This window comes from Onychomys torridus, chromosome 10 (assembly GCF_903995425.1).
Source record: "Onychomys torridus chromosome 10, mOncTor1.1, whole genome shotgun sequence".
NCBI lineage: Eukaryota > Metazoa > Chordata > Mammalia > Rodentia > Cricetidae > Onychomys > Onychomys torridus.
Window position 1 is genome coordinate 30,996,275 of NC_050452.1, and position 54,318 is coordinate 31,050,592.

General features: G+C 51.1%; 2 protein-coding genes and 1 long non-coding RNA gene across 6 annotated transcripts; 1 reads left to right on the forward strand and 2 right to left on the reverse strand.

The window, feature by feature from the left end:
- Positions 1 to 7,403: 7,403 nt before the first annotated feature.
- Mrfap1 (Morf4 family associated protein 1) lies at positions 7,404 to 8,299 on the reverse strand. The gene is made up of 2 exons (XM_036200873.1): positions 7,732 to 8,299; positions 7,404 to 7,531 (listed from the first exon to the last, which is right to left on the reverse strand). The coding sequence occupies exon 1, from the start codon at positions 8,119 to 8,121 to the stop codon at positions 7,744 to 7,746; it is 378 nt and encodes a 125-aa protein (XP_036056766.1). The 5' UTR covers positions 8,122 to 8,299; the 3' UTR covers positions 7,404 to 7,531; positions 7,732 to 7,743.
- Positions 8,300 to 8,705: 406 nt separating this feature from the next.
- Positions 8,706 to 44,538, forward strand: LOC118592154. 2 transcript variants are annotated; one of them, XR_004946052.1, is made up of 4 exons: positions 8,706 to 8,741; positions 19,782 to 19,939; positions 20,742 to 20,846; positions 43,148 to 44,538. It is a non-coding gene; the product is annotated as an uncharacterized LOC118592154 (long non-coding RNA). The 2 variants fall into 2 exon arrangements; XR_004946051.1 differs by lacking the exon at positions 43,148 to 44,538 and having other exon boundaries at positions 20,742 to 20,960.
- Man2b2 (mannosidase alpha class 2B member 2) lies at positions 15,374 to 44,308 on the reverse strand. Of its 3 annotated transcripts, XM_036200903.1 has the most exons (19): positions 44,067 to 44,307; positions 43,269 to 43,415; positions 41,008 to 41,113; positions 37,302 to 37,474; positions 34,455 to 34,570; positions 32,503 to 32,680; positions 31,469 to 31,667; positions 29,032 to 29,222; positions 28,022 to 28,163; positions 26,587 to 26,720; positions 25,912 to 26,186; positions 24,772 to 24,963; positions 24,121 to 24,373; positions 23,640 to 23,750; positions 23,332 to 23,545; positions 19,886 to 20,002; positions 18,626 to 18,738; positions 17,588 to 17,705; positions 15,374 to 16,832 (listed from the first exon to the last, which is right to left on the reverse strand). In XM_036200903.1, the coding sequence occupies exons 1-19, from the start codon at positions 44,205 to 44,207 to the stop codon at positions 16,738 to 16,740; spliced, it is 3,015 nt and encodes a 1,004-aa protein (XP_036056796.1). In that variant the 5' UTR covers positions 44,208 to 44,307; the 3' UTR covers positions 15,374 to 16,737. The 3 variants fall into 3 exon arrangements, with proteins under 3 accessions (XP_036056796.1, XP_036056798.1, XP_036056797.1); XM_036200905.1 differs by lacking the exons at positions 34,455 to 34,570; positions 43,269 to 43,415; positions 44,067 to 44,307 and having other exon boundaries at positions 41,008 to 41,089; XM_036200904.1 differs by lacking the exons at positions 15,374 to 16,832; positions 17,588 to 17,705; positions 18,626 to 18,738; positions 19,886 to 20,002 and adding an exon at positions 22,264 to 23,109 and having other exon boundaries at positions 44,067 to 44,308.
- Positions 44,539 to 54,318: the final 9,780 nt, after the last annotated feature.

The window sequence follows — 54,318 nt, forward strand, 5'->3', positions numbered from 1 at the left end:
TGACCTGCCAGATGGTCCCTCTGCCCTGTGGTTGAGGTAATGGTGGCCTCAGTCACTCCTGTTTCTGCTCTTCACTTGGCCACAGGCATTGAGATGGTCTGCATCTCTGTTGGCATGCGGGATCTGTACCCTTTGCTGTCTTAGCCTCTGCATCAGACCCTAGGCAGCTCTGCTCCTAGACACACTGACCACGGAGAAATATTTAGTCCAAACTGTCATACAGGGTTAACTTGACCTAGACTTGACCAGTCTTTCTCTTTCCCGTTCCAGACTAAAGACACCTACCAGCCAGTATGACTGGAAACACCAGACCCAAACGGGAGTGAAAAGAGGTATACTAAGGTCCGGGGAAGATCATCTCCCTCTCTTTTTGCTTTCTTTGTGTGTGCCTTCCTAGATGTGTCCAAAGCTGACGTCAGAGTCTTCACCCATCACTCTCCGTTCTCTCCGTTTTACTCACTGAAGCAAGATCTGTCAGTTGAACCCAGAGTTCTCCAGGAAGGCCGGTCTAGCTAGCCAGCTTGCTCTAGAGATTCCCATCTCTGCTGTCCACGCACTGGGATTACAGGCAGGCCACCATGCCCATCTGACATTTACAAGGGTTCTGGGGAGCCAAACTCCAGTCTTCACACTTGCATCACCCAGATCTTTCTTTTCTTCCTTCCTTTCCTTTCTTTCTTTCATGTGTCCAGGGCTGGTCTAGTACTTGACAATGTAGCCAATAATGACCTTGAATTTCTGATCCTCCTGCTTTCACCTCTTGAGTAGCTTTTAAGGTGCTGGGGGTGGAACCCAGAGTTTCATGCATGCTAGACAAGCACTCTGCCAGCTGAGCCACCCCTCCAGCCAATGTCCTGGAATTCCTGAAGAGATTTCTATTGGTTCTACTGACTCACGGGGCCATCTTGGACGCTTACAATACCAATTCTGTAATTCTTGTTTTTAAATGCATTTTGATATGGCTTTATGCAAACTTTTCACGTATTAAAATTGTTGCTGGGCATGGTGGCATACACCTTTAATCCCAGCACTCAGAGGCAGAGGCAGACAGATAGATCTCTGGGTTTGAAGCCAGTCTGGTCTACACAGGGAGGTCTAGGCCAGCCATGGCTACATAGCTGGGCTCTATGTAGCTATGTAACAATTTTTAGGCTGGAGCCATGGGTCAGCAGTTAAGAGCAATTCTCTTGCAAATGACCTGAGCTTGGTTCCCAGAATCCACACTGGGCAGTTCACAACCTCCTGTAACTCCAGCTCCAGGGGATCCAATACCTATTCTGAACTCTGTGAGTACACAAGTGTGCACAGCCATACACTTAAATAAACCTACATACATGTACATAAAAGCAAAGAAATCTTCAAAAAAAATCTCTAGTTACCATTTGTACTGGAGTGCCCCTCCAAAATTCATGTTTACTCAAAGCTCAAGATGTGACCTTTTTGAAAATAGGGTCTTTGCAACTCAATCAGTTGAGGTACTGGGTTAAGGTGGGCTCTACATCCAATGACTGGTGTCCTTTGAGGCCATGTGAAGACAGAGACTGATGAGGAAGGCAGACAGGACTGGTGAGTCACAAAAGGGAAGCCAAGGCCTGCCTGTGCTGGGATGGGGAAGGGCCCGGGGACTTCTCTGCATTCCTCAGAGGGAGGTAGCCTTACCCACACCTGATCTCAGGCCTGCCTCCAGAACTGAGAACGTGTGTTGTTTTAAGAAAGTAAGTGTGCAGACGTTTATTATCGTATTTTGAGGAAACAAATCCATTAATTTGGTGGTTCCTGTTAAACTTTGTAGATCTCTCGCCCCTTTGCTTCTGGTTCAAAGTGCTTCTTCACATTTTAATGTGCTAATTTGGCCTCTTGAAACCCAGAAACTATTGTTATTGGTAACTCAGATTATTTAGATCTACGATATTTTAGATATCCTGTTGAGGGCATGTCATGGTGCTGACTGTAGTGGTTTTAATGGTTTATTTTTATTTTTTTAGATTAACTTATTTTATGTATATGGAGACTTTACTTGCATGTATGTCTGCACACCATGTGTGCCTCATGCTGGAGAAGATCAGCAGAGGGCCTTGGATCCCCTGGAGCTGGAGTTACAGGTGGTTGTGACCCTGGGTCCTCTGCAAGAGCAGCAAGTGCTCCTAACCACTGAGCACCTCTGCAGCCCTGGCTGTGGTAGTTTTAAAGCTGTGTCCATGGGTCTTCGCCATTCCTTTCCCCGATTCTGCTGGAGTCTCGTCTCTAACCGATACAGCACAGAGAAGGGACGTGTCACCTGGAGTTCCAGCTTCTCTGGGCCTCATGAATCACTCCCCCGGGGGAAACTGTTGCCTAGTGAGCTCTCTAAGCAGAGTGCTGTGTGCTGTGATAAAGCGTTGCAGTAGGTCAATCACACTCTTCCATTCCGACAGCTCAAAAGAGGAAGCCCATGGTACCCTTAGTCCACAGACATCAGTCCAAAGGCTCAACAGAAAGCACTGTCCTCCGGGTGGGCTCACCTCTGGTCCTGCTCTGCCTCTGTCGAGTTCTCATATAAACCTCTCTGGAAAGTGCTCCCATGAAGCTTTGCTGCTTCTGAAGTCTGCTTCCTGCTGGAGCATGGGCCAGGCCTCACCTCAGAGCTGCCTCCAGGGATAAGACAACCACGGGCTGTAGTGGCCTGGCTTGCAGGTGCCTCCTGTTAGCTTCCGTGTGACCCCAGCTGACCACCTGCTCCATCCTTCACTACCCCCTCAAGTCACTGGTGTCCACATGGAAGAGGCTACACTTTGGAAGGAAGGTGACAATGTACCTTGGACTTTGCCTGGGGAGGAAGTCTGGGCCTAGGGCCATCTGCCCGTCAGCTTCCACTTTCCCATCACTTACCTGCAAGGGTATGGGAGGAAGAGCTCAGGCCACTGTCAGTGTGAGCCCTGAAGTGACAGTGCACTCTCTTCTCGGATCCCTTTGCAGGAGCGAAAGCTTGGTGGAGCGACATTTTTGGCTCTTCCATAGTGGTCGCTACCTGATGAGCTAAATTCAGAACTAAGTTTACCACAGCCATCACTACTGTTGAGTTGAGCTCACTCTATGATGCTATTATGTCAAGCTGCTGATGACATGCCTCACTCTTTCTAAACCCCTCAGGCTGAGTGAGCCATGGTTAGTTAGCACAGGCTGACTTGGAGAAGCCCTGCCTTCTACCTCACCTCACTGCTGGCTGGTTCCAAGAGCATAGTGCCATTTGTTCCCAAGGTCCCAGGCTGATGAAAGGACAGCCACTCTATCACCATATCCTTCGAACAAACATCAACCAGAAGTTTGGTTGAAGTCCACCTCCTCCTCGCCCTCCCTCCCATCCACATGGAGCACATGCTGGCCATTCTCTGCCTTTCACCCCAGCTACTTGCCACAAAATCCCCATTGCCTGCTGCAGTTTGGCACCTGATTTCTGACCACCCCTCACTCTCAGTCCCGAAGTCACTCTGGGTGAATCACATGCTTGCATGGCCAGCTGTTGGACACCTGGCCTCTGTATAGACAGGAACTTCTGCATCCCCTAGGCTATTCATCCCCAGTGACCTGATTGCTGCAATCCTGCCTATCTTCCTGGCCCTCAATTCATGTCAACAGCTACTTTTCTCCGCCCATTTTCCTGTGCATCTGTTTGTTTTCTGTTGTCCTGTGTTGCGGTAATGTCCCCTCCCTGCTCCTAGCTTCTGCTTTGTTATCCTTCTTAACTCCTTCCAGCTAAAGGTAGCCCCGATGAATCCAGCAGTGCCACATCTGTCTGCACAGGCCGTGGCCGAGTGCTGCTAGAGCCCATCACCAGCACGGCGATTGCCTGGGCAGTTTGGCCTTAGCTGGTAAGAGCCATTTAGAGAAAACTGCTTTAGAGAGTCAAAGAATATGGAAAAGTTTGTGAATCAAAGGAACGAGCTGACTACCATCATCCCCTCAAATGTTGCTGTCTCCACGCCAGACTGGAGCGCACCTTGGAGGGTGTCACATTGGAGACTGCCTAGACTGACAGGTGTCACCTTCCCTCAGAGTACATAGGTAGAACCATTCACATGGCCCCACCTGAACACAGGGGCCAGGAAGTGCAACCCTACCGTGTGCCCAGAAGGTAGAGAAGCGGAGTTCATGTGTGAGCAGCACTAAGGACTACAGAACTCCAGCCTAGGGAAGTGTAGCTCTGGCAGAACCCGAACAGACCAGTGCCTGTCCAAGACCCCAGAAGCAGGGAGCAGGACAAGTGGGTGGGGGCCTTCTGTTCCCCTGCTCTGCTCCTGAACCCCCTATCTTCAGCAGGGTTCAGCATTCTTCGGGGAGGCCTCTCCTGAAGCAGACATCTGTTAATGTTTCCCTTACCCCAGTGCTGTAACATGGGCTACAACGTCCACCAAAATTAAACCTGCTTTCTTCCAGGACGTCCTCTCTACTTGATGAAAAATGCTCAGAAGCTGAAGCGCTGCTCACCAGAAGCTCTTGTTCCATCAGTCTGTGCCACACGCTCCATCACTCTGAGTGTCTTGTCTGACCTCAGAGTAGGTGACACCTCATTCTATAAAGCAGTTTGTTGGAACACTTGGCACATCCGTAACACCCTATTATGGAACAGACTGGTCTCAGCTTGAGATGGCACAGCACCCTGCCCAAGAACCCCAGTAAGCCTTTCTGCACAGCCCTCCATGATGTGACCGCTGGAGCCAGGGGCTCACCAGAGACTTAGGGACCTGTAATACATCATGGCAAATGGAGCCAGATCAGTCAGTGCTGCACTGCTACCAAGAGTGCCGCTTGGAGCCACTCACTCCTGGCTGTGTTCAGGGTCAACATCTGATTGACTCTCCAGCTGCTAGCAAACCAGGATGGAAGGCACGAACAGAGCAAACGAGACTTAGGAGTGAGCTTCGATGAACTAGAACCATATGGAAAAGAAACTAAGGAGTCACTGGAAAGAATCTGGAAACTCTTCTCAAACTTAGGTGTAAAAACCACCAGGACAATGACTACGGTTCAGCCTTTATTGAGGAAGGGAGAAAGCTGGGGATGCTGCTCAGAAGAGTTTATGCAGGTGAGAGGCCCTGGGGTCCATCTCTGGCATCATAAGAAAGGAAAACACAGATGTTCACAGAGAGGCTTCCAAGTCAGTTTTAGATGGATATTGGGGAGAGGTGTTAAGATTCATGGTGAACCACCATTTTCTCCCCCAAAACTGGTGCATGCTGAGGCAGGAGAATCCAGAGTGAGGCTAGCATATCTAAAAACAAACTGGATGGAGCCATTATGTTAAAATATATGTACTGTTGGCAGGGTTGGATGATGAAATGGCTGTTAAATATTTAGGCGAGAAAGGAATTGTGTCACTTACAAGTAAAACATTTTGATTGTTCTTATGTGTATATTTGCATGTATGCATTTATGTGCACCATGGATGTGCCAATGTCTTGGAAGCTCAGAAGGGTGTCAAATCCCCTAAAACCAGGGTTACAGACAGTTTCGAGCTGCCAGGTGGGTGCTGGGGACTGAACTTGGGTCCACTACAAGAGCAGCAAGTGCCTTTAGATGCTGAGCCATCTCTCTTGCCATTTAAAACTTTTAAAAATATCTACAGAGGTGGCATACGTGTCAGTGAACATATGGAGATCAGAGGACCACTTGCAGGAGTCAGTTTGTGCCTCCTATCATGTGAGTCCCTGAGACCAAACTCATTGGCTGCAGACTTGCCTTTACCCTTTCAGCTGTCTCCAGCTCTAATTATCAGCAACCCAATGCAATATGCTATCCTGGAACAGTAAAGGGGTCTGGGAAAACAAAATCTGAGTAGTATCTGTCTGTAGCAATGTGCCAAACACGGCTTTTTTTGGTGGTTGCCTCCAGAGTCATACACCTACTGGACCGTTCACCTCACTACTAGAACTTACCTTCAGTGCCTGGCCCACCCCCATTCTTCCTGACCTTGCAAGTTGAGCTCATCCTCCAAGGCCAAGCTTATCAACCCACTGCTCAGGAAGCCTTCCTACACCTCCCTGCCACGTTCTAAGGCACCTGTATCTGTTAAGAGCTTATAAGCTGGTACCTCAGGAAGCAGTTCTAAGAAGGAACTGTGCAGATGGAGTTCTTCAGAAATCAACACCCCATGGAAAGGAACACATGGGGCAGTCAAAAGTTGGGCTGGGATGCAGTTCACACAGCAGACATAAGGAATTCTAAGGTATTGGGGTTGTCCTTACAAGGCAGGGCCCTATAGACAGTACGCCAACACTAGTCTCCACTACAGTGGAGCACGGAAGGCAGAGGCTGTGGACTTAAGAACCAACCATCTCCTGTCTCACCCAGGTCCCACGGAAGCCAGAGCTGAAACTCCCTTCTGCCCGCTTACCCATAGCTCCCAGATCTCTCGGACCAATGTTCATCCCAACTAAGCAGAGAACACTGAAGAAAGACTTCACCAATGTTTCTTAATAATTTTCTGGATTTATATCTTTTCAAGCAAACGAATACTTTTATTAACATGTAAGATTTTGTTTTTCAAACATGGTAGGGGTTTTGACCTCAAATGCTTCTCAATACACTTATAGCTTGACTACATATGAACCTTGAAGACGCCTCTTCTCCAAGTTTAGGGTCCACTGCAGACAGTTCCAAGTTTTCCTTCCCAGCCCACAAAGGGCTTTGCAGAGATCTTCATTTTATTCCCAGGATCTCCTCAAATATATGGGGATAAAATACCAACTTGTACAGACTAACAAGACCTCATCTCCCATTCTGGGTTCCATTTCATTTAGAAATGAGTTAGGCTGTCCAAACTCACCAGACAGGTTACAATAGATAGTGGAGCACATAAAATTTAAATTTTGCACAAAATACATCTCTCCTCCTTTGGTCTCACACAGAAATTAAAGCCCCCCAATAGAAACAATACTATCCTCCGACCCTTCTCCCAGGTCATCAGTCCTAGCCATGGAGGCCCATCGCAGTCCCAGATGAAGTCTGGTCCCTTCTTCTGCCATGGCTGCACCGAGTGGTCTTCTGGAATTACTGCAGCTCCTTCAGAACCTCCAGAGCCGGTGAGCTCCAACCCCAGTCTCAAAGTGTCACAGGGACCCAAAGTTCCAGGGAGCTATCAGGCCACCCGAGAAAGAGCAAACCACCTCAAAATGCATGAACAACAACCAAAGCCCAGGAACGACTGCCACAAGGGCTTACAATCTAGGCCCTAATTCCCGTATGTGAGCGCATTTTCCAAATCAAAGTTATTTCCCCCAAACAAACATTAAAAAAAAAAAAAAAAAAAGAACCACTGAATAATCAAAAACTCATATCGAGGTCGTCAACCGCAGACCGTAGCAGAAACGTAGTGTCAGTGAGAACAGAGTGAAGACCGGGGGGTGGGGGGGGGGAAGGGGGGGGTGAGGGGAAAGAAAAAAAAAAAAAAAAAGAAAAGAAAGAAGGGAAAACAAAAGGCTCTCTGGTTTCAGCTTCTCCGGGGTGTCATGTCAGCCAATCGCCATCACTCGACCAGAATCCATTGGCTGGAAACCTAAAAAGCACGGGCGGGAGAGAGTCGTCACCAGGATGTTAATCCCGCTGGACGGACGGCACGGCCAACAGCAGCAGCAGGCCTCTCGGGGAGGCCGCCCCACGGCCGCCCCGCCGACAATGCGTTCCAGCCCTTCCCCGGAGGGGCCTCCTCCTCCTCTCCCCACCGTCGCCCACGCCCCGCCGGGCTCCCGCCCTTACCGCGGCCCCCGCTCACGACGACTCGCTCTTCTCTATCCGCCGCACCAGCTGCACCAGCATCTCGGCCATCTTCGCCATCTCCTGCGCCTTCTCCTCGGCCTTCTCCGCCCGGGGCCCGCGGGGCTCGGCGCCTCCCGCGCCCTGCAGGTGGTTGAGCGCGCTCTCCTCGGAGGCCTCCACCTGCGTCTTGATCTGGATCAGCATATTGTCCATCTCCCACAGCTTGCCCCGGTTGCGCGCGGGCGCGCGCCCGCGCTCGCGCGTCAGCGACGCGATGTCCTCGCGCATCTCGTGGATGACCGGCAGCAGAAACTGCTCGAAGTCCTCCTCGGGCTCCAGCACCTCCACCTCCTCGGGCTCCGCCAGCTCCACCGCGTCCAGGGGCCGCATCTCCGCCGCTCTGCTCGTCCGCGGGGCACTCAGGAACCGAGCTCCGGCCGAGTCCTCAAAACTTCCGCCGCCGCACAACTTTCCGCCTAGGAGACGCCACGGAGGCTAGCGACTGCCGAGCGGGCGAGCGGCGAACAAAATGGAGTCCCAACCGTCAACCAGAGCCCTGGCGCCTTGCGACCCCTTTCACGACACCGCCGCCGCGTCCCCTCTTTACGGTCGCGCGGCGAGGCGCGGGCGCGCGCACGTCTGTGAAGGGGCGGGGCGGGCGCCTTCGCGGCCGCGCGCAAAGCATCAGCCCTCTCCATCCTTCCCAGGTCGGTGGAGCGGTTCTGGATGTTGTGTCAAGATCACACTTCACTGTGTTTTATTCTCATTTTATTTGTTTTTCTGAGGCAGGATCTCACGCTGTAGCCAAAGCTGTCGTGGGACTCAATTATGTGGCTAAAACTTTGTGAACTTTTCGCAATCCGCTTGCCTCAACTTCCCGGGTGAAAGAAAGTAAGAAGGAAAAGAAAAAGAAAGAGCCAGCCAGACGTGGTGGCTCTCGTCTTTAATCCCAGCACCTAGAAGGCAGAGGCAGGTGGAGCTCTGAGTTCGAGGCCAGCCTGGTCTACATGGTGAGTTTCAATATAGTTACATAGTTATATTACTTACACAGTGAGATCCTGTCTCAAAACAAAACAAGAAACAAATGAACCTGTCCCTCTAACCTGTACTGAGGGCTGTCATCCTGCTCATTGCCCCTTCTCTTTTGCCACTGGCGCTGGGTGTGTTTTTACCAAATAGAGCTCCTGTCTCCCAAGGTGAAATTTCTGTTTGCTGGGTCCTGAGGCCCCAGCCAACCAAAGTTCAGTTGATGGTCAGTTGGTGTGGAAAGGACAGAACTTGGCTCACATAACTTAAGTTCACTTTAACAATCACTCAAGACCAAACTTTAAGATGCAGAATTCTTAGTCTACTGATCAGACAGCACCCTTTCAAAAATCTGAACTGGTTTTCCAGTCAGGAGTCATGAAACCACTTTGTAAATACTAACCATAGGCATATATAAAGTGCATTTTTTTTTGTGTGTGTGGGTTTGGTTCTGGTATTTCAAGACCGGGGTTTCTCTGTGTAGCTCTGGCTGTCCTGGAATTTGCTCTGTAGACCAGACTGGCTTTGAACTCACAGAGATCTGCCTGCCTCTGCCTCCTGAGTGCTGGGATTAAAGGCATGTGACACTGCCTGGCTTAAAGTGCATTAGTTGCTTAGATCCTTTACACTCAGTGACCTTTATTAAAAATAAATCCAGCCTTTAGATTTTCTTGACATCAGCGGAAGCTATGCCATTAAAAAAAAATGAGTAAGAATAAATGGCTCACAGGACACTGAGTACTGCTGCACATGATGCTAGGATAGTTAGATTGCAGAACCCTGACATGGGGAAAGGCTGGTAAGCATAGACCTGGGAAGTCGTGTGTGTGTGTGTGTGTGTGTGTGTGTGTGTGTGTGTGTATGTGTGTGTGTGATCTCCATTGCCAAGACAGCTTCTACTGTACAACCCAGCAAAGGAGTTGAACCCATATATTCACACAAATCCCGGTGCATGGATTGATTATACGCTTTAGTGATTAACTCTGAGTTACCAATAATGCATCAGTGTCAGTCACATTAAGGAAAGAACTAGAAGCCCTTCCCTTTGGAGTTGTTAACCAAGAGTGAATCCAGACTTGAGTTGTCTACTTCATGCTTCCTGTGTTTTCTGTCGTCTGTCTCTCTGTTGCAGGAGTCTCAATTTGTGCCTGCCTGAAGGCTATCTTGTGACTCCGTTTGTCCCTGTGTCTGGGGCTGTCTGTTTCTGTCTGTGTGTGCCTGTGTCTGTTGTGTGAGTTGTCTCCCCTCTGAGTAGTGTGTTTGTCCCTAACAAAGGGCTTCCTTCTATCTTTACTGAATGATATTGAAAGCATTATGTGGGTAAGGAATGGGACACTTTACAGAAATCTTTTTAGAGTTGAACAAGGGATTAATTCACTGGCTCCAACTGACCCAGCAAACCAACATTTATCAACCAATAATCATAAATGGTTGTTTTCAACCTCAATGGTAGATTTTAGGAAGTTACTTTCAATTTTTGTATTTGCTGCTTTTTCTGGGTCAAGGGCATGGAAGATTCAGAGTATATAATTTAAGATTATAGACATGCATTAGTTTAGGCTGTGAAAGGTGATCACACAGGAAATTCAAGTGAGGTCAGTTGTTACATTGTTCCCTTAAAGTCAAGTTAAACCAACAGTTTGAGTTCACAGTAGCCCTGCAGTCTTAAGTGACCTCAGGAGTATCAACTTTGGCTGTTCAGCAGAAGTTCCAGTCTCTTAGACTATAAGAGGTGTTTTCAGAACATTGCATTACTATAATCCTGCACATAATGTTTACAGCCCCTGTATTTGTTACTGTGCAAAATCAGAGGCAAACAGCCTTCAGCGGATGAGTGGAATAACATTCAGCACTAAAAGGAAAAAGCAAACAAACAATGAAAAGATACACTGAGTCTCAAGTGTTACTAAACGGAGGAAGTCCACTTGCATGCCTACCACACGGTTCTAACTACTTGAGCTCCCAGAAAGGGCAGACCAGGGACACAGAAAGATGGGTGGTTGGTTCAGGAGGGTAGGGCAAGCAGACAGAACATGGAGGCTTTTTAGGGCAGTGAAGGCACTCTGAGAGACACAATAATGGTGCACGCATGCCATCACATGTTAGTTTGAATCCACACGGTTTCCAAGTGTGAACCCTAACAGAAACAGAAGCTTTGCTGCCAGCGCTGTGCACTGTAGGGCCGTTGCTGGAAACAATTCTCTGCTGGTGTATGGTTGTTAGTGGGAGAAGTCAGGGCCCATGTGGGAACTCTGCACTTTCTGCTCACCTTTCCTGGGAACCTGAAAGCCTTATGGGGAAAAAAAAATGATGTGAAAGAAGATGGGACAGGCTAGGGAGCTTATGTGCTCACTGTACAAATTCAGAGATCTGAGTGTAGACCCTTATTACCCGCGTGCTGAAGAGGGTACAGTGGCTTATGTCTGTAACCCCAGCCAGCACGTGTGTGTGTGTGTGTGTGTGTGTGTGTGTGTGTGTGTGTGTAGAGGTGGATCCCAAGCTTGATGGCCTGCGTGTGTGTGTGTGTGTGTGTGTGTGTGTGTGTGTAGAGGTGGATCCCAAGCTTAATGGCCTGCCAGTTGAGCTGAATTGGGGAGCTCCAGGATCAGCAGAAGACCCTGTCTCAGAATAAGGTGGAGAGTGATGGAAGAAGACACCTATATAGACTTCTGCTCTTCACACTTTCACAAGTGGTCACACACACACACACACACACACACACACCCTAAAAAAGGGGTCAGGACCAAATGGCTCTCACTGCTCCAGAGGCAGGGCACAAAGCGTACCTGTCTGGTCTTTGTTCAACCCATGGAGCTTTGGCAAAGCTTTGTTTTCTGTTTGTAGTCTCTGTTCTTTCTTCTTTGGTTATTTGGTTTTGTTTTGTTTTGTTTTTTGTTTTTTTCAGAGCTGAGGATCAAACCCAGGGCCTTGCGCTTGCTAGGCGAGCGCTCTACCACTGAGCTAAATCCTCAACCCCAGGTTATTTGGTTTTTACATTTAGAGTAGGGTGGGGAGGAGGTGCTGTGGCTCTTGTGGGCTTGTGGAAGGGGGAGGGCAGCTTGCAGGAGTCAGTTCATTCTTTTTTTTTTTTTTTTTTTTCCACAGGTGGGTCTGAGAGAGCAAACTCAGGATTTAAGCTTGGCAGCAAGTACCCTTACCTGCTGAGCCATCCTTCTGTCCCTCTGCCCCACCCCTACCTGTGTGTGTGTATGTGTGTGTGTGTGTGTGTGTGTGTGTGTGTGTGTGTGTGTGTGTGTGTGTATGTGTGTGTGTGTGTGTGTGTGTGTGTGTGTGTGCGCGCGCGCGCGCGCATGCGTGCATGTGTGTGTGTACACAGCCTGTCTTTTGTTGCTGTTACGACTTGCATGGGCTAGCTGGTCTATAAGCTTCCAGTGATTCCTGTTTCCACCTTCCCTCTGGCCAGGGAACACAGGATTGCCCAAATGCTACTGTGCTTGGCTTTACCAGGTTTGGGGATTCAAACACAGATCTTCGGGCTTGCAGGGCGAGTGCTTTTTCTACTGAGTCATTTCCCCAGCCCTGTTCTCTACCCCTTCTCTTTATTCTGTTTAGTTCCTTAAGTGAAATTGAATTTAACACTTTCCTTTATTTCTGATATAGCATTTAAGAACCCAAATTTCAATGATGTGTGACTTGAGATGTCTCACACAACTTTGGCTATTTTGTTTTGTTTTGTTTTTTGGTTTTTTCAAGACAGGGTTTCTCTGTGCAGCTTTGCGCCTTTCTTGGAACTCATTTGGTAGCCCAGGCTGGCCTCGAACTCACAGAGATCCTCTCAAGTGCTGGCATTAAAGGCGTGCGCCACCACCACCTGGCGGCTATTTTTTTTTTTTTTTTTTAAATTATTGTAAGAATATGCTTATGCCTGGTTATGAATTGTTTTTGATTTTTTTTTTTTTTCTTTTTTGAGATGAGGCCTGGTCTACACAGTGAGTTCCAGGACAGTCATGGTGAAATAGTGAGATCCTGTCTCAAAATAAAATAAAGGAATTGAGGGTGCAGGTTTGCAATCAGCTTGATGGTGGCTGCCTCAGGGCATGGCAGCAGCTGCTGGAAAGTAATGGAGAGTGCAGGATTCTCAGCCTACTGACAGTGGTAAGCACCCTGCTGATGCTGAGCCTCATCCCCCAAGCTGGAGACTGGAGAACAGTTGGTCCTACAAGTGGCAATGAAGGCCATGTGGGGAAGAACTGCAGCTCAAGTCCTGTGGCTCCGGTCCAGACCTTCAGGGCAAGAGATGGCAATTTCTGGTCCCTCTTGATGCTCTCAAGAGTGATCCAGGGCTGGGCGGTAGTGGCACTTGCCTTTAATGCCAGCACTCAGGAGGCAGAGCCAAGTGGATCTCTGTGAGCTTGAGACCCACCTGGTCTCCAAAGCAAGTTCCAGGAAAGGCACAAAGCTACACAGAGAAACCCTGTCTCGAAAAACGGAAAAAAAAAAAAAAAAAAAAAAAGTGAGCCCGAATGCACTGTGCTTAGAAACTTGGAGCCTAGAGCTGTCTTAAATGACTTCCAGAGACAGAATGGCCCTGGACATGTGGGAGGGGGCTCCTTGCATGACTGTGGTCCTCCTGCTGCTGCTCCTGGCCCCCGAGAGCGGGTGCTCCAAGGCTGATATGTTTCATTGTCAAGGCTGGAAGGAATTTTGTGCCTTGTAGCAAATATGACCTGTCTTACTGAAGGTTTCTATTGCTGTGAAGAGACACCATGACCCATGGTAACTCTTACACAGGAAAACATTTAATTGGGGGTGGCTTACAGTTTCAGAGGTTCAGTCCATTATCATGGTGGGTGGCATGCAGGCAGACATGGTGCTGGAGCAGGAGCTGAGAGTTCTGTATCTTGATCCGCAGGCAACAGGAAGTAAACTGTATCACTCAGCACAGCTTGAGCATAGGAGACCTCAAAGCCCACCCCCACAGTGACCTACTTCCTTCAACAAGGCCACACCCACTCAAACAAGGCCACACCTCCTAATAGCGCCATTCCCTTTGGGGGTGATTTTCTTTCAAACCATGACACGACCCTGTTCACATTCATCTATTGACAGTCTCCTAACCATTAGTCGGAAATGGGTCCCTTCAGAGGCACGAAGGGCTAGATTTGGTCTTGAGTGTGGAACCCCCACAATAAGATTAATGTCCTTAGCTGGGTGGTAGTGGCACATGCCTTTAGTCCCAGCACTCAGGAGACGGAGACAGGCAGTCTCTGAGTTCGAGGCTAGCCTGGTTTACAGAGCAAGTTCCAGGACAGCCAGAGCTACAAGAGCTTGGTGCTGCCGTCTGCTGTCTGCCACGTGAGGACATATTGCAAAGGCAGCCAGCCACCTGTAAAGCAGGGGACAGTACAAAACGGGTATCTTGCTCTTGAACTCAGAACCTCTAGAAGTGCAAGAAATAAATGCCTAGGCTGTGGTAGTTTGTTATAGCTGCTCCTGTTGGCTGAGATAGCTGGTGTCTGCTCCTAAGCATGATGGAAGCTTACAGGCTCCACCCCTTTTATGTCTGTGGTCTCCATACCAAAATATTAGGACTAGAACCAAACAAGTGAACGCAAGCAGCAATTCAAGCACTCAGAAAATGATTACTAGAAAAATTAAGGAGAACAGTAGATCTTTCAAACTCATGAGGGAGAAGCCAGGTAGGGTGGTGCACATGTGTAATCTCAACATTGAGGTAGATGCAAGACTGTGCACCTCAGAAATGCAGGTGTGTGGGGTCAACCTGCACTTGAGATGTGAAGGCCTTACTGGAAGCGAGCTTATACAAACTGAAATTGGCTCTGTGCCTCCAGAGCATCTGGGCCAGAACAGGGGCAAAGATGTGACAAAGTGTCCTGGAAATGTGTTATTATCCACAAGGGTCACTTTGCAAGGACTTGTAGACTTCCTCCATTAGAAGAAGTATTTTATGAAAATGACCTCTTTCCTTTTTTCTACCTTCTTTATTCTTTCTGGTGTTGGGGAGGGAAGCTAAGCGCTGGCACATGCCAGTCAAGTCTACCACCTCAGGGTTACATCCCAGATCCGGGAGGTGAAATGGAATGACACCTGATGTCTTAGGGTTTCTGTTGCTGTGAAGAGACACCATGACCTCAGCAACTCTTATAAAGAAAAAATACTTAATTAGGGTTAGCTATAGTTTCAGAGTTTTAGTCCATTATCATCATGGTGGGACATGGTGGCATATTGGCAGACATGGTGCTAGAGAAGGAGCTGAGTTCTACATCTTGATCCGCAGGCATAAGGAAGTGACCTGTATCACTCAGCATAGCTTGAGCATGTGAAACCAAAGCCTGCCCCCATAGTGACACACTTCCTCCAACAAGGCCATACCCACTGCAACAAGGCTGCACTTCCTAATAGTGCCATTCCCTATGGGCCAAGAATTCAAACACATGTGCCTATGGGGGGGCCATACCTATTTAAACCACCCTATCTGGAGTCTCATACAGTGGCAGAAGACCCAAGAAGAAGGGATATGGGCATACTACTGTGTATGGAAGGTATTTTTATATTATGTGTACTCTTCTGGCTACTGTACTCAATGATAATGGTGGTGTCAGGTCTTTTTAAGCAGACGCAGGTACAGAACACATTTTGTAGATGTCACTTTATTGAAGTTCTAGTGAAATGTTATTTGGTGGGAGGGTGGCTAAACCCCTTTTATGAAGCACACACACTGTTGATTCACACACAGGTTTTGGAGGAGGTATGTAGAGTGCTATGTGGGGGTTTTCAATGAGGCAAGAACAGGAGTGGTGTCCCTGTGTCACCGAGTGGTACCTGTACATACTAGATATAAGGGACAGTCAGGTCTTAGTTCACAGCATCTCATTTCCTAGATGCTAGAGACTGCCATGGTGACCAGTGCAGCAAGGGAGCACTTTGTTAATAACCACAAGGGGCACTTTGCAAAAATCACCAGTGGACCTAAGTTAAGATGCCATAAATATCACAGGTGCGTGCATGTCCCCGGGTCGGCAGAAGAGGGACAGACTCTACCCACCAGCCCATGTCTGGAAGTCCTTTTCCATCTGCAGCCTTTGCTGTCTGTTGCAGTTTGCTGAGCCCTACTGTGCACACAACAGGAAATCCGTCTTTATTGGCATCTCAGGTGCACAACAGGGGAGCAGAAGCTTCAGAAAGCTTGGTGGTTTTGTGATCCCAAGACAGTTGCTCTTTGGGACCGGGGTTGTTCATGCTGCCCCCCTTGGGATATTGATTGCCCCCACAGCAGCATTGTTAACAGTATGAACATGATACTGGACACTCTGAATAACACCACACCGTTTACTCTGTGCCTAAGAAGAGCATGAGGGCATCCCAACTCCGCCAGTACAGTATCTAGATCTTTTGGTGTATGCAAGGTCTGAAGCCAGATGTTTTTCTTTAAAATAGTTGGAGTTAGTGAAGTGTATTCTTGATCATCAAAATATTCACAAAATGGGGTTTAGGTTCAATAAAGGTATGGGAAATGTGACAGGCACACACCGTACATCTCAGGCACATATTGTGGCACGCTGCCGTGTTCGGACACAGGTCCTGAAGATCTGCTGTGAGCTGTGTGGTCGGCTGACCTTCCTCTTGGTGTCTTTCAGTTTTCTACAATTCATTCATGTTAACTTTGGAAAAATAAAGGGTCCTTTCAAAAACTGAGGGGGGGGGGGGGGGGAGGGAAGGAAAAGAAAGGAAGGGAGGGGTCACGCATGTGAGAAAGAGAGGGAAGAGCTGGCTTAGACATGGGAAGAGCCCAGACCTTAATTTTTTATTAAAAAAAAAAAAAAAATGAGAGACCCCTCTCTCCACATGGCCACTCTCTGCCACACAGCTGTCGTGTGAGCAGCCTGCTTCTCCTTCTCAGTCTCTCTTCAGTGTTTTTGTTTTGTTTTGGTTTGGTTTTTTGGAGGGAGGGAGGAAGGGAATTCCAGTTCCTTGGCCCTGGGACCAACAGCCTGGGTGTCACTGCTGGAAGTGAAGGAAGAAAGTCCGGATTTCCTTGGGATACACAGTGATGATGGAGTCTCCTGGTGACGCTGGTAGGGAGGCGGGGCGGCCTGGGGAGGACAAGGAGTCTGTTTGCTCTGCCTCCTGGACTCCCCCCACCCTACCCCCCCCAGCAGCTTTCTACAGTCTACCATGGCTCCCTCATGGCTCTTGATGGCTCATGCCCTTGGCTGCCCCCTCCTCCTAGGACTCCTGCTAAAATGGGTCTTACCATTTTGCTTCTCCTGGGGTTCCACTGAGGGGCAGTGTACTGCCCACCAGTCTGCTTTCCCTGAGGGGCTGCACTGAACACCTAAGGACTGAGTGGGACCATCTGAAAAACCTACTCTGGCCTTGCTAGCCTTGGCAGGGAGTCTCTCTCTCTCTCTCTCTCTCTCTCTCTCTCTCTCTCTCTCTTTTTCAGAGCTGAGGGCCGAACCCAGGGCCTTGCACTTGCTAGGCAAGCACTCTACCACTGAGCTAAATCCCCAACCCCTGCAGCAAGTCTCTTTATGGGCCTTTTCCCTCCCTGCATAGCTGAAATGCCCCCCACTCTACCACACAGACACACAGACAGACACACACAGACAGACACACACACACACACACACACACACACACACACACACACACCTGCTTGGAGCCCTGGCAGGAAGGACTGACACCAAGCTATTGTTAACCAAATCTGGTGATTAACAAAGGTTGTGGATTCAGAGAGGGAAAGCAGCCACACAAGGCCACCCAGCACATGGCAGGTCTGTGTAGCTCTCCCCAGCCTGACTGGGGTAGGGTGGTGGGGGTGGGGGTGGGTGGGGGTGTTCCAAACCTCTGGGGTGGCCAGTCTTTGTCCTCCAGTGCCAGCGCTTCAGCATCTGCATGTTCCAGGTCCCCGTGAGTGAACGTTCCTCCACAGCTACTATGGACCCTAATCCTCCAAGTACAACCTACAGGGGCAGGAGCAAAGGGAAAGGTGGACCCTACTGATGCCCAGATCCATGATGCTCATTTCACCAATACAGAAGGGTGGCCACCAACTGTGCCTTGGGTCCTGGGGCCCTGCCTCAGTGCCTAGTACACCTGCCTCGTTTTATCTGAAAGGGCAGATGGCCAGCATGGTCACAGGATAAAGACTGGTGGTGTGTGCCTCCCTGGATGGTCCGCCAGGTGAGCAAGCCCACACGGGACAGGCTCCTAGATGGGGAAGTGCCTGGAAGCCTGCAGAGACACCTCCCTAGCTTGGCAGGTAGGGAAACTGAGCCTCAGGAGAGTGGGGGAGCCCAATCGACTTGTACACCTGGACACAGACCTTGGATTCTCTGACACTAGGTCACCTTTCCCAGAAAGTCCAGGGAGAACCGGCTGGTTTTCTGATGGTACAAATGATTGTCCACATTGATTGAAAGGTTGTGCAGTGGACTGAGGAGCGAGCTCAACTGGTCAGGTGGCTGCTTTGTCTGTAACCCCAGTGCTGGGGATGAGGGCAGAGACAGGAGGTACCCTGGAAGTCATGCTCAGTCTAGCCACCCAGTCTCAAAAAGTAAGGTAGAGAAATGAGAGAAGGGTACCCTGATGTTGAGCTCTGATCCTATGTGCGCAGAGCCATACAAACACGTATGTATACTACATGGTCCACCCCCCAAAAGGTACACAATTAAACATGAAAGAACCAGATGTGGCCTGTGGTACTAACTGGGAAATCTCATCCACCCTGAAGGGAGATGAGTTGCCTCATCTGTGAATTAGTGGTCCTCTAACAAAGGTGTTGCTCAGGACAGGACTTCAGACAGAGTTGCTTCCCCAGGGGTAGAGCATTCTTGGAGGCCTGGGTGGTCTGGGGTGGGGTAAGCATGGGGGGCAGGGTTACCCTGAGATCCATCGTCACAGGCCGAGAGAGCACTGGGTCCTCCCCTGCTTCATACAGGTGGTGCAGGCGCAGCAGCACACGCCGCAGGTTGGCCCGGGGCTTCTCTGGGTGGCCTGTGGGGGTGGACGTGGCAGTGAGGACCCCCCATCAAGCAAGCTCAAAGCTGCAGTCTTGACCTGGCACTTTACAGTCTGGACTCCATTCCATATCTCAGGCTCCCTTGCCTGTGGTCACACGGTTCATATGCTACAGTGGCAGGATCCAAATGCGGCTGTGCCAACCCTGTACCTCTAGCATGTTAAAAGGGGCTGAAGCCAGTGTCTTCATCCCTATAGTGGCCATCCTTGGGCCTGTCCTCAAATCCTCCAGTTCCTCTTTGCCCCCTCTGGAGTTGGGTGTGACCACATGACTATGTGGTCATGTGGCTCAACACAAAGTGAGCACAGAGGTGTGATGCTTCCTATTGGGTGTTAACCCTATGCCTGCTTCCCTTCTCATTGCCATCACTGTCTAATGAACTCAGAAACTGGGACACTGGCACCCAGGCGGGGCACCTTCTGAGCAAATCAATGAAACTCCTGATAGCCAGGCTGCCTCAGCTCTGAGGGTAAGTGGAAACTGAGGTACTTAGGGGCTGCAGGAGGACTGTATGGAAGAAGCACACGATGGTTGATTGACAGCTTGATTGGATTAAGAGAAACCTAGGAGATTGGCACAGCGCATTCTCGGTGTCCTCCAAGAGGATTAGGAGGGAAGACCTGCCCTGGATGTCGCCATCTTCCCATGGAGGCCCATGTGGAATATAAGAGGAAAGGAGAAAAGTGGGGAATGCAGTCCACCTTCTCTCTGCTCACTGCATCATGCACTGAGCTGCCATGCTGTCAGCCATGATGAGCTGACATCTCCATGGCTATGTGCTGGATCAGCCCTGTCTGCCTGAGTAGATGTTCTCGGGTGTTTGTCATGAGATGAGAAGGCTGACTAACAGAGACTAGCACAGGGCAGCCCCGAGGGCCGGGCAGCATGTGGACCACTGTCTGGGGCTGCATGACATCCATCTGCAGAGTGGTGCGGCCGGTCCTGGGCTGGGAGCCAGAGGCTGGGACCACCCTGCCCCAGACTGTTGACTGACTGCTCATTCTCTACCCCTCTGCAGGCCTTGGTCTCTTATGTGTCAGATGAGGAGACAGGGGACCTGGTGGAGCTGTGAGGACTGCCTGGCAGACTCGGGGAGGAAGTCACCCTGGTAGGCTGCCTCACCTCTCCGAAGGTTCTTCAGGTGCTGAGCATGGCTCCTGCTGTAATTCCAACCAGGTATGCTGAGGATCTGCAGATGAAGGTTGGGGGGCAATGTCACAGCCTGGGGGTTCTGGGGTCCTGCAAGGCACACAGATAGTGAGGAAGGGCTATAGAACCAACTCCTTCAGACACTCAGCTTTCCCCATGGGGGCCTCTGCCCCTTCCAGCCACGCCCCACTTGGCCATGTGCAACCCACTTCACAATGAGCCTGAAGATCCGATCTCAACCCCTGTTCTACCCTCGCCCTGCCCCCACAGGCCTTTCCTGCCCCCATGCTGCTCTCTCTGCATCCAGCTGCTGGGCTTACACAGCTTAAGATATGGAGGGACATCAGCTGGCCACTTGAGACTCCAGAGGAGGAGTCTAAGGCCCACAGAGGGGCACATTTGCTCACACCCACATAGCAAGCCTACACAAACCTGCTTTCTACTCTGGATCCAGAGTGCTCGTCACCACCTATCAGTTCCCCCACAGAGACCCTCTGACGCTCTCTTTCCACTCTGACTTTGAACAGGTGCTGCCACCTTCTCATCATATCCACGTCACGTGGACTGGCCTAGGTCTGGGTCATCTGACTCAGGGGGAACCAACAGGATCATTCCAGTCTAGAAAGTCAGTCTCAGCTCCTTTAGCATGCTGTGAGATTTAGATCTTCTATGAGTCCCATGTGCTAAAAGCTTTGTCCCTAGGCTGCGGGGTACCGGGATGGCAGAATTTTAGGAGGTGAGGCCTAGAGGAGGAAGTTAGGTCACTAGGTTGTGCCCTTGTAAAGGCCACTGGGACCCCAGGCCCTTCCTCTCCCTCTTTGCTTTTCAGCTGTCATGAGATGAACAGATCTTTGCCCTGCATTCCCCACCGTGATGTACCATGCCACCAAAAAGCAACAGAGACAAGAGACCACAGACTGAAGCCCACGAACCTGTGAGCTAAAATAAAACTTGGTTGCTTTTGATTATCTCAGGTGATCTGCAGCAGAGACAGGCATCAGATTTACATGGTGGGAGACAGTTCTCTAAGAGAAGCCAAGAAATTGTATAGTCCTGTCCCGGGGGAAGGAGGAGGAGGAGGGAAGATGAAGAAAGAGGGGGAGGAGGAAGAGGAGGGGGAGGGGGAGGAGGAGGGGGAGGGAGGAGGAGGGGAGGGGGAGGAGGAGGGGAGGGAGAGGAGGAGGGGAAGGAGGAGGAGGAGGGGGGGAAGAAAGGGAGGGGGAGGAGGAGGAGGAGGGGGAGGAGGAGGAGGAGGAGGGGGAGGAGGAGGAGGAGGGGGAGGGGGAGGAGGAGGAGGAGGGGGAGGAGGGAGATGTGAGGAGGAGGAGGAGGGGGAGGAGGAGGGGGAGGAGGAGGAGGGGGAGGAGGAGGGGGAGGAGGCAGAGTGCTCAGGTGAGATGAGGGATGGCCTATGGGGCTTCCAGGTCTTGAGCTCAAGTACATCCAGCCCTGCAGTAGTTGGGCCTCCAAGTAAATTCTCCCAGGGGTGGGCGGGGAGGGGGGGGGAGACTTCTCAGACATCCTGAATCTTCATCTGCTGCAAAGATCCTAGCCACCAGGGGGAGCGCGCGCCCCTCACATGGCCATCTTCAATGTGCAGTGTGAGAGTGGGAAGGAAGCCCACAGCTGTCCTGCCCTCTCACTCAGCTCTCCCTTTCTCTATTTCCCTCCCCTTCCTTCCCTTTTCTTTCTCTCTCTTTTTAAAAAAAATTTAAATATTTATTTTCTTTTTTTGAGACAGGGTTTTTGTTTTGTTTTGTTTTGTGTTTTTGTTTTTGTTTTTCTTTTGTTTTGTTTTGAGACAGGGTTTCTCTGTGTAGCTTTGCGCCTTTCCTGGAACTCGCTTTGTAGCCCAGGCTGGCCTCAAACTCAGAGGTCCGCCTGGGTCTGCCTCCCGAGTGCTGGGATTAAAGGCAGAGACAGGGTTTTTTTTTGTTGTTTTTTTTTTTTTGTGTGTGTGTGTGTGTGTGTGTGTGTGTGTGTAGCCCTGGTTGTTCTGAAACAGACAAGCCTTAAACTCAAGAGATCTGCCTGGCTCTGCCTCCCGAGTGCTGGGATTAAAGGCGTGCACCACCACCATGTTTCTCTATTTCTTTCTTTTCAAGAGGAGGTCTTACAGTTTAGACCAAGATGGCCTTGAACACATAGCAATTCTCCTGCCCCAGCTTTCTAAATTTTAAGCCATGCCTGGCTTTAGCTCTTCCTTAATGAATTCCCCAGACTCTACTCAACCAAGGACTCTGTTTCTGGATCTGGTCCCTGGTAACCCTGTGTGTGTGTGTGTGTGTGTGTGTGTGTGTGTGTGTGTGTGTGATGTTCTCTCAAACATAAGGTGCCAGGCCCTTGGTAGCATGCTCCAACCAAATGTTCTCTGAATGAGTATTCCATATCCATTCTCAGCCATCCCAAAAACTCTTTCAGGACAGTGACTGCGCCTTACGCACTACACAGAGGAGACATTCCTTGCATGAGTGACAGCTGCCTGCCTTCTTCCCAATACCTGGGAAGGATTCTGGCTGAAAAGCCAAACATTCTAACGCAAACCTCTGCTAGTAAGTAGGAAGAAAGCACACAGAACCAGAGTCTCTCCAGGTCCTGAGTCTGCAGAGGCTTTGCCGCAGAACCCTTTAAAAATGCAGCATCCCGGGGCTGCTGTCTCAGTAAAGACACAGAGCCATGGGGCTGTTACAGAAAGCCTAGAGGAGGCATGGCTCAAAGGTTGCATTTGGATCATGGCTGAATGGGTTCTGCAGGGGTGTCCATCCTGTGGCCCAGGACAGCTTTGGTTGCAGCCATTGTAAGATCATATACTTACTCAAGACACTGAGTTCATTTAGTGATTTTGTTGTTGTTCGTTTTGGAAACTGACTGCAGTTCTCAAGTGTGAGCATTGCAGGCGGCGACGGTCACTTTGCAACATCACATGAAATAAATATGTATACTCTCAGAAGCCATGGGCCACGGGTTGTATACTCCTGGATTTAATGTGTGTGCCCACGGCAATTCTTTGTCTAATGTTGCCAGAAGGAGCCAACAGGCCAGACGCCCCTGGACTAGAAGTAATCTCACGTACTGACAGCCCATCCTGATTCAGACAGCCAGGCTTGTAAATGGTGTGCTGCCAACACTTGAAACAACACGGTGATCCAGGGCCATACCAAGAAAGAAAAAGACAGCAGGGAAGGAGATGGAGAAGACTGAGGGAAGAGAGGGAGAGAGGGAGAGAGAGAAAGAGGTGTGAGTCTCAGCTCTGCACTGACTAGCAGGGGAAGCTTGAGGAACCACTGTCAGCACTCAGACTTTGAGGTCCCATCCAAAGCTGCCCAGCATCCTGAGGTAGGAGCCTCTTAGAGGCCATTGCCCCCCTCCCGGGGGGGGGGCAAGGGAGGCGGGGTGCATCCTAGGCAGTGGCTGCTCACCGTGGACGGGGGCTTCTTCATCCGTCAGCTCTCTGAACAACACGACAGGCTTGTGCTGCAGTGCTACCCCACTCCTCGGGCGCAGGGCACTCATGATGGGTTTAGGCCCCAGCAGAAGCCAGAGCTCCGGGTGCACGACGGAGGTGTCATTCAGCGTGAGGTTGTATTGCAGGTTCCAGGCCATGTTGTTCCACAGCCGCCGATGGAGCATTACCTGCAGAAATCATCAGGGGTCTTTCCGTGGCCCTCCCTGGCCGTGCTGTGGATGGCCGTGAGGGCCCCCGGGAGGATAGCCAGGCCTCTCTTACCTCCACCTGCCCGTTCTCTTGGCTGGAGACACCATGTGCTCGCTCCGCCAGCAACACCAGCCTGCTCTTGTCATCTTCGATGAAGGCCGACTGTACCATGGGGTAGTAATTCTGCAGACACAAGTGCCACCCAGTGGCGGCTTCAGGACAGGGTCAGGCAGACACCAGCTGTCCCCTGGGCACAGTGGCACAGCTTCCAGCTTGCTGCTTCCTAGCCATGTGGTCTGACTGACGGGACTCTAGACCCCTGCTAAGTGCTCAACACACGTGGTGTCCAGAACGACCCCTGACAAAGCGGAGAGGGAGGAGAGAAATAGACAGGTCTCGGGAGTGGCACTACCGAGATGCGGAGCCCACGGGGCAGGATGCTGGCCAGGGCCTTTGACAGCTTTCCCAAGCAGCCCTCCATTGCTTTGAATAGGTGGTTAACAGGGCCAGGAAAGACACGCTGGGGTGCAGCACGGAGCTGCTGCAGGCATACCCGGGCGATAAGATTGCTCTTGAAAGCCTTGTAGGGCCTCTGCTGTATCTGGTAACCGTTGTTGTCAGAGTAGAGGACTTGCTGGGTGTCTAGGTCGCTGCTGGTCCTCAGGATGGCCTCACGGTTCAGCTCCAGGGGGCCCACTCGGTACTGCTGCTCTATCCGTTGGCAGAGCAGCTCCCCAGTGGGGCTTGGATGCACATGGGCCAGACGGGAGTGGATTGCATAGGTGTAATCCTGGTCTGTTATATTCCTAGGAAGGGGCCATGGAAGAGAGTGCTGTGGGGACTGGCTGAAGGCTCCTTCCTTCATACAGGAAGCTGGGTGCCAGGAGGCAGCTGTCTGTAGGTGGACACTGGCAGTACTGGACACAGCAACCTAGCGTGGGGGACTATGGACCCTGTGGAGATTCATGTGAGGCCTGGACCATTTGTGGAACAACCAAAGCCCCTCTCCCATGCTCTGACTCAGCTACCAACAACATGACTGCCCAGGCATACCCAAAAACTACAGGCAGAAGAGAGCAATCCTCTCATCCAGCCAGCATTGATTAGTCATGGGCCAGAGCCATGCCCAAGTACAGGGACAGAGTTCCTTGACCCACCCATTCCTGCGCCTTGCAGGGGCTGTGTGCCCGCCCAGGGGAGGTACCTGTAGAAGTATTGCCTTATTTCGGTTGCCAGTGGGCCCGCCACCATCTCCATCCCCACTGCTTCCCAGGCAGGCTTAGCGGTATGGTTGGGTGCAAACTGGTAGTTGTCAGAAACGGGGCCCTGCTTCACATCTCCGTTGGCCTGGTACTCCAGGAACTCCTGGGTCATGCGCACTGTGTGGTTGCTCTGTCTGCAGGGGTGAGAGAGGAGAATGGTTGGTGTTAGCCTCAACATCGGCAGCAGGGCTGTGGCTGGGGATCAGGAGTGAAGAGGATGCCCTGGAAGAGCCTGAGGAAGGTACCAGAAGCCTTAGGGGAAGCCTCTGATCCCACACAGAGCCAAGGACTGTCAGGTGAAATCCCAAGAGGGAGGCTGCACACAGGCCGCCATCAGGGAGCACTATCCCCAGACTGCTGCTGTTCAGCAGCCCATCAGGAGTCACACTAGCACAAGAGTGGAGTCTTGTCACCGGGCAGTGGTGGCACACGCCTTTAATCCCAGCACTCGGGAGGCAGAGGCAGGTGGATCTCTGTGAGTTCGAGGCCAGCCTGGTCTACAGAGCGAGATCCAAGACAGGCACCAAAACTACACAGAGAAACCTTGTCTCAAAAACAAAACCAAAAAAAAAGAGTGTCACATGCCACAGACACTTCATACCCTTAAAGTCTCTTAGTCCCCAGGGGTGTGGATGAATGGGTGGATGGATGGACACACAGATGGGTAGAGTCCTGGCTAGGTGGGTACACAGATACATAGGTGAGGGGATGGCTGGCTCAGTGGGTAGATGGCAAGTGAGGGGTGATGGGTGGGATAAAGGTTTAAAGGCCCTTTGTGTTTTAGACAGCACAACATGTCCTGAACAGTAACTCAGTTTCTGTAGTTAGAGAAGTGGACTGCATGAGCACCTTTCTCATGGAGCCTCATTCCAGAGCCCTGACCCATGGACAAAGGGGGACTCAGGGGCAGTCTTTTTTCAATGGCCCAGGCTCCCTCTCTTAAGGAACACAAGAGCAGGAAAGGGTCTTGCTATCATCACCTGGTCCTTCCCCGGGGAAGGTGAGCACATCAGGGGTCGTAGGACACTGTGCATGTGTCCAGGTCCCAGGTATACTTCAGAGGCACTGCTACCTCGGCTTACCTCTCCTGAATACTATGTAACATGTTGGTATCCTGGTTGAACAGCAAAGTATAGCAGTCATTTGTCACAGGCACCAGGGGCCTGCCTTCCTGGCTGGTCTGGTTCCTTAGCTTGAGACTAAACTTGAGGGTGCTGGCCGTAGGGACGACCAGTTCCCTGGTGTGTGCCCGGTCCCCACGGGTGCGCCTGACTTGGTAGTGCCGGTAGCTGAGGCCTGGGATGGTGGTCAGGATAAGCAGGTCATAGGCAGAAGGGTCCTTCGTAGAGTTCTGGATCTGCAAGCCAGCAGCATGGAAAGGAAGTCTCCTCAGTCACCCCATACTCCCTGCCTCACACTCCTGAAACGGGTGCTCACCACCTCTAAAGATTCCCATGGCATCTTTACAAGCTTTGGCTTTGCTGAGACACCCGCCAAGCCTGAACGGATGACCCCTGGGGCCCTTCCTTCCCCCTCACTTCTCTTCCCTATGTCTTGCCCTTCCCTGTCCTGGCAGCGGGAGAGGTGGAAAGCAGACCACGTGACTCATACTGACTGTCTCAGGAGCACAGAGTGGGCAGCCTAGATTCCACCCCAACCTTGGCACCTCTGCTACAGTGCCTCTTTAAGATGCCCAGAGCCCTTGCACAGGAAGAGGCAGACAGCAAACACCCCCCAGCAGGACTTCTCGCCCATACCTGTGCTGACACTGGGTGGCGCAGCTCATCGGTGACGCTTACGTGGGGGAAAGCGACAGTCAGGGTGATAATGGTGGTGACCTTCCAGGCCAGCGGGTTGTACACAGAGACAAAGTATCCCTCAGGGCCTGTGTCTACAGAGAGAACAGGTGTCACTTAAGGCCCCTGATGCTTTTGGGAGCTCCCTGACAGGAGGGAAAATGAGGTAGGCAAGACCTGGCCTTCCAGAGCCCCTATGGCAGATGGGGGAGGGAAAGGGGTAAGACCTGGATCCAAGGCTTTGAGCGCCCCGGCCAGCAGAAGGGGCTCCTGTGATGTGGGTCTGGCTCTCCCGCTCTGTTCAATCTGTTATGTACTGACTCTTGAACACACTGCTCAGTCTCCAGCCTCCCTCCTAGGGCCTTGCTGTTCTGTTCACTCTTTGGTTCTTCTCTCCCTGCTCCCTGCTGAGGGGGAGGCCTACCTGTGTGCCTTACTGATGCCACAACCCATGGCATCTCTCTGCAGCTGTCACTCCTATCAGACTTGTGTCCCCTGTGCCAGCCCTGAGCAGAACCTACAGGCCGGATTGGGCTACACACAGAGGGATGAAAGGGCAGGGCAGGTGGCAGACATGGCCTAGGTCCTATCAGGGAAGTGAGGAGACCAGAGGGGCTAGAAAGGGCCAGCAAAAAGTATAAGATGAGCAAAGCGGGGCACGGGGACCTGGGGGCTTGTCCCTGGCTGCTCACGATTTCCCTAGTTTCAAACCTAAACACCCCAGTTGTATGACGAGTCACGCTATACATGTGACACTTGATGGACAAAGAACTTGGGCCACGGTGGCCTGGAGGTGACCGGCAGTCCAGCTGGGCTTGAGAGGGAAAGCGGGAACCAGAGAACATAGTAGGGAGCAGAGGGTGGCAGGTTCAAACTCTGGCTCTTCCTCTCCCTAGCTAGTGAGGTTGAGCTGAACCATGACCCCTCTGAATCTGTTTCTTCGGTTCAAAAATGAGCCTCCCTCTCGTAGACTATGCAAGGCATTAAATACCCCTGGGGAACATTCTAGACTTAGAAAATACTCAGAACTCATTAGTGGTTCTTGTTCAGTACAACTGAACCATCAGACTATCCTGTCTTCCAGGACGAGGAAACTGGCCCAAAGCATTGAACGGCTGGCAAGATCACACTATGGTACTGGGACTACAGGGTCTCAGTCTCATGTGAGGTTCTGGTCTGGTCTCCACCCCTGTCCCAGACCTTTTTTTTTTAGTCAGGGCCTCTCTATCTCTCTATTATACAGTTCTGGCTATTCTGGAACTTGTTACGTAGACCAGGCTAGCGATCCACCTGCCTTTGCCTAATCCCTAGTGCTGGGATTATAAGTATGTGCTACTCATGGCCCCAGATTCGTTTCAAAGCAAAGCCACTGCCTCCCTGCAGGGGCCTGCCTTACCTTTGCCAGACACTGGGGATCTGTCCAGGGCGATGGAGGCCATCAGCTTGCGTACGCCCAGCATCCCTATTCTTAGATGTTCCGTGTACATGTTGCTCACCTTGGGGGACTCAGTGCCTGTGATGGCATCGTGGTGCTGGACCTGTCACCATCAGAGTCAAGGAAGAAGGGTGTCAAACTTGGTCCTGGGAGGTACCTGTTCTCCAGAATACCGGGGAGAAGACAAGCATCCCTCCCATCTTATAGAAGGGAAACTGAGGCAAGAGGCTATGGAACTGGTCCAGCTTTTCCTGGCCTCATGGAAATACCCTGCCTGAGTCCTCCTCCTGGTAGAGACCCAGATTCCCCTCCATCATTACTGTTCCATGTGTGTACTGGTTCCTCTTGGTACACTGAGTATCAGGGAGAGGTGGACTGTCTCCTTTCACAGAGCAGGAGACTGAGGTTCCCTGGTTACATGTTCCACTGCTCTGAGGCACACCGAAAGTCTACCTGCTTCTTCCCGGCACAGCTCCTGGAGATTTACCTCCAGGCATCTGTAAAATGGCCTGCCTGACCCTGCCACTTTCTGGAGGGGTGACAAATGACAAGACTTCTTGTGTCTTCATGTCCCCATGGATACAGGGGAGGGAGGCAGGTGGAGATGGCCATCATGCCATTCCATTGCCGCACCATCCTGTGGGATGAATGTACAGGGAAGGAATTGGGGCCCAGGAAGGAAATGTCATGAGCCCGAGGCCATCGGCTGAGCTGAGACTTGGATCCATGCAGGGCACTAATGTCCTTCTACCCTTCATTCTTTATAAAATCAGGCATGAAGCTTAAGGAAACTGTTCACTGGGTGCCTTGAGACCTCGGGTCCATCTGTGGCCCCGTTTCACATTGTACCAGCCTTGAAACCAGAGGGGACCAAAGTTTTTTCTCCTGTACATTGGAGCCTCTAGTCACGGGGAGGCACAGACCACACCACGAGAGGACTCAGTCTCACTGAGGCCTTCCAGGGGCTTTACCTCAGACACAGCCCAGCGAAGCTGTTGGAGCTGCTGCAGGGCCCACGTAGGGTCCATAGTCCCATGGGGCTCTGGCCACATGTAGCGTGTGAACATGGACTCCCCAGCATACAGCATGGCACTGGCTTGCCTTGCTAGCCCCTTCAGGGTGCTGCGGGATGTGTAGAAGCCGGTCCAGGCCTGCTGTGGTTCTGGGAGATAAGTACATGCAGTGAGACTGAGGGCCTAGCCTGCAGTGCTGAGAGTGGGTCTGGGAACAGACCTAAGGGTACTAGGTCTGCCCGGCCACCCAGGGAGGCACACAGGACCACTGGTGACACCAGGACCTGTGGCTTGCGCAGAGAGATGAGGACCTAGGATTTTTAGACAGGATCTGATGCTTGATGGGAACGTCAGACTAGGCTGGGCAGACAGGGGACAAGGTAGGTACTGCAGTACCACACAGAGAGAAGACAGCCCATAGCATACCTAGGAAACATGCAACCTCCACACACCCTGAGAGCTGGGGAAGCAGGGGGAGGGAGGGAGACATGAGGCTTTCGTGGGCAGCATGCAATGAAGAGCCTTGAACAGCCACAGACACTTCTGTATGTGACTCTGTGGGCTTCAGGAAATCCCAGGGCAGCTTGAATGTCATCAGGGATCCTCCCAAGGCCCATAGGAGGAGGCAGAGGTGGGAGCTGAGAAACACTAGGCAGCATGCTTAGGGACTCAGGGCAGAGGCAGAGCACAGGACCCGGGTGGAGGCAGCCACCTTTATCTCAGAAGGTAGGTCTCAGGCTCTTGTGGCTTTTGCTTTCTTTCTTGCCTCTTCCGGGTCTAGCTTCCCCTATTTCCTAGTCTTTCCCTGTAGGACCAGGACCAGACTCCAGTGAGTGGTCACATGGCCCCAAGGAAAGGTGGTCAAATAGCACCAGCAAACTGAGTGGGCAGAGGGTAGGAATTCACTGCAACTCTGCTGCCCAAGCTGTAAGCCTGGCACCGCCCACACCCGGGCTTCTGTATTGTATCAGGCCATCTCCATTCAGCCACGCACACATGACAAACCCACTCCCACAACTCTGATGAGGCCCAGATGAGACTCCCCCACTTGGACTCTATGCTCACAAAACACATCCCATCCCACCGTTGTTGTGGCCACGCCCACATTCCTGCCCCAACCTCTCCGTGTCTACAAACAGTGTGGTATAAGGGACCTGAGAATTATAGCAGCTAAGTCAAGGCTGGCAGGGCAACTCAGGCCCTGGACCCTGCAGCTGGAGCCTATGTGTGCAGTGTCTTTGGAAGGGAAGAAATGAGGAGCAGACAAAGAACCTTCCCAGGGGTCTCCTCTCCTAATCCCTCCCTGATGAAACCAGGTGGGGTTTGGGCTCACAGTTGTCACTGTCGTCTGGGAAGGCAGGGGCAGGGGACAGGCAGGCCCTGCTCCAGGTACCCTGATCACATGGTACTAAATGGTCAGCCAGCAGATGTCATCTGAGCCTGTTCCCTCCCCAGGTCTTGGACTGATCAGCTGGTACTTGAGTGTATGTGCTGGGCAAAGCTCACTGGCAGGCACGGCTGTGTTCTGGTCTCTGAGCTGTCCTGCTCAAGTGTGCCAATCAGCATCTTCCCACGTTGCCAGGGCTTCTCCATCTGGGCAAAGGCATAGCCAGACCCTAGGGCCCCTCACAGGCTGTGACATATGCAATGAAGAGATCTGCGTTTTGTTTTTGGCATTAGGGACCGAGCCCAGGCCTTCTATATGCTAGACAAGTGCACTACCACTGAGCTGTACCCCAGCCCACAACAAAGACACAAAAGCCATTACTCCGTGATGTTCTGAGGCAGGGCCTGGGCATGGAGTGGGGAAGGTGCTTTTTTTTTTTTTTTCCTACATGGCCTCCCTGCTGGAAGCTAGGCAGAGGAGATGGGTCTACCTGCTGTAGCCACCTGCAGGAGGTGCACACTGGCCTGGTTGTGTTGAAGCTGGGGGGTGCCGTCACTATATAGTGGAGCATTGAGAGCAGGGGTGGGATGGGTCATGGTCACTGCCTGACACAATGGCACTATCAGTGTCCCTACTGTGCAGCTGGATGGGTGCCCGCCTTCACCTGCTCAGGTCCAGGTTTGAGGACACAGGTAGGAAACAGATGACGTCCCTCACAATGACAGTGACAGAGCAGGGCAAGGAGGAAGTGTGGCTGCTGGGACCCAGAGGAGGCACATTGCCCGACCACAGTGTGAGCAGGGGCTGCCCAGGGGAGGAACATGTAGGAAGAGTGGGCGATTGTACAGGGGTAGAGGACACAGGTGGGAAACAGCTTGTCTACGTGGGAAGAGCAGGAGGGAACCAGCCTGTATCCCCCACCCCACCCCACCCCAAGCCCACACTGGGCTAGGAGGAAGGTCTTGCACCCTTGATACTAAGTTGCCCCCAGCCTCCTGAGGCTCGTACCTGAAGAGTAGGGAAGGAAGTCATGGTGGTCACGGATGCCCCAGGTCATGTTGAAGGCATGCAGGGCTTGGAAGTACTCGCTCAGTGTGGCGTACTGCACCGAGATGCCATACTGGGCAGAGTGGTTGTTGATGTACTCCAGCAGGGGGTCCATGTTGTCAAACTGCACTGAGGCGTTGAAAAACTGCTTGTCACATCCCTGCAGGACACAGAGCGGTGGCCTGAATCTCTACGAAGCGTTGGAGCCCTCGCCCAGGCAAGAAGGTTTATCACTGCCACCCCCAGCAGCCCATCCACCCTCGTTGGTCCACAAGGACACCAGAACGACTCCTGTAGCTGTCAGGTCTCTCCTTAGAAACCACCCCTAGGACCAGTTGCGATAATGTGATATTATTACATAGCCCTGACTCACACATCCTGACCACAAGCAGCCATGGACTAGGAAGGCAGGCTGTGGGTCACCTGCCCAGGTCCATACAGTCTGTTTGCTCTGCTAAGTAGCTGTGTGGCCTCAGGACAATCCCCTAACCTCTCTGAGCCTCAGATCCCTGCTGTAAATAGATTTCAGAACTGCCTTCCTCTTGGGTCGAGCGGTGCCAGTTAGATGGAGGAGACAAATACTGCAGAGTAGTTGGTGCCTTAATAAAGGTTAGTGATGATGATGGGGTATGGGACTGTCCCCCAGGAATACCCCTCTCATGAGCCTCATGGCAGGCAGCACTAAACCCATTGCACAGATAAGGAAACCGATGCATATAGAACTGAGGAGGCCAGTCTGCCTTTCGGCCCCAAACAATGTGAGTGGTGGGAGCGGAGGCCGGCATGCTGGTTATCTATCAGCCTGGAGGGGCAGCAGGCAGAGTGGAACAGCGGGTGAGGCCCAGGGCTCTGCAGAGAAGGATGGAGCATTGAGAACCAGGTAGAGACGGGCTAGATTAGAGTCTGCCTCATGTACAGGCTGCTCCTGCCATAGGGCCACACCCAGGCCGCAATGAGGGCCCTGTCAGTGTTGAGGATACCCAAGTAGAGCATACCCAGGGCCAGAGGACATGGGGAGTCCGGAACCACGTGGCTCTCTGTTTAATATTGGTCACCAGAGTTTCAGCGTAGAGGTGGATGTTGGCTGGGGTGACCGGCTCACTCATGTTGGGATACACGCCATCTGGGGGTGGATCCGGGAAGACGGCCACACCATTCCAGTAAAATCCAGACCTGAGGGAGGACAGAGGCCAGCAGAAGAGACTGATGCAGAGGCTTAGTGCTGAGTGTGGTTTGCCAGTGGGATCACGGGAATATCGCTTCAGGGCCACATGGAGCCAGCTGCCTTGTCTTCCCCACCACGATGGCCCAGTGGGGATCGGATGAGGGTCACCTGTGCCCTGGCTCCTGTAAGCCACCACCTTGCTTGCCTGAAGCCAGGGTGAAGATTCATCTTGGGTACAAAACTGCCCCAAATATCAGGAGTTAGGGTAAAAAAACAAAACAAAACAAAAACAAAAACAAAAAACAAAAAAACCCAAACCACTGTAATTAAATAAAAATCAAAGCTGGGAGTGATGGTTGTCATCTGTGACCTTAGCAGTTACCAGGCCAAACCAGGAAGATCCACACAAGTTTAAAGCCAGCCTGGGCTACAGAGGGAAACTGCATCAGGAAACCAAGACCTGGGGCTGGAGACAAGGCTTAGTAGTCCTGAGTCGTCTCTTGCAGAGGACCTGAGTTTGGCTCCCAGCACCTACGTGGAGACTCACGAACACCTGTAACTCCAATTCCAGGGGATCCAATGTCCTCTTCTGGCCTCTGAAGGCACTAGTGCACACACACACACACCCACACCCACACACGTACATATATGTATATATACAGGGAAAACATTCATAAACATAAAAATAATAAATCTGAAACACACACACACACACACACACACACACACACACACACACACACACACACACACACACACAGTCTAAACCAAACCAGAACCACCCGATCAATCAAACAATAAAAAATCCTCTCTTAAGACCAACCCCAAATCTGTGATGAGGAAACATCAGAGGTTCCTAAAGCAACAGGGTTGTCTCTAACAGGTTTTCCTGGCCTCAGGGTCTGGGGAAGCCCAGGAGGTGCCACCCTGTTCATGCCATGCAGCACTGGGTGGCAGTTATGAGATCCCAGGCCACCTGCCGACGTGGCCAGGCCACCTTGTCTCTCGTTGGTAAACGAGACAATGGGAGGAGTAACAGAAACAATTTGGGGCATGAAAGCTAGACACAGTGTCTGGCAGAGCAGCCTGGCAAATGGCAAGTTCCCGCCTCCTCCCTGCTCTCTTTCCACTCCCAGGCCGTGAGCACCTCATATGTGGCCTCTCAGGCACACAGGACAGAACTAGGGTGGAACCCGAGCCTGCCAGTCTTCAGAGCACAGGCTGGCTGTTGTCAGGGACCTCCTCGCCACAGGGCACACGGCAGCTGATTCCATGAGACGGTGTGGTGCTTCTGTGCAGTGACCCTGCCCCTTCCCATTCCTGACGCCTGCACATGGTGACCCCTGACAGGGGCGAGGACCTTGGGCTACAGGTTTAGCTAATGAATGACTTTCTTGCCGACTCCACAAAGCCAGGCCAGCCAGGTGTATATGTGTATGTGCATGTATGTGTGCATGCACCTGTGTGTGTGTGTGTGTGTGTGTGTGTGTGTGTGTGTGTGTGTGCGCGTGCGTGTGAATAAGGAAGCCAGAGGACAATGTTGGGTACAATACTTCAGGAGCTATCTCTGTTTTCTGAGATGTCAACCTCCCTGGCTTTTGGAATAGTAAAGTGAGGTTCTATCCACACCCTCATGCTTGGGAGGCATGGACATGGGAAACCTCGTGAAGAGCTACTGCTAAAAAGCTGCTTCTGAACCGCAGGGTCCAGGGCCTGCACAGATGGTCTCAGGAGCAGACAATGATACAGACAGACAGGGCAGCTGCAGACGGGGGCACCTACCTGTTAGAGAAGGGGATGTGTGAGGGTGAGCAGTAGCTGTAAAAGTCCATGATGTGAGTGAAGATTTCCTGCTGCTCTGACAGGGATGGGGACCCGTGCCACACAAACTGCAGCCCCTGTGAACCGGGGAGAATGGGGGAGGGGCAAGGGTAATGCTTGCTGGGACCCTGGTTCTTCTCCCTCAGCCCCCTTGCACCTCCATGGCATGTCCACACCTTCAGCCTCAGGGACAAGGCTTCTTTCTGTCACCTCCTCTGTAAGACCCCCTCAGGCCGGGCACTACCATGGCCACCTGTAGCCATGAGATCAGCCTTCTGGAGCTGAATGTGTCCCCTCAACACCTACTCCTCAGTGCCAGCTCCCCCAGCCAGGCCTTAGAGGAGTCATTCTGCTCTGCTTGAATACCTACAGCCATGGAGAACTCACTACTGTGCAGTCTAGTCTCAGGTGGCGTAAGATAGGCGTGGGGTGCCAGAGCCAGCTCTGCTCAGCACTGCTTGGGAACCCTGCACAAGCTCCCAGATCCGTCTACGACCTGGTTTCTAAGTGAAAACTAGGGAGAAGCCACACTCAGTACTCTAGGGCCATCCACAGGGGAAATCAGCAATGCCCATGAGCTCAGGGCAGCAACCGGTGCTTTGCAGGTGACAACCCAATGTTCCTCATCATGCTTTCCTGCATTCTAAGGCCACCTGTGTGTAACTCTTGCTGACCAGCTCTACCACTGCCCCCTGGACAATCGTGCATGGGACATCTTTCCGTCTGGAGCCTTGTTCTCCCCATCTGCAAGGCAGGATAACTCTAACCATGCCCTGCATAAAGACATGCTCTCTATTAGCACAATGGTACTCCATGTGGAGCAGCTGTGTCCACATGAGATCATCAGAGGGATCCTGACTGCGGCTGGAGAGGTGGCTCTGTGGTTACCAGCATATAGTGCTCTTTCAGGGGACTGGAGTTTGATTCCCAGCAGCCATGTCAGGCAATCACAACTCCAGTTCCAGGGCATCTGACCTTCTGGCCTTTTGACACATAATTCAGGTACACTCACATGTAATTGAAAATAAAATACATCTTAAAAAGAAGAAGGATCCTAACACAGAAGGATTGGTGTCCAGATGGAAAGGGGGTGGGCGTAGCCCAGTGGCAGAGCATTTGCTGAGCATTGCAAGGTGGTCCCAGCTGTAGTCTCCCAGCATCAATAGAACAGACCAGACCAGGAAAAAGGAAAGAAGGGAAGAGAGACGAGGAGGGGGAGGCAGTGAGGAAGAGGGGAAGGAAGGGGAAGGAGAGGAGGTAAAGGGAGAGGAAAGGTTGTTCAAAGAAAAGTACTGGGGATGAATCTAGGTGTGCGAAACACACCACGGAGCCACGGAACAAGCCGGACACACAGAATGGGAGAAGGAACAAAAGAACCAGACACCTATGAAGACCGATGGCCCAGGTGATCCAGCTTCTCAGAATGCCTCTGTTGCAGTTTCCCCAAAATTCTGCATCCAGAACAACCTCAAAGCTGCTCCCTAAGAAGGTCTAGCCTCACCAATGACTCTATGCAGATAAGCCCTGCACGTTCCCACCACACAGAGACAACAAACGATACAGCTGGTCTCCCAGGACTTGACCATTATCTCAGTTTCCCCTATAGAGGCTGCCACCCCCAGACAACAGGAAGTAATTTTAAGAATATGATGCCCACATTCCCAAGAGGTGGGGTAGGTGGTTTTTGGTTGTTCAGTAGGTTTACAGATGTTTGCCATTGTTTAGGAGGGCTGGTTATGAGTTGTTTCTGGTCATGGTAAGGAAGGAAACTAAACAAGGAAGGTTGGACTCAAAGATCTCTTTCTGAAAAGGAAAAGGATGGATATGGGAATAGATAAAAGGGTAGATTATTCAATCTACTTTTAGACAAAACAACTACTAGTCTCAAATATTTTACATTGGTATGAATTTTTGAATATTGATACAAATTTAAGGTTATTTTTGTTATACTATATATATGTTCCCACTCTTGTTTAAGGTATTGTACCTGTGCAGCTCATTTAAAAATGTAATGTAAATTTCTAGTCCTTAAAGCTATTTAAGATAGTAAAGAAATACAGGTTAGGATAATAAAGAAATAGTAGTCATCTATAACAATCAAACTTGTAGTCATGTTAGGTATGTTCTGAATGTCAAACAGAGATATATTTTAAATAGATAGATGGCCTTCAAACACTTCAAAGACCTACAGAATATGGCATTTAAAATGTCTTAATAACATAAGGCTTTTCGAGACAGTGAGACATGTATGTTCCTAGCAGCACCAATTTATGACGGGCATCAAAGAATCTCCATATGGAGTTTGCTTTCAATGTGGCAAAGCTAGCCATTTGGGCAAGAAACTGCCCTTGCCTCAACTGCTGACAGTATGCTGTCCAAATTGGCAGCCTTCAAGAACAGCAACCTGCCCTTCACCATCACTACACATGCACTTTGACCCAGCACCTACAGCCTCTAGAGGTATGAGGGCACAAGGTCCAAGCGCAGCTAACACCAGGCCTGGTCCTTCCTAGCACATGGTCAGCCCTGTGGCTGTGTGTGTGCGATGTCCCCAGCTGAACACTCTGCCTGATCCTCTAGTCCTTCATCCACATTTCTAGAGTACAGCTTAGCTGAAGTCCTCATGGACAGCCCTGGGAAGGAGCCAGCCCAGGCCCAGGCCCAGCTAAAGGGTAGAAAGGCCTGGAGGCAGGAGGCCATTCTTGGAGGCAGCTACAGGAGTCAGGCTCGGGTCAGGCATTTACCACAAAGCCTGGTGAAGGGCAGGAAGGCAGGAGGAGGTGACATTGGGTATGGAGTGGGACGCACCTGGGCTTCCTGCATGGCATCCTTGAGGTCGTAGTCAATCCGGGAGATGAGATGGGCATTGAAGCCTGCCAGGGCAAACAGGGTCGGGGTTGTCGCCGAGGCACCAAAGGGGTCCACGTGCCAGGAGAACTGTGGCCGGATCCCAAATGTTTCATAGAGAAAGCCGTGTCCTTCTGCAAAGACAATGGTCACCTAGCTGGGTTGGCCAGGGTGGCCTCTCACCCTGGCTCTCTGGGTATCCTGTGTCAGTGTTAGATCCTAGGCTGAGCAGGTCATGAAGATGGCAGAGCAGGGTTTTGATCTTAACTCTTTTTTTTAAAAAAAAGATTTATTTGTTTATCTATCTATCTATCTATCTATCTATCTATCTATCTATCTATCTATCTATCTATTTATTATGTATACAGCACATATCCCTGCAGGCCAGAAGAGGGCACCAGATCTCATTACAGATGGTTGTGATCCACCATGTGGTTGCTGGGAATTGAACTCAGGACCTCTAGAAGAACAGCCAGTGCTCTTAACCTCTGAGCCATCTCTCCAGCCCTTGATCTTAACTCTTAATTGAACACATTGAGTTCCATTCACCAGCAATCTCTAGACGTACAGTATCTAGGCTTAAGTACATTCATATACACCACCATTCAGTTCCAGAACTTTCAGTCTTGTAAAACTGAAACATAGCTTCCCAGCCCCCAGCAACAGCATTCTCCATGTCTCTGTTGATCTGGTGGCATTAGGGACCTTCTGTAAGAGGAACCCAAAGCACTGGTCCTTATGTGTCTGGCTCATTTCCCTCAGGACTAGGTGAATGAGCTTCCTGCCTCAGATTATGCAGCCAGGCTTCACACCTTGAGGGCAACCCTAAGGGACCTTGAGCTCCTCATCCAGAAGTGGGCATACTAAATGTTTGCTGTTGGATGTGACTAAGTTTGGGGGTAGTTTGTTATAGAGCAAAGCACTCTGGGTCAGACACATCCAGACACTTGTCCACTCAAACATCATTCAGAAGCCACCACAATGGAACAGTCACTGGGTTCAGAGCTATGGGAGAAAGAAACTCAGTGTGTTGAATGAACCACTGACTATCTCCCCCAAACCTTGCCCCAAGAGCTGTCTTCCTAAAACCCAATGGGTTTGTAGTCTGCATGGCAAGACCCTCTAGGCCCGGGACTCTGACTGAGCCCCAGGGGGTGCCCAGGAGTAGTAAGCCATAAGCAAGGTTGAGGCACAGAGAGCAAGGATGGTCAGGAAGGCAAAAGGGATGGAGGAGGCTTGTGGTCTGGTGGGTCAGGTGTGTGGAGTGGGTAAGGGTCAGGCAGAGGACATGGACTAGCATCATTCTGCCAGCAGGGCAGACTGGGATGTGCAGGAAACAGAGATGATGGAGCAGGAGGCTGCATAGTCAACAGCAGCATGTTGAGGACAGGTAAACTCCCTAGGCCTGACTGTTCAGGGCACAGTGCCAGCCTGTGGTGAAGAATGCAGTGAGTCTGAGTCAAAGGCATGCTAACTGCCTCCCATAGACATTTGATCTTCTAGTTGACAGGAGTAGAGAGTGAGCTCAATCAGTATGGATAAGTTATGAGTCCATGACTTCTCCACAACCTGGGGAATACGTATGTGCAAACCAAAGCCCACTTCATTGCAAACAGCAAGAAGAATAAAGCTCACTCAGTCAGGAACCACCAAGGAGTCCATTCCACATCCGCCTTTAAACCCCGTCAGTGTTTCCTTGGATTGCCTGCAGTCTGGGGTTGCCTGTCCAAACCAGGCCCACTGTTCTAATGTGCTTAAGTTTATCTTTCAACAGCATGGATTGTGGAGACAGCTGATACCACATGTGGGTTAGTTAGCTTGGTGGGCTTCAAGTGCAGATCTCCCTTATTTCAAAAGATAGTCAAGAAAGGTGCTAATACCCTTCACAGGATGTTGCGTTTCCCCTCTGGGCTTTACCAGGAAAGCTGGGTCCATGCCAGAGTGCCGAGATCGTGGGACTTGGTGCTCAGTCATGGGCCTGAGTCTAGTACTGGCTATTGGCCCTTGGCCAAGTCACTTCATTCACTGGGTCTCTGGAGCTGGAGTTACAGAAAGTCATGAGCTTCCTGATGTGGATTCTAGCAACTGAACCCAGATCCTCTACAAGAACAGCCACTGTTCTTAACCACTGAGCATCTCTCTCCAGTCCCCTGGGTCTCAGTTTTCACATGTGCAAACGGAGACTAAGAATCCCAGGGCATCCTCAGCCTCCATGAGGACTGTGTGAACAAAGTGTGTCACTGCAGCTGGAGGTGATGGCAGCGAGAAGGGACAGAGTGTGCAGTTTTAACTGTAGTGGGAGTGATGGGCTGCCAATGGTGATAGTGGTGGAGATGGACAGGGGTGATGGTGCTGTGGTGGTGATAAGGATGGTGGTGATGGTGCTGGTGATAACAGTGAGGTAGTAGTGATGGAGATGATGGTGGTGGTGATGCTGCTGCTGATAATGCTGGAGTACTGGAAGAAGAGCAGGAGTGATGAGCCAGTCATGATGGTGGTGGTGGAAGCAGACAACATTCCCTGGGCATTCGAGGCAATCATAGATTCTACTTAAGTACTTCGTATGTATTTATCCCAACTTAATTCTCTCAAGAGGCAGGTGTTAATATCATCTCAAACTAATTTCTTTTCTTTTTGGTTTTTTTGAGACAGAGTTCCTCTGTGTAGTTTGGGTGCCTGTCCTAGATCTCGCTCTGTAGACCAGGCTGGCCTTGAACTCACAGAGATCCGCCTGGCTCTGCCTCCCAAGTGCTGGGATTAAAGGTGTGCACCACCACCACCACCACCACCACCACCACCACCGCCGCCGCCGCCGCCGCCGCCGCCGCCGCTGCCCGGCTCAAACTAATTTCTCAAGGACGAATTGGAGTTTGATGATACATCCCTTTCCTGAGGCCAAGGTCCCTGGGGCCTCTGGACCCCTGACTTTTAAGCCCTCTACTCAAATCCCTGTAGACCTAGAAGATCACTGTTCCTTTTGCCAAAGCACCCTGCTCAGAGGAGCAGGCAGAACTCAGGACATGGAGGCCAGGCATACACTTCTGCCTACTCCAGGCCTCTGAGTAACAGGCAGGGTGAGTGTTATGGCTTGAATATGAAATATCTCCTACAGCAGTGGTTCTCAACCTTCCTAATGCTGCGACCCTTCATACAGTTCCTCATGGTGTGCTGACCTCCACCATACAATGATTTCATTGCTACTTCATAACTATAATTTTGCCACTGATAGGAATCGTAATGTACATATCTAATATGTGACTCACAAAGGGGTTGAGACTCACAGGTTGAGAACCACTGCCCTATAAATTCATATACTGGGGGGCGGGGCTTGGTCCTCATGTGGGGGTACTGGAAATTTTAGGGTGTAGGGCCTGACTGGAGGATGTAGGTCACTGGGGCAGGTCTACTTTGTCTCTGGTTTCTTCCTGTTCACCATGAAAACAACAGTGTCCTCATCCACACGGTCCTTCTGACATTTTGCCTCGCCAAAGGCCCACAGTCCACAGAGTCAGGGACTGTAGGCTGAACTCTCAGAAACCGTAGGCCAAGCAAACAGTTTAACTGGCTTTCAGCTAGTTGTCAAAAATGATAATGAAGTGAGTACACACACACACACACACACACACACACACACACACACACACAGAAGTGAGTACAGTGGCCAAACCTGTGAGCTGTAGGATCTGGTCATCCAGGTGGGTCACAGCCTCATCATGCATGACCTGCCCTCCGAGAACAAACTCCAGGCGTCCTTCATCCAGGAGCTGGCGAACCTGGGCACAGGCAGGCAGAAGCAGACAGCCAGGTCATAGGTCCCAAACACTGCTCAGGGGCCTTCATGAAACTCCCATCCTTGCTCACCCCACAAAATCAGGACACTGCCCTGGTGCATATCATGTCCCCTACACTCAGAAGCACATGGCCCACGGCAGCTGAGACCTAGATCCGTGTCTGTGTCCATAAATGTGTTTTTGATTTTCAAATAACTTGAAACTTAAAAAAAAAAAAAAAAAGCTGCAGGAGCAGAACAAAGTGCTTCCTCATACTCCTCCCCAGAACCACTCAGTGGCAACATTTTTAGACCCTTTTGCCTAAATACTCCCATGTCTATATCCTCATTCCCTTTCATGTAAAGCACTTAGGATGCATTAGCTGCAGCCTGCTTTACTCTGAGCACTTTTGTGCATGCCTCTGAGGAATGAGGATGATGCTAACCCCAGTGTTATCACCCCGATCTGGAAACAGAATGCTAACACTCTACTGTACAATCATTAGGCTTCACATGAACCTCAGAGTGCCCTAGCAGTTTCCTCTCCTGGCACACCCATTCAACCTGGGGCCATACGTCACTGTAAACTGTCACCTTTCATTCAGATCCTTTAATTCAGGGAACGGCCTCAGCCTGTCTTCTTTGGAGGCCTGGCAACTTGGAGGGAGACAGGTCTGTTATCTCGGGTTCAGTGTGGTCTTGCTGGCGAATGTACATTATGAATGTAGGGATAGGTAGAGAAAATTGATGGGTGTGAGGGTGGGCAGTGGGCTGCCAGGCAGTCCTTATGGTGCTTTTGGCTTGTGTGCCGAGGTGGTTTATCCCAAACCACCTGCTACATATGAGGAACTGTCCAGCTATCGGAGATTCTGCACTGAACACAGCAGACAAAATCCTGGCCTCCAGGGAACCGCAGTAGTAGATTCCTACCTAGAGCTTTACCCCAAAGCCATACCCTTCACAGAGGTTGGAGACAGTCACCACTGGAAGAAGCAGGCTCTCAAGTCCGACATCCCTGTTTCAAAACCACACCCGTTTATTCATAAACTGTAAACCCTTGAGACAGTGGCCAGACCATTCTGTAAGTCTATTTGACAATCCCCATAGCTGGTACATGCAAGTGGCCTCAAACACAAGGTTATGCACCATGACTTGACAGGCTTGAAGAGACCCCCAACCTGGCTCCAGTAAGACCTAGCAGACTCCCGCTAAGCCTGCTTGGTCTACTACCTCAAGTGACTTAAGCTCTCCACAGCTCACATGCAGTGGCTGCTCAGAAAGTGAATGCAGTCGGGCGGTGGTGGCGCACGCCTTTAATCCCAGCACTCAGGAGATAGAGGCAGGCAGATTGCTGTGAGTTCGAGGCCAGCCTGGTCTATAGAGTGAGAGTGAGTTTTTTTTTTTTTTTTTTTCTCTTTCTTTTTTTTTCTGGAGCTGAGGACCGAACCCAGGGCTTTGTGCTTGCTAGGCAAGCACTCTACCACTGACCTAGATCCCCAGCCCCTACAGAGCAAGTTTTAGGGCACTCAAGGATACACAGAAAAACCCTGTCTCAAAAAAAAAAAAAAAAAAAGTAAGAAAGAAAAGAAAAAGAAAGGTGAACGCTGGGAAGAGAACTAAGAGCTCCTAAGTATTGTTCCAGGTGTTTCCTCAGATTCACTCTTGGCCTGAGCAGTCCGAGCCGGGAGCCAACTATCTCATTTTATAGCAGAGGAAGCCATGGTAGGACCAGGCACCAACCTGCCCAGGTTCTCTGTATTGTGTGACACTAACTGCCCCTGAGCCATAGGATTCCCAACCCAGTCAGCAGGGGCAGGGGAGAGTCAGTGTGTGCAAACAGGGGAGGGGGCAAGGTCCACCTGGGTGTTGATTCAGCACTAACCCCCAAGCCTCTTGGGAAGGAGTGCTGGCTTGTGGGGGGACTCTCCCCCCACCCCCAAAGAACAGGCAGGAAAAAAAAAGATAGAAAAGATTACATCACTCTGTCTCTGGGCAGAGGCCCTGACAATACTTTTTTTCTTTTTTTTTTTTTTAATAGCTGGCATGTCCCTGAGCACATCTGGAACTCGCTATCTAGTCTCCTGCTGGGACTTTCACAGACACTTGGGGTACCTGGGGACCCAGATATATCCTGCTATCCACCCCTGTCCCTGCCTTACCTGGTGTTTCTGCTGCTCAGAGGCCACACCATCCCACCACAGCCGGAAGAATTCTTGCTCCACAGCGATGAAGCGGCGTTGCCGCCCACGGGTCAGTTCGGCCACCACAGTGGTGTAAACATTGGCTGCATAGGACCGCATGCTTTCCTGAGGAGGCAAACGCCATCACAGAAACTCCAGAGAGGCTGAGGGCTGTGGTAAGCCCAAAGGACCAAAGAGAAGATCCAGAGACCAAGTGTCCCGATTTATAATACCCCCAGTGCACCCAGGCCTAAGGGGTATGGGTAGGGATCACCACTTTCTCTTTACAGCTGGGGAAACTGAGGCAATGGATTGGGGAAAAGCCGTCCTGTCCAAGGTTCTGAACAGAAAGACCCACGAGGTTGCAAGCCCAACCCCAAGCTTCTCAGGGCTGGGTGGTGGTGTGCAGAGGAAGCTGAACTGGCTAGCCCCTGTGTCAGCACCACAGAGGGCCAGCCCACTTCCCAGGAGTCAGCTGACATTCACCTGCTTGGAAGCCAGCCGCACCTTATGCTACTACTCCAGGCTTACTCCCGAAGACTGGTCACCTGTCAACCCACACTTTGGGGACACACTCTCCTGCCCTGACTTTTGTAGGGGCCATCCAGTAAGATGTGACTCCGAGGCAGGAAGTGACCAGCCCAGGGCTGCGGCTCAGACAGCAGGGTCCCAGGGTGGAGGCTGGAGCCCAGGCCACCTCCCGCTTCCCGGCTGGGCCGGGCGCACCCCGCAGAAGGCAGCTAGTGTGCAAGGGTCTCAGGAACGCCCGCCACTTACCTGGACAGTGTAGACCCAGCCCACGTCCATATGGCTGTGGGGCACCACGAAGGCCTGGATGGGGCCGGCCGACCGGGCCGCCGGCGGCCGCAGCAGCAGCAGCAGCTGGCCGAGCAGCGGCAGCCAGCGCAGCGGCCCCATGGCTTGGCGGGCTGGACGCTGCCCCGGCGGCGGGTCCCGGGCGGAGCGGCCCACTTCCGGGTCCGTGGACCGCGGCGCCCCCTGTCGGCGGGAGCGCGCGAGCGCAGCGAGCCGACGGGTGGAGCCCGAGCTTGTCCCGGTGCGGCGCCCCCTGTCGGCTGGAGTGCACGATGCACCTCTCGTCTCCAGCTGGTGGCCTTACAGCCCAAGGCTGGTGCCCCAAGCCTTGGAGACTGCTTTTGTCTCCAGGAAGCCTTCCAGGACAACAATCGCCTGCTTGCAGACCTCTAGCCTCAGGGTGGCTTGATTTGGAACTCCTGAGTCCATTCTAAGGGAGTAAAGCCTTTTTTTTGTTGTTTTTTGTTTTTTTTTTTTTTTGTTTGTTTGTTTGTTTTTTTTTTACAGCTATAGATATAGAGGGGTCAAGGTTGATAGACTGAGAATCAAATCTGGGGTCCTGGGTGGTGAGCTGGCTTTGCTCATCATAAAATAGAATGTGGTGATCGGGGAGGCATGAGTTGCGAGGGAAATGAGATCTAAATGAATGAAGTCCCTGTCTCCCAGGCCATTAGGACTGGTGGCTTCACAGCTAGTAGGAAAGCAGTTCTCTGAGCCACCGCTGTGGTCCCTCTCTGGTGAGCAGGAGGCCCATAGTTTGGGGTTTCCTGGGCAGCGTGAGGCCAGACCTGTGACGCTGGCCTGCTCTGTCTCTTGCCCTTCAGCAAATGCAACCTGAAAACAGGTTGTTCTCTGAGCAAGAACTGATCCCTTTCCATCCTGTCCAAAGGCCGGAGTCCTCTAGATCCCACAATAGGTCAGACTCTCTCCGGCAGATGTGGGTAACCATTTACCAACTTGTGTGGCCACTGCCCCTTCAGGACTCACAGCTGGACTATATTTCCCAGCCTCCTTTGCATGACAAGTGTTGGCCAATGGGATGTGGGCCACCATATGGGCTCTAGGAATGAAACCTGGGTCCTCAGGAAGAGCAGCCAGTGCTGTCAACTGCTGTGACATCTCTTCAGCCCAACCATAGCTTCTTAAATTGTGTGTCATGACCACACACGTGGGGCTGCAAAACTTTGGCTACAGTAAAAAAGTTTCTGCATGTGTAATACCAGACTCAAACCTGTGAAGAATTTGAGGTATTTCTGGCAGTGATCGCTCATGTTGCGCCCACATCGCAAGACCCCCCTGAGCAAGACCATCACAGAGCCGATATATGATGCAAAACACACAGGGGCTTATTGATAACAAGCAAGAGACTCGACACAGTGGTTGGAGGAGGACAGCCTTGAGCTCCCAGAATGAGGGGTTCTTAAAGGGAAAAACCGCAAGCAGGGTGCTACAAGCCTTGGTGTCATATGACTGGATGAGGGGATGTAACCTTTGAATTTACTGGTTGCGGGTACAGTAATCATTTTTAGGCAGGCCTGGACAAGTCCCAGGCTTTGTCCTTGAGCTGCCTTGGAGGCTGGCTGGCCTTGCACGTTCACATTGACCCATGCACGTAGCTCTAAGCTGGTGAGGGGTCCCAGACAGTAAACAACTAGCTGAACCTTGAGCAGTCAGAGTACATGCAGAAAGGGAGCCACTGCAAGGACTATGTCTTTTGCTCACGGCCCTCCCGGAAACTGCCTGCTCAAGTCTCAGGAAACTGAAATTGAGGCCTGGTCCTGAGAGAAGACTGAGCAGCCCGTTATGGTGTCTGCTTCAGGTGATGTTGCCACAGCCTTGGATCTGTTTGTTTGTTTTGTTTTTGTTTTTGTTTTCTGAGAGAGGGTTTCTTTGTAGCTTTTGGAGCCTGTCCTGGACTAGCTCTGTAGCCCAGGCTGGCCTTGAACTCACAGAGATCCACCTGCCTCTGCCTCCCGAGTGCTGGGATTACAGGTGTGCGCCACCACTGCCTGGCTCAGCCTTGGATCTTAACACGCACTTTGCACTGTGCAGGCTGATAGGCCATGCAGCAAACACCGCCTGGAACATCTCAGTTCAGATATGCTATGAATTGCATTGCTTTCACTAAACAGACATTTCTGCTCTCACAGAAACATAATGGTTTCATCTCAAAAAACAATTATTTAATATTTCCCTTTTATCATTTCTCAGCATATAAGTATCAAATTAGCATATGTTTGAATCGTAGTAAGGTAGAATATTGTACTGTATCTTGTTTGTGTGTATGGTGTGTGTGCGTGTCTGTGTGTGCATGTGTGTATACAGCCACGTGGAGGCCAGAGGATGATGCTGAGTATCTTCCTGTACCACTCTCCATCTTGTGTTTTGAGATAGCATCTCTCACTGAACCTGGAGCTCACTAATTGGCCAAGATGGCTGGCCGGTAGCTCCAGGGAGCCTCCTGTCTCTGCCTCCCAGTGTTGGGGTTGCAGATTCTCACCACGGTACCTAGCGTTTACATGGATGCTGGGGATCTGAACTCAGGTCCTCATTACTCATCTCTGGGAGTCCCAACAGACTCACTGGTCCCCTAAACCACTGTCTTTTCTGTGGGTGAAAGCATCCATGAGCCGAAGCGTGGGGTGGATTCTACTTTCAGGATTAGCTCAACAAGTACGGAGGTAAATGCACCTGAGGAATGAGTATGCCTGAGCTGAGGCTGGCTCTTTTCTCTGCTGCTTGTATGACATCAGGGAGTAGTTCTCACTTCCAAGGGCCCCGGAGTGGAGTAAGGACAATAAAGTGCAGTCTCACAGGTTGCTGATGAGTGTCTGCTGTAGTCTGAAAGAGAAATGTCCCCCAAGACTCCTGCCTTTGAACTCTTGGTCCTATCAGTGGCGCTGTTTGGGGTCATTGTGGAACCTTTAGGATGGGGGAGCCTGCTGGAGGGAGTGTATTATTGGGGGAGGACTTTGAGGCTTATAGCCTGACCCCACTTCTCTCTCTCTCTCTCTCTCTCTCTCTCTCTCTCTCTCTCTCTCTCTCTCTCTCCTTCCTGTGGATGACATGTGACCCGCTGGGCCAGCCTCATGCCTCTGCTGCCTTCTCAGCTGTGATGAAGTCTCTCCTGATGGAACTGTCAACCAAGGCAAACCCTTCCTTCCTTAAGTTGCTTTCGTCAGGGAATTTTATTGCAGGGACAGTGAAGTAACCGATATAAGAAAGAGGAAGGAAGAGTGTCCAAAAGTCTCAACAGGCCATTGCTGGCTTCAGGGTGGGCGGCGGTGGTGGTGAGGAGGAGGAGGAGCCAAGGCTGTGATGGATGGGCAGCCTCGAGGAGCTGGAAGATGAGGAGAACCAGCCCCAGAAGACCCCATGGGGATGGCCTGCATGTACCACACCATCACCTGGGACTAGTCCACTGATTTTGGATTTCTGACCCCTAGAACCCTCAGGTAAGGTGTTTCTGCTGTACAGAGCCACTGAATGTGTGCAGATTTGTTACAGTGGCTACCGGAAACACACACAGTGAGAATTAGAGGAAAACGCAAGCAGCCGAGCCCCTGTGCCTTGCACAGTGAGCCTGTGTCATTTGCTCCCTCTCTCTCCCTTCAGCTGTGCTGCTTCTGTCAGAGTATCTATCTTACCACAGTAACAGGGCAAGAAACTCAAGCAGGACCCTGCACAAACGCTCATGCACTCCGGGCTCCCCAAAATGCTTCCAGGCATCAACCAAGTACCCACTTCCCTGGGAACCTTCTGTGTTTCTTCTTTCTTTTTTCTTTCTTTGCTTTTGCTGTTTTTGTTTTTCAAAACAGGGTTTCTCTGTGTAGCCCTGGCTGTCCTGGAATGAACTCTGTGGACCAGGCTGACCTCGAACTCACAGAGATCCACTTGCCTCTGCCTCTCAGGTGCTGGGATTAATGGCACGTGCCACCACCACTTGGCCCTCCATGTTTCTTGACCCTGCCTGGGTCAGGGGTAAACAGGTAAAGAGGGACAAAGCTTACTTTAGGTGCTCATGTGTGGGATGGCTGGGATTGGAATTATAGAGTTTACGGCCTAACCACCAGGCTGTACAGCTTAGAGATGAGGAGAGTTGGAAAAATGGAAGAAGATGTATCTGGTGGAGGGAGGGCCTGGAGAAATCCTGGTCCCTGCAGCCTGTTGCAGGGAGTGAGGATTGCCATGTCTACCCTGGGCAGGGAGCCCATCCAGAGGAGAACTGTGGAGCTGGGCAGTGGGGATGGAGAAGGGGATCCTGGCCGAGGAGATTCCTGGCAGAGGGGTCAGTAGCAGTTTAGGCTCAAGACCTGGGAGTGATGGTATTTGCTGAAGGGAATGGGTTGGGGGTAGCCAGGGTAAAGTTAGTGGAGGAGACAGTGGGAGGTGTGGGTGGAGAGGTCAACGGGACATCTGAGGAGGGCCGCATGTGCCCCTGAGAGGATGGCGGTACCTGAGGGTGCTGACTGGACGTGTGGAATGGCAAATGGGAAAGAGAGCTGATCATAGCTGTGATCCTACATGCCAGCTGGGGGCCACGGGGGCCAGAGAGGACAAAGGCAGGTACTCGGTCTTCCTTTGCCAGCGGGGACAAGGCTTATAGAGGTAGAATGTCTTGTCCAAGCTTACACAGGCAAAGTGTGAAAAGACACTGGAGACCTGGCCTCTACCCCCAAGATCTCAGCTGTGCCCTGTGCTGCAGCAGCAAAGTGATAAGTTGAAAATGAAGTGCCGGGTAGTTAGTGGTGCCCATCTTTTATTGGCACATGATGAGGGTTTGCTTTGTCACTTTTTAAAAATACCCAGCTTTGCAATGTCACCTGAGTGCATGTCTCCCAACATCTGCCTGGGATCTTGTCTTGGGAGACGTTCAAGTTACAGCTGCCAGGCCAGGCCAGCAACAAACCTTCCAAGGCAGTGTCTGCTGCATGCACATCCCAGGTAGGGAAACACATCAGCCTCAAAGCTGGAGGCCACATAGCCTCGTTCCAGTTAGCTGGAGGGCACACAGGGGCCTCCTGTTGTCCCCTTAGATGTCGTGTGACCACATCCACCAACCCACTAGTTTCTGTTATGATTCTAATTTGTACTCTCCCCAAGATTCGAAATGTTGAATCTTAGTTATTGGTTTACATTTAGGCCTATGATCCCTTTTGTACAACTTCCTCTGTGGGATGTGAGAGGTGCAAGTGGCTTTGTGTTTCTCTGCGTGGGTGTGTGAGGGTTTCTGCACCACTGGTTGGAAAGATCAACCTTCTACATATGGAGTGAACCCACAGCAGACACTAAGTCCTCTGCCCCAGGGGGCACCCTGCCTGTTGGAGAGAGCTTCCTTTCAGTGTTGTGGGCGTGTCCCCCAGTCTTCTCCACCTTCTGTAATGTGCAGTCTGAAGGGGTTTTATTACATGGAGGCTCATCCTGTTCTCCTGGCACGAATACCTTGTATAGATGAGGTGAGTGTCCCAAACTGTTCCCTGTGAACACTCAGTGTCTGATGGCCCATCCACTAGCAGCCAGTGCCTCTGGTGGATGAGAACCACGAGCTATTGTTGCTTATTAGAGTGTCAACAGTGCTGTAGTTATGTACAAAGAGCCATGTGTGTAGAGATGCTTGCTGAAGTGTGTGTGTGGGGACTTGACATGAGCAGGAGGGGGATGGGACAGGTGAAGCAAATGTGGCAGGGTCACCTTAGTGGTCGGAGTGGCGGTGTGCTTGAAGAATGTCATAGTTGTGCTTCTGTTGCTGTGGTAAAAAATACCAGACACAGGGACTGGAGAGATGGCTCAGCAGTTAAAAGCACTTGGCTGCTCTTCCAGAGGACCTGAGTTCAATTCCCAGCACCCACATGGCAGCTCACACCTGTCTGTAACTCCAGTTCTAGAGGATCCAACACCCTCACACAAACATACACACAGATAAAACACCAATGCTCATAAAATAAAAATAAATAATACCCAACACAAAGTCACTTAGGGAAAGTGGGTTTTGTCAATCACTGCAACAGGAGCTTGAGACAGCTGGTTACCTGACACCCACAGTCAAGGGCAGAGAGAGGATGCATGCATGCATGCATGCATGCTTGCTTGCTTGTGCTCTGTTGCATTTTTCTACTCTTTTTTTTTTTCCAGAGCTGAGGACCGAACCCAACTCTACCACTGAGCTAAATCCCCAACTCCTTATTTTTTAACTCTTACACATTTCAGGGTCCCCTGACTAGGGAATAGTGCCATCCATAGTGGATCTTCCATCTCAATTAATTTAACTAAGACAATCTCTGCAGAGCAACTCAAGGAAGACAGTCCCTCACTGGGACTCTTTCCAGGTGATTCTAGGTTGCGTGGAGCCAACAATTAAAAGCTGACCATCATAAAGGACCAATGGTGTAAAGCCAAGTCTGGTTTGTACAAGCCCCTCACCACCAGCATCTCTGATAAATGTGAGCCTTTGGGTGCTTTGCCTCTGTGCTCGTGCCTAGCACCATTTCCTGTTCCTCTTTCCCCACCTCAGTTCTCTTTCCCTCTCTCCTTCCTACCTTTAGCCTGTTCTCAGTTTTTTAACAGCCTCATGTTACGTCCTGTTCTTCCCTATGTCTGTCACCAGAGGGCGCTGTGACTTAGACGGCCGCTGTTCTTGGTGCTGAAATCCTGATCAGGCATGGAAAGCCTTACAGGTCCATGAGCATCTTGAGGCCTTCATTCTTATTTTTTCCCCACCCTTTGAAAACACATCATCGTAGATTATCAAGTATCTGTGGCCCCTGACTTTCGCACTACTGAGGTTAGAGGGGCAGTGAAATGTTTTGTGACAGGTGCACACCTTGGGATCTTGACTGGAACTGGCCCTCACCAGCTGGGTGGCTCTAGACTAGTTACAGTACCACTCCGATCCTTGATCTTATAACTTGCAAGGTGGAGTTGACTGCCTTATGTTTTAATTTTATTATTTTAGTTACATGCATGTGTGTGTGTCTGTGTGCAGGTATGTGCATCTGAGTGCCGTGCCCTTGGAGACCATAGGAGTTGGATCTCCCTGGAGATGGAGTTCCAGGTGGTTGCAAGATGACTGGGTGCTGCAGAAGTGAACTCTGATCTTCTGGAAGATCAGTTTGTGCTCTTAGTCTCTGAGCCATTTCTCCAGCTCCTAGGATAACCACTTTAAAGTAATTCTTATGAACCTCATTGAGGTCGTGTGGGGTGGGGTAATCTCCCAGTGCAGTCATTCATGCCTCTGTGACCATACCTGGTGCTTTCTGAGCATGTCCTTTATATCAAGAGTCTTCCAGGGATAGCCTGCCATGTGTGAAGTCAGGAGAGGTGATGCCTGCCAACCCAACCTCATCTGTGACCGTCCATTGACTGTGAGTGAAGTGGGACCATTCTCTTGACCCGTGTTCCCTGCTTCTGCATGGATGGACCTTGCAGGGTTTGCATGCGTGGGGCTGCACACTTCTGAGTTCCGTGGCCATGTACTTATTTGATGCTAAGTCAGCAACAGCTGCTGTTATCTTCCCCAGGGCCCTTACTGTTTAGCTACCAATTGAGTCTGTGCTGCCTGGGGAGGCTCATGCCTCTCTGCACCTCTTCGGTCTCCTCAGAAAAGTCCTACTATGGGGTTCTACATCAGTCAGTGGTGGATGTATGGCCAGTCATTTTGATTTTATTACTATACCTTGTTGGAATCCATATGGTGATTTCCAGATGGAAGCACATCTGGGCTCATTGTGTTCAGTTTCCAGTGGAAGGAACTGAGGCTCTAAGGAATGAGCCAACTGTCACAGTGGACTCAGCTGGTAACCAACTGAAAGCTCAGTCTACACATGCAAAGCCAGGAGCATGAGGTGCAGAGCCAGGGCTGGAATCAATGCGTGAGCATTCATGGGGGGGTGAGATCCAGGTTCCCCGCCCCACCCACACCCTGCTCTCCACCCACAGCCTCTTCTATGGACCCCTGCTCTCTGCTTGAGCCTCATGCTATCATAAAAAGATGGGACAATGTCAAAGAATCCTTCCTGGCTTTATTAAGGTTTGGCACAGTGATTTTTCTTTTTCTTTCTTTTTAAAAAATGCATTTATTTTTGTGTTGTGTGCATTCGTGTTTTGCCTGCATGTATGTCCGTCCATGTGAGGGTGTTGGATCCCCTGGAACTGAAGTTGCAGATAGTTGTGAGCTGCCATGTGGATGCTGGAAATTGAACCTGGGGCCTCTGGAAGAGCAGTCAGTGCTCTTAACTGTTGAGCCATCTCTTCTGCCCCTGTACAGTGATTTTCCTTAATTGCATTTACATAGTCGTGTATTGTCTGTGTGTGCCTGTGTACACACCACAGCGTGCATGTGCACATCAGCAGTCTGTCCTCTTGTACCATGCAAGTTCCAGGAACTAAATCCAGGCCATCAGGCTTAGTAGCAAACACCTTTACCCACTGAGCCATTTTACTAGCTCTGGACAGTAATTTAAAAAATATTCTTATTAGTTCTTTGAGAATTTCATATCATGAATTTTGATCATATTTACCTCCCCCAATTCCTCCCAGGACGTTCTTTCAACCCTCACTTCCCTACCCATCCAACATTGAACAAGCTCAAGTCAGTCAAAAATCCCCGCATGGAGAGTGGGTAGGAAGATGGGCATGAAATCCCATCACTAGCTGAGGAGTTACTGGCATTTGACAGTTGCTGGGAGAAGGAGAGTCAGTTTTCTTTAATGACATGACTCCAAGTAGGTTGAGCAAGTGCCCAGGGCAGGCTCTGCTCCCAAGCAAAGTTGGACAACACAAACTGGACTTGATGGGGAAAAGAAGAAATTGGACAGTTGGACAGTTGTCTGGCCTCTCCTGGGCTGAGCATCTGGAGGGCTTGCCTGTCTGCACACATCTTTAAAGCACTTTGCAAAAGGAGGTGAGTGTTTAGCCCAAGTCAGGGGTCCCATCTCTAGGCAGATGGTACTGGGCCAGGGGGAGCATCTGAGTGAGCCCAAGGTGGCAACCAAGTGAGCAGCATTCCTCCACAGTTATTGCTTCAAACTCCTGCCATGAATCTCTGCCTTTGTTTCCCTTGATGGTGAACTATGACCTGTCAGCCAAATAAGCCCTTTCCTATCCAAGCTGTGCCCCCGCCCCAGTGTTTTATCATAGCAACAGAAAGTGAACGAGGACAGGCAGCATGTGCCTGGCAGTAATTTCCTAACGCTGAAGTCTGGGGTGCTACCCACACCTGGAGTGACAGAGAGATGGTGGTAGGTGGGGCTGGGAGCCGGCCTGGGCTGGGTCCCATGCATGGCAGGCATAAAGGCCCGACTTTGAGATGCAGCCAGCTCATCTACAAGTAAGGTAGCCATCTCCACCCGGCAGGGGTGCTGACGGATGGAAGAGGCACAGTAGGGATTTGTGGTGTGCTCAGCTTTCTGACAAGATGGCCTTGTAATTATCCTCCTCACAGACCACAGGATCAAGAGGTACTCCCAGGGTCTTGGGTCCCTTGGGGTGGGATTCTGTGGGAGGTGTTGGGACCATGAGGCAACTGGGAACACACTAGGTAGTCCTAAGATTACCTGCTAGAAAAAGGTCCCCAGCACTGATATAGCATGGATTGTGTCCTCCAAAGGTATGCTGTCACAGTCCTTGATCCCCAGACCTCAGAGTTTTGAACCAGTTTTGAAGTAAGTCACTGAAGGTTTGATTAGTAAAGATGAGGTCATGAGAGTGAGCCAGGACTGAGGACCTCAGGAAGAGAGACACCAGAGAAGGCCACACGACCACAGAATTAGACAGCTGTGCTGTGGCTACAAGCCAGAGAGTGCCAAGGATTGCTCTCACATGCCAGGAAGGCCCAGGGCAAGGCAGTACAATTCCTGCAGGTGCTAGAGAGATGTGGTCAAGGTCATACCTTGTTTCCCAATATACAGACATGGTCACAAGCACCTGATGTTCTGTGACGTGTGGCAGGCTTGGTAAGTGTTAGTTGAGTAGGGGTCCCAGCTGGCTTTTCTGGCAGATTCCACTCTGTTTCCCACACATTGCAGGCCCCCCTGTGAGTTCCCTAGCAGCACTGACTTAAACTCATAGCCAGTGATCGGAGGTGAGTTCTGCTGTGATTCTCAGGTGATGCTTGAGGAAACCAATGGGAGGAGCCAGGTTTCTTGCCCCAAGTCACACCAAATTGTTCAGCTGAGATCATATCCACCCCAGCTCAGAATGTGGAGTCTTTGCAGCT

Bases quoted from the DNA above. Each gene is read 5' to 3' on its own strand.
- Mrfap1 (XM_036200873.1), bottom strand. From the start codon at position 8,121: ATGCGGCCCCTGGACGCGGTGGAGCTGGCGGAGCCCGAGGAGGTGGAG.
- Man2b2 (XM_036200903.1), bottom strand. From the start codon at position 44,207: ATGGGGCCGCTGCGCTGGCTGCCGCTGCTCGGCCAGCTGCTGCTGCTG. The intron at 26,187-26,586 runs GTATGGGCGAGA...GCTGGCTTGCAG, and splicing joins GCCACCCAGTGTCAGCACAG to ATCCAGAACTCTACGAAGGA. The intron at 23,751-24,120 runs GTATGCCTGCAG...TTGTGTCTGCAG, and splicing joins AGAGCAATCTTATCGCCCGG to AATTACTACCCCATGGTACA.